The sequence below is a fragment of the Lampris incognitus genome, chromosome 2, assembly GCF_029633865.1.
Source record: "Lampris incognitus isolate fLamInc1 chromosome 2, fLamInc1.hap2, whole genome shotgun sequence".
Classification (NCBI taxonomy): Eukaryota; Metazoa; Chordata; class Actinopteri; order Lampriformes; family Lampridae; genus Lampris; species Lampris incognitus.
In genome coordinates this window covers 25,374,335-25,445,901 of record NC_079212.1, presented here as the reverse complement: position 1 = coordinate 25,445,901, position 71,567 = coordinate 25,374,335, and the positions used below count along the sequence as shown (strand labels likewise).

Genomic DNA, 71,567 nt, shown 5'->3' with positions numbered 1-71,567 from the left:
GCATTAAACATTTTTCCCCTTTTTTCACAGTCAACAAGAAGGATGATCAGTAAATGGATAGTAATAATAATAAGTCAATAAACAAAGTCACTTGATTCACTTGTTACTTTGTGTGAACTTATTTGTTCTATAAAGTCCCATCAGCTTCACATTGAGAAACATCAAATTCAATAAATGTCCATTGTTGTTGATGTCTTTTTCTTCTTAAACCTTTTCTTCTCAAACCATATGTTTATCAATGTTATCAGTGAAGATGAATTGTTCCTTATCAATCAATGAAATGTTCCATACCTTTAGAGTCTGACCGTCACACCAAACCTTCAAGCCAGCTGCCTGATGAGAGTAGAGTTCCTTTGTCTAGAATACCCGTAAAATGGCGCCGAGTTGCCCGATGAAGTGTCCGTTGTCAGCAACACCAGACGTAGTAGCAACTTGGCTCCGTGATTCGTCGTCGTAGACCTCTCGGTGCAGCGTGGCGGCAGGGTTGATGAAGGGGTTAGCTCTTACTGTAGCATTCCAGTCGGACTTTATTCAGACGATGCACTCCAATAACAACTGATGGGTCCATGGTGCGGTATCAGACCATTTATTTCAGCATTTACTAGTCACACCGTAGACACACCATAGAGCCACCCTAAGAGCTGAAAGCATATACATAAAACAATCATTAAATTATATGTGCGACCACGTTTCCCCCATAGCTAGCCACCAGTACGGGGTGCATAGCACCAGCCAGCATCAGCTTATCATTAGCGATCTCCAAATCACAAAGAACACATTGCAAACAAAAACATAATGAAACTCGAATTAAACAGTCAATCGGCACTCATACCAGTTCGCCTTCCAACTAGGTGCTAAATAAATGATGATGATCAATGAACTATAAGTTGTGAATTCGTTCTGTGCATAGCGAACATGACCATCGTCTTCAACTTTCAGTTTAGTTCTGCCGTTTTCTCGCAGCGGCGCACAGCATCATGGGAGACCAGAGTTTTTCAAATAAAGGTCACATAACAAAAGGAAGTGTAATTCGCTGTTAATATCAACCAGGACTGTACTTTAGGCACCAAATACAAATCAATAATGAGCACCATAAAAATCAATAATAATGAAAAATATTATGACAAAATTATATGGGTCATTTACAGTGCCTGCTGTATAGTCTTCTCTTATGGCTGCTGTTTTGACGTGGTAGAGAAGCTTGCGTGTCTCCATGACCCAGTGAGCTATACCGGTGGGAGCATTTGCACCCAGAAGGTCTAACAATACCGGGCAGGTCAAAGGGTAGAGGCCAGACAAAAAAGCAGCCTCTGGTCAATTGAAATTGCATGTACATTGGCTTTGTTTATTAGGTCCAGTTGCAGATGTTTGTGACCCAACGGGCATATGCTGATTTCATTACATGGACTCCTCAGGCTTGCCTGATATTCAGGGTCACAAGAGATGAGGAGTTCAACAGTAATGCAGTCAATGTAATGGAAAGGTTTTGGTCATTTCAAATTTTTCCAAAACTTCACGAGCTGAAACATGCGCAGGTGGGTGGTTTTATTTTGTATCAGATTGTAAAAATGGCAACAAATAAGTCATGACTGTAAGTTACATATTTATTTGTTTTAAATCGTGTTATAAAAAATGTCAATATTGAATTGTAATTTCTACATGAAACTCCTGTATTTATATTCAAAATTGTGTGTTTACAGCATGTTTAAAGTAACACATTGCTCCACATTGGTTATATGTAACACATACTTTAACACCTTGTTACTGTATTAACAACTATGTAAAATGTGTAACTTTATTTAAATTCATAACAATAGTATTAGGGATATAAAACATATGTGTGCTCAAAAAATTGTGCAACACAGACTATGTAAACATATGCACGTGTTGCTGCCAAGGGGGATGCAGAGGAGGTGGCACATCAGGCAGCAGAGGAGAAGGTACACCAGGCAGAAGAAGAGGAGGTGGCACATCATGCAGCAGAGGCAGGGTGATAGGGTGTGCACCAGCAGAGCAGCACTGAAGTAAATCAGTGACCAATGGACAGACAATCAACAGCTGGTACAGTCAGAATGCAAAAATGAGTTCTTGTGTAAAAACAAGTTGCATATTGAAAATAAGACAATATATTTTGCCCTGAGGATCAGCCAATTAAATTATGGCACATTTATTACTATTATTATTATTATTATTAAATTATGGCACATTTATTGCACCCTAACTTTAAGATTTAATCACTGTTGTACATAACGCTGCCAGACATGTTCATTAATGCCCCACAAACATGTACAATTCGGTCAGTTATGGACTCTTCTCTGTTCTCTCTCTCATCCTTCAGGCTCTTCACCAGGCGCAGAGGAAGTGGGCCATCCAGAATGTGGTACCGGTTCTTCAAGGCACCTATCACTCTCTCTGCAGGGAACATATCATATATCTGTTATTACACCTCTTTTGTTACTTTAGATACAATAAAACTATAAAAACTAACATAATATCTAATGTCTGATTCCTTAAGCATTCATGTAATGGAGAACTGACTACTGACTCAATAATACTTACCAATATGAATTCTGATGTTTGATGTGACACGAGAATTTGCCACATATTCTGCTGACAGCTGTTTTCGCCCCTGTGTGAAAGATGGAGTTATAAGTTGTGCACCCAGGCCAGCGAAGTCATCCTTCAAAGTGAAGCCTCTGTCAGCAAGAATCTGAAATTAAAAAAAACATAATGTAAGGATACTACACAGACATATTCTATCAAAACATATGGGAATAGAACCCAATACAACATGGGGACTACAAGACTTCAAATACTTTCAGTAGAAAAAGGCAGTTGAAGTTAATACATTTATAGCAATGATACAATGAAAAGATCTCAACAGTGTATAGTACATAACATATGAACAAAATTTCAAGTTAAATTCTGACCTGATGTCCAGCTTGGTGGTACCTCGGAGATAGGAAATCAGAATTCCTCAGAATGTGGACGTCCGAGGCTCCTGCCCCGCAACACAACCCACAACAAAACTAACCCAACATTCATGCCACTTCTGAAATAATATAACACTTGGATAAAGCAAAGTTACCTGTTATGACGTGCCAACTACACACATACACATGTCAAGATGTAGGATCCCATAAATGTCCTGACATACCCTGCCGCCTGATAGCCTGCAGCTACTTTGTTCTCCTTGCCGGTTCCGTAAATTTATTCGGCAGTATATACAATTTTAGTTCGGGATTTTTACATTTATTTGATGCGCAGAACGCTATGCAACAACTTTTCTGCATGGTAGCGAGCAAAGATCAATAGTAATAATAATGGTAATAGTAATAGTATTAGCAAAAATCAATCACCTCAGAAGGTCTACCCGCCTTAACTCAAATGATTTGCACCCCCCCCCCCACGGCATAAACGGATGTGACGTTTGTGGGCGTTCCCATAAATGCCGACAAGCAATCCAGAGCACCTGCACGATCCTTTGCAGCGCAGAACAACTTCCCTCCATTACAGGTAAGGAAGACTACGTGTTGAAATTGCGAATTCAAATAGCTAGTTTGCCATGAAACCAGTCGGTTTTGTCAACAACAGAAACAGTGTTTGACAAATTTGACTGATCAACGTTTTGCAGAGTAGTTTGTTACCAACTTCACTTATTAAGATTCTGTAAGATTTGATAATTTGTAGCATAGCTGTAAGATTTGATGATTCTGTAAGATCTGATTATTTGTAGCATAGCAGGAAGGGATAGGTTGGGGAAACCACATATTCTGTTTTAGAGTACTTGAATGTGTGTATGTGCATGTGTATGTAACGGGGGCAGTCCTATGCTGTTCTGTGCTGGTCAGCCTGCTGCATGCCCGTCACTCTCATCATTAGCTCTGCGTTGTGTTCTAGTTGGGTGGGGCCCCAGGTGTTGTGGGGGGCCCTCAGTCTCTCATCATCATCATCATCATCATGATCAAGGAAGGAGCGGGGACACACAGGACTCTATTTGGCCCACCTTGCGATTTATTTTGGTTTCAAACCCTTCGACAACCGTCCAGTCCTCCAGCGGGAGCGGTGTTTCTTACGGACGTGGGGGTCGAAGTTCAACCACTGCCCGGACTCCACTCGTGTGCGTTAGAAGTAGAAACCGTCCACGGGACTCCGATGTAAGAAAGGATAAACAAGTATTTTATCCCACAGCTTGCAGTATCTTCTTACAGGGATACTCAAGGTTACGTTCTCCTCAACCAGCAAAACTGTCCCACGGTAAGAAACACGTGTGGCTCGGCTCGATTGCTGCTTGAGACTCCTCCCACAAAACAAAAATGGCCTCTCCCGCGTTCCCTCTTCCGTGTACCCACAAGACCTCTCTCTTAAAGCGACAGTACACGTATATGACGGTCGTTGGAAAACATACATAAAAGTAAATAATGACATAAAATAAAATGTAGTAAACACAAATAACAGCACACAGACAGGATTTGGTGATATTTCATACTCAAACAAAATAAAATAAAAACAATTTTAACCTGGTTACATTCACCCCTCCTGAAATTCACCAACATCCTGACAGCAGGATAAAAAGAGAAAGAGGAAAGGAAAAGCCCATCACTGACTACTGGCACAAGTGAAAAGAAGGACCTAGTCCTCCAGTCAACTTAGGAGCTACCTCGGTTACGAGGTTCAGAAAATAATGAGGTTGATCAAGTCTCAGTATTCCCCTAGATCAATGTGACGCCTGATACGCCACACCATGCACTTGGCCCAAAACAACCCTGTCTGATAGACACCTAATAACTCACATTAAACTAGTTTGAATGACTCCAACCTCCATCAAAGTTCAAACCCTCACACTCCGTAGAAATGGCATCTGAGCCATAGATTCTATTAACCTGTTCACTGACCTCACCACCCTCCCTGTGCGTGTCCTAACCCGACCATCGCTCTCTACTTGTGTGCGTGAGACAGTGCGAGCTGCAACATCTGTATCGAGTGAGTGTGGTGCTTCTGTGTGCGAATCAGTGTGAGATATAACACCAACATCGAGTGAGTGTGATGCCTCTATGTGTGGTGCATGTGTGTTGTGTGGTGCGTGTGTGTTGGGTGGAGTCTGAGCAGTGGCCCCCACAGGGCTGACTACCAGACTAGACGGAATGAACTCTTCCGCTTCTGCCCACTCAGATCTAGGCGAGTCTCCAAGTGATGAGACTGCTAGCCCCACTGCATCCCCTGAGACCGTCAGGCCATCTGCACTGTCCTCCTCATCGGACTCTGCGCAGTCAAGCAACTGACTGGTTGTACTGGACTCCTCACCCTGATCTAACTCAGGAAGGGGCAAGAAGTTGACCTCCAACAAACGGTTCCTGTGCACCACTCTGGTGTGCCCCTCTGCATCCTGAATCTTGTAGACGTGGATATTGGGGTTGACACCGACAACCGTGTACACTCCGTTCTCCCATTTGTCAGCCAACTTTCTCTTCCCTCGCTCACTCTGGTTCGCAACCAAAACACGATCCCCGACAGACAGGACAGTGCCCTTGGCATGTCTGTTGTACTGTCGCGCCTGATGCTGCTGCTCAGCCATGGAGTGCTTCTGAGCGATCTCCATTGCACTCCTTAGACAGGAAAGCAGAGACTGAGCATAAGAGTCATAGTCAACAACGTGAGGATCATGCAAAACCTGCCTGAACATAACATCCACCGGCAGTCTTTGGACACGCCCATACATCAGGAAGAAAGGTGCATAACCCGTGGTCTCGTGAACAGTGGCATTGTACACGAGCGTGAGAGAATGGATCTGCTGAGGCCACTGTTGCTTCTGCTGAAGCGGAAGGGAACGGAGCATATTCCCCATCGTGCGATTAAAACGCTCTGTCCCGCCATTACCCATAAGATGGTAGGCCGTCGTGTGGGACTTCGCTACACCCGCCAACTTGAGAAGCTCTGCAATCAGGTTGCTCTCAAAGTTTGTGCCCTGGTCAGAATGTATTCTTTCCGGAAACCCGTAAACACAGAATACATGATCCCAGAGTTTCTTGGCGACCTGCTTCGCTGTCTGATTGGTGCAGGGGAACGCGTGAGCAAGCTTAGTGAAGTGGTCAGTAACCACTAAGACATCGACTGACCGCTGCTTACTGTCCTCAGCGGACCAGAAATCCATACACACAAGCTGCATCGGTGCGGAAGTTTTAATGCTCTCCAGGGGCGCGCAAGCAGCTGGCTCTGGGGTCTTCCCAAACACACATCTCCGACAGCATCTGACATATGCTCTGATATCCCTCTCCATGTCAGGCCAATAAAAACGCTGCCTTGCAAGAGAGAGAGTACGGTCCTGGCCCTGATGACCAGCGTGATCGTGGATGCCAGACAGTGCCTTGTCTTTCAGACTCAGAGGTAAAACATACTGAGACCTCCTCTGCTTGGACACCGGGTCCTTTGTCACCCTGTACAAGACACCATCATTGACTTCCAACTTCTCCCACTGTTTCAACAGCCTGAGGACCTTCTGGTCAGCACCATGCCTCTCACGCCTCGATGGCCGCTTCCGAACAGCGACAAAGGGCAACACCTTGGAGATGCAGGGGTCCTGCTCCTGACTCAACCTGAGCTCCTCGGTGGAAAACATTGGCAGTGTATCCTGACCACCCGACAGATGCTGAACGTGCTGGACCAAACTGAGTGCTGTGAATACTGATGCATCAGGCCAGTCACATTTGGCTTGACAAAAAGCCCTGACCTCAGCTGCATCACAAGCAAACCCAGATCGCTCACTACTCAGTGTTTGGGACTGGCAACTGAGTCTGAAAACATCCTGCACAGAGTCCCCCTCAACCCCGTCGGCTTCCTGAACAAGGGCCGGGTAGGGCTCCCTAAGTAGCCTCTGACTGACGGGCTTGGAAAAAGGGTCGCGACTCAATGCATCCGCCACCACGTTTTTCTTCCCTGGCAGGTGTTTGAGATCGAAGGTGTAAGACGCCAACTTAGACACCCAGCGGATCTCACACGCGTCAAGCTTCGGCTTCGTTAGGAGATAAGTCAGCGGATTATTATCTGTCCAAACGGTGAAGCTTTGACCCTTCAGCCAGTGGCTGAACTTTTCACAAACACTCCACTTCAGCGCCATGAACTCCAGTCTATGAGCTGGATACTTCCGCTGTGAGGCACTGAGGGACTTGCTTGCAAAACCAACAGGTCTGGCCTTGGACTCTCCTCGGGGCACTTGAGACAGCACCGCGCCGAGTCCGTCCAAAGACGCATCGACCGACAAAATGAAAGGCACCTCAAAGTCTGGATGGGCAAGCACCACACACTCCAGTAACATCGTCTTCAACAGATCAAATGCTTCCCCACATTCCACCGTCCAGTCTGCGGAGGTAAGCTTACGGAAGCTGCCATGGGGCTTCTTATCCTTAGCCGACCTCCCCCTCCTCTTTTGTCCAGCTGTAAGGGCGAACAGGGGCTTAGCCATGGAGGAGCAGTTCGGGAGGAAATGCTGGTAGTAAAATACCATACCAAGGAAAGATTTGATCCTACGAACAGAAGGCGTGCACCCATCACCTTCCATGAGATCCTGCACTGTCATGTTGGAGATGACCTCTACTTTGGAGGGATCGACAGACACACCTCCGTCATCAACCACGTGGCCCAAAAACCGCACCCGCTTCTGCAGCAGATGACACTTCTTCGGAGCCAGTTTCAAGTTGTTCTCCCTCAACCTCTGAAACACAGTGCGGAGCCTCGACAGAGCCTCAACCTCTGACGGCGCGAAGACAAGAAGATCATCAAGATAGCACAAAAGCTTCGTGAAGTTCAGATCCCCAAAGATCCCAATCATCATTCTCATGAAGGCTGCAGGGCTATTACAAAGGCCCTGTGGCATGCGATTGTATTCATGCAACCCAAGGGGAGTCGTGAAAGCAGTGTACTTCTTGTCATCTTCATGCATTGGGATGTTGAAGAAGCCAGAGGTGAGGTCCATCGTACTAAAGAGGCAGTTACCACCCAGCGCGGCAAGACAGTCCGACTGGTGTGGCAAGGGATGAGCGTCTTTCAAGGTCCGAGCATTCAGCCATCTGAAATCAGTGCAGATCCGAAGCCCGCCATCCTTCTTCCATACCATAACCAGCGGTGAAGCGTATGCGCTCGAGGACTTCCGGATAATCCCTTTCTCCTCCATATCAGTGAGAACCTGTCTCAACTTCTGATAGTGGGCTGGGGGAACCCTCCTGTAGGGCAAGCGAAAGGGGCGCTCATCCACCAGATGGATGCGATGTGTGTATCCTGTGACCTCGCCACAGTCCAGAGAGTCCCTGGAGAAGATGTCATGGTACTCGGTGAGCAGCTGAGTGAGCTGGGACTTGCATGCCTCACTAACCTGACAGGAGCTGAGGTCAATGTCACTGAGTCCGAGCTCTGACAAACTCCTAGCCGGCTGGACAGGGGGACAGGCACTATTTGTGGCGTTGGACTCATGCCTCCCTGCAACTGATTGCAGTCCCTGGAAAACATTAAAGTCCTCAATCGCCAAGCATGGAAACACATCAGCCAACTTGCAGTTCCTTTTCAGTGTGATGGCTTTGTCAGATGGATTGACAACAGTCATGGGTACCCACCTATCACCCCAGAGCGGTGTGACAAGTCGACCTACGAGGACACTGCGTGGCATGGCCTTGGAGTCTGTCGGCTCCACAACAACAGTGCTTCCAGCTGACATAGGCACCTTAGCAGGAAGTCTGCCCCAGACTAAGTGCTCGTGCCTCGGTAAGAGTGTCACGGCCTGGGTGAGCTTAACAGTACCTATCTTCTCAGGAACTGCACCACCCCTCCAGCGCTCTACATTCGTGAACATGGACAAGAACTGTTCAACGTCAGGACTAGACGGATGTTCCTGTCTGGACGCGATGTCCCAGTACTCAGTACCACTCTTGAGTACATGGGCCACATGTTTAATGACGTTTGTGCCGACTATCAGATCATCATGCTGACCGGGCACGACCAGAGTGGGTATGACTAAGGAAACACCATAAAGCTGCATGTTGAGGTCATAAAAACCATCAGGCCTAGTCTCCAGACCACCGCAGCCAATCAAGACAATGTTCTCTTCAGGCTGCTGCTTCTCAGGTAAAACACCCCCAGAGCGGAGCTTCTCTACTGCATTTTCACTGATACTGCATGACATAGAGCCAGTATCCAACATGCCATTAAGCTGCACACTCTGGTTGATAAGAACAGGAGCATAGAACAAGTCACTGAAAGCCTGAATCCTCTGTGTCGCCTGAATGACCATACGCGAACCCTGAGGTGCTTTGGCACACTTGTCTTCATACAAGTGAGCCAGGTCGGAGACATCAGTGAGGGATACATCTACATTACCCACACCATCCCTCTCTAGGTGTGGGTTTAGTAGTTTAACGGACGAGACTGACGACCAGCTCTTCCACCAGGCTGAGAACGGAGCTGGTTGGGCGGCTGAGGGTGAGGACAGTCCCTCTTCCAATGACCAGGAGACAAACAGTTTATACATCGGTTCTCCCGGCTGCAGTGGGAAAATGTGGAGTGATCCGGAGACTTACAAACCCTGCACAACCGCTGCGGTGCGTCTGGCACCCGCCCTGCGGCGCTAGCTGGCGGTTGAGTCCGTGTCGGTGTCTGGACCGCAGCGCTAACTGGAACCTGAGTCTGCATTGTGACCAAACGGTCTAGCAAGCTCACCAAACTCCTCATATAGTCATCACCGCCAAAGACAGGTGCGGGAGACGGTGTAGGACACCTTGCACAAAATGATGTAGATGACGCATGAGCCGGGACGGGAGATGGCACCACCGGCACGGTCGTGTTCAAGTCGGGAGCCACGTCGACTACAGGGACATGAACCTGTGAATGGAACCTACGCTCTACCGCGCCTGCTTCACGTTGTCCACCTGCAGCAACACGGGACTTCCTCTCCAGCATGTGCTCATCAAGCCTCTCTTGGATCTCGCTAGCAGACCATTTCCCTGCGGACTTGAACTTAAAAACATTGGCAAGAGACTGATCTGGACAGTGTTTGATAAACATCATGCTTACCTCATGGCTTGGCTCTTCAATACTACGGCCTTGCCGCTTCAAGCATTCGTCAGCCACCTCCACTGTCTTATTAAGCCTAATCCAATACTCCATAGCGTCCTCACCTGGCTTGGGCAGCGTACTGTAAAAGTCCGCCAGGGGCATGCTCGAGTATGTGAAGTCACTAAAGTGTTGCTTCAGTACATCAAAAATAATGTGGGGGTTCGCTATGTGGTCGACAGATGTGTTGCGCAGCTTTATCCTCACCACGTCCCTTGCTTTCCCCATAAGCTTAGCTAGAATCTCATGTGACTGCTCACTAACTGGAATGGCTCGCTTCCTCAAATACAAAGTCATAAGGCTCTCCCACTCATGAAGTGTAAACTTATCAGAGCTGTCGCCCCTGAAAATAGGAGGCTCCCTAGCGTCTGTCTGCATTACTACTCTAACACTAGGCACTGTCTCCGAACACTGTTCAGCAGACCTAGCACTGTCTGTGTGTGTGTTTCTAAGCATTTGTGTTTCCTGCAGCTTAGCAGTGATTGACTCTCCTATCTTCTCTGCTAACCGAGTAATGAGCATGGCTAACTCACCCACTGGCTGCTCGCTGTTACCCAGCACAGCCCCTTCGCTGATACCTGGCCTGGCCCGTTCTACGTAGCGTGTGGAGGTGAACTGAGGAGTGCCAAATGTGGTCGGGTCTCTAGGTCCTGGTGCTCTGGTGTCTGGTTCCCCGCCCTCTAAGAGCTGCCCGAAACTCCTACCTACACCTAGCCGTAAACCCCCACCCACATCTAACTGGTACCCCCTCTCCATAGCACACTGGCGATCCAAAAGATCCTGATCAGCAATGTTACCCCCACCTACGTACGAACCACCCTCTGCCATGTTCCTACCTCTAACACTCAGATAAAATAAAAAATAAAATAAAAAAGTGAAAAGCTCAATTCATTTAAATAATTGAATCTAGAAATCACTAAGAGATTGAAACAATCACACACAATCAACAAATTCACCAATCGATTAATCACATATGCACATATCCAGTAGTTTAGATCAATAGATTATTCACACGAGTCCTTCAATCACATCAACATTAACCTTTTTTTCCTTTTTTTTTCGTGTGTTTTTCTTCCTTCAGAATATACAAATGTCCTGTTCACAAGCCCAGTCCATGGTAACCACAGCTATGACTGTCCAGTGTCCACACAGCTCAACTCCAGTCCACTGTAACATGAGTGTACAGTCTGTAGAAATACCTGAGGACGTCTGGGGCTTGATGACGACAGCAGCCTCCCGCGGCGAGCAACTGATGTCACTCTCAGAATCCAGGAGGGTCACGGCACCAATGTAACGGGGGCAGTCCTATGCTGTTCTGTGCTGGTCAGCCTGCTGCATGCCCGTCACTCTCATCATTAGCTCTGCGTTGTGTTCTAGTTGGGTGGGGCCCCAGGTGTTGTGGGGGGCCCTCAGTCTCTCATCATCATCATCATCATCATGATCAAGGAAGGAGAGGGGACACACAGGACTCTATTTGGCCCACCTTGCGATTTATTTTGGTTTCAAACCCTTCGACAACCGTCCAGTCCTCCAGCGGGAGCGGTGTTTCTTACGGACGTGGGGGTCGAAGTTCAACCACTGCCCGGACTCCACTCGTGTGCGTTAGAAGTAGAAACCGTCCACGGGACTCCGATGTAAGAAAGGATAAACAAGTATTTTATCCCACAGCTTGCAGTATCTTCTTACAGGGATACTCAAGGTTACGTTCTCCTCAACCAGCAAAACTGTCCCACGGTAAGAAACACGTGTGGCTCGGCTCGATTGCTGCTTGAGACTCCTCCCACAAAACAAAAATGGCCTCTCCCGCGTTCCCTCTTCCGTGTACCCACAAGACCTCTCTCTTAAAGCGACAGTACACGTATATGACGGTCGTTGGAAAACATACATAAAAGTAAATAATGACATAAAATAAAATGTAGTAAACACAAATAACAGCACACAGACAGGATTTGGTGATATTTCATACTCAAACAAAATAAAATAAAAACATTAATTTTAACCTGGTTACATGTACATCGCTAACCGCTCGACTAAAGGGTCCGACCCGTTGGCTAAGGGCCAACGTATCTACTACTACTACGTTACAGTATTACACAACTTATCAGAACCAGTTAGTTTTAATTAAACTTGGCGTGTGCATATGGTACCGTGATTGTACCGTGGCATGAAACAACGAGTAGAGTTAGTTGGTTTCCAGCTTGGGCTCAAGGTTTGATATATTAGTCCATGGGCCAGACGATATTTCGGTACACTCAAGGTGGCAAAACTTACTTATAATTTTTGAAAGGATCCATGTCTGTAGATGATATTTTGGTATGATAACCATTCCTGAGTGGCAGCTGTATCACAGTTATCAGCTCATGAAGTTAACCACCCGCTAAACTAAATTGCATTTTAGACGCTGGTGCATATCCTGGTTTAGCCTCATGGTCAGGACATTTTTCAATGTTCTATAATATTGTCTTTGGTATCATTTTAAAGGGGACCTTCTTAGCTTTCATTCAAGCCCTGTTGTGGATATTTCTCACAAATATAGAGGTCACTTGAGCTCTTCAACCCGTCAATAACACACATCTTTCTCCAATTTTCGCCTAAACTATATACTTTCTTTTAGCCCTGTGGCATCTAGGAATATCAGGGACACAAAACACAAAAACTGGAATACTCACAGGACTGTAAAGATTCAGGAAATGTATAATATACCCATACTATTTCATTGTGTGAGGTGATTGTGAGCCTTAAATGAGAACTAGACCAAAGCCAGTTAGGTCACAAACTGGTCTCTATACATTTGTTTAAATACACAATCAAAATACATGATAAAAAGGAATACCATAGTGAGGTAATGAACTATTTTAATATTTTAAACAACATTGACATTTACATATACTTAGTCAATGATACATGTAATCCCATATCATTAGTGGGTATATGTAATGGTAATGGGTAGGGTAATGGGTATATGTGAATATGGTTACATTATTGTTATCAAGCTCTGGGTAATCAAGTCCAGAATCAACATCCTGTGCATCAATAGACTACTACCACAGTAATACCATCAGAATCATCACACTGTCATTCATCAAACTGCTCGTTTCTCTCATCATCTGACTCCCCAAGTTCAAAGTCCAGTTCTGGACCATCCTGCTGTTTTTGGTTACTGCAGGTCTGTAACCTGCACACGTCTGTGCATGGAAGTCCATTTGACAGGCACATGCAGCTTGGCATTTTGCATGAATGCACACACTTGCATGTTAGCATTTCCAAGACCACATCTGGTGCAGGTGGGGAGCGCATCCAGTAAATGGCCAGCTTGCCTTCATCGTCTGTCCATCCATACTCAGTAGGGCTTGGCACCACAGGGTTAGCCTGCAGACAGCACTTCCATATTGCTGCCTGATAGTTGGCTCGTTGAACATGCATAAAGAGACAGTCTGTAGAGACAGAGCTGGTAACGCAGTTTGTTCACCTCAGCAGTGCTGCTATTAGCAACATACATCCGACAGGTGAACTGCTCAATTTTCTGGAACAGCTCATCACTCACATTCCATGTCTGTCCCAGTTGACTAAAAGTCTCTTGGCAGGAAGTGTGCTTTCTCACTATCTTCAGGGCATTCAGCTTCCCTCGACCAGCGAATGCACTGACAGTGTCGCAGCCTGTGAAGGCATGTAAGCCAATTAGGCTGTCACAGATGCTGTCTCCAAGTGAACTTGCCAGTTTGGTGATGTCGACAAACCGTGTGCGGTTCTGAGTCCCACACTTCTGGTAGATGGGACAGGTGATGTCCTTCTGGAAGCCAAGGCAAAGCACCATGACATCAGTGTCCTCAGCTGTGATGATAACTGACTTTGAGCCCGCATTTGCTGCATGCAATGCATGCAGGAGCAGACGGGTGTCAGCTTCTTCATGTGTGGAGTGCAGTTCTGCTGCTTCCTCACACCCATCTTCTGTCAACTTGTAGCAGGTTTCCTCACAGGTCATGTACAACACCTTGCCATGCAGCATAGCTCTGTATCGTGGGAGTTTCCACTCTTCCACCAGAAACTTGATGAGACTGGTCTTGTTGGAGGAACTGCACAGAAATTTTCTCCACTGCTGGACGTGGTGTCCCCCTGCAAGATTCTTGTACTGGAGAGTGATGTCTCCACCCCGGTTCAGTCGTTCAGCATCTTTGATCGAAGTCTGGTGATAGACATCAAAAACAACATCAATCCTCCCACTCTGTGCTCCCTCATGGAGGACCTGGGTCAAGGCTGACTCTGCCACCTGTGCAAAGGTTTTGTTGTTGCCATTCATTTTTTGGACCAGGCTCATCCCATCAATGATGGAAGTAGATGGGATTGGGATGTCTTCTGCAGGAGATACATTCTTTTCAAGCTCTCTGGCAAGTGCAGCCTTGTTTGTTTTTCGTAAGGACCCATCAGCATTTGCCAGTGCCCATGGTAGTGGGCCCAATGGGTAGGCAAGGACATCCTTCAGATTCACCTTCCTGCTTTCAGCCACCAGGATCATGTGACTGAAAAGGTTTCTATCTGCCTTCAGAACCACATCCTGTGCTTTCTTTCCATGAGCTTGTTTTGTGCTGACATTGGAGAATGTTTTCAGACTTTGCTTGGTCATCTTGTCGTGGAATTTCACAGGTGGTGGGTCTGCATCTAACCTTGTTTGCTGGAATGCTTGGTAGGCCTCTTCTCCTTTCTCAAGAGCTCTCAAGAGATCTATGGTCACATGGAGCCATGTTACCAGTGGAGAGGCTAACCAAATCAGTCTCATCAGGGGACATAGGATTGAGCCAGTTATTCTCCATAAGGTCCATGAGAGACTGGACATCTGCTTCATCTCTCTTGATCCTTGGACTCTATAGATCTGGATGAGACCATTTGCACCTACCTTGACCTGTCAGGTCTCTCAGCTGTCTGAGGTACATGCTTCTATACTCAGCTGTGAGATAATATTTGGTCACAGCTCCTGGCTTCAAGCTGAATCCCTTTGTCCCTCCAGCTGTTTGGGTGTCTTTGTTCACCGTTTCTTCTATAGCTTGGTCAACAGGGATTCGGCCAAAGGGATTGGTGGAGCCCAGTTGGACTGAGATGCCTCCTTCCATGAATTCTGTGTACACATCTGGGTGTGTGATGGGCAGCTCAGACATCTGGGCGTAGTAGTAGGGGAGGTAGCGTGCATAATTCATCCTGTCATAAGCAAAGCACCATGGGATCATTGCTCGAATGCTAGCCAAGTGTAGTATCCAGTCTCCCTCTCTGGATGCTCGGATGAGCCCCAACAAGATTTCAACCATGTCCAAATAGGACATCCAGAAGTTCGAGAGGCTGCCGTTTCCACCTCTAAGGAACTCACGGTAGACTTCAAATAGATCCATGATGCGTGTACAAGAGCTGTTCTCGAGGACCTCCTTCAAAGCATGTTGTGAGACTTCTTTCCCAAGGCTGTCAATGGTCTTCAGTGTCTCATTCAGGTGAACCATGTCATTCCTGTGAGTTTCTTCCAACCAGGACAGGAAACCATTCAAGGTCAGTCGCATGAGAGCCTCATACAGGAGCTTGTGTAGTCGCACTGCCCTGTTGTACTTGCGGCCATCCATAACACCAGCAATTGAGCCTTCTGCAATCATGCCAGACTCAATGCAGAGGTCTTTGAGTCCAGCATCTTGGAAACGCTTTCCTATTATTGCCAGCAGTGTGCAGATGGTGTGGAATACCCCAAGCCTAACAATGATATCATGGAACTTGTCATGGTGTTTCCATGTGATCTCGACAGCCTTCGCATACAGGGCTTGGTCAAAGACACAGACAATCTTCCTCAGGCCTAAGCACTGCATGATGCTCAGTGACTGGTTAAGCACCTCGTTGACAGTAGACATTTGTGTCGCTGGAGCATTGATGGTAGGCAGATAGCCTATATTGTCGGGGATGACCGTCATCTCTCCTCGAGTCAGGATGTTGAAGCCTGTCCAGCTGCTGACTGACTGTTCTTCTTGTTGTGACATGCGTGCTAGGACCCAAAGAAGGTTTTTCTCTCTGGCAAGCTTAGTATTGGCTGCAGTATCGGCATCTGACTTTTTGCTTTGTGGTGGCCCTACCCGTTGTCCAGCATTGTAAGTTGGTAACATTGGTGGGGGTCCATCAATGCTTCTCTTCTTTGTTTTGGGAACAGTGGGCATGGGTTGGACAGGAAGTGGGTTGACTGGCTTTGCTTGCACAGCAATCCCATTGACTCTGTGAGATGTTCCCTCACCACTGACAGTTTCTTCAAGACGGTCGATATTGTCCCAGGCTAAAGTTGTGAATATGCCAGGATGGATGTTAGCTGGAAGGGCAATGCCACTCCCTGATGATGAGAGTTTCTGGAGACACAGGGCAGTGTTGATCTCTTCCATCTGTGAATAGGACACACTGTGACCAAGTCGGTTGAGGATGTTTATCAACTCTACATTTCCTGTCAACGATTTGACACTGAATGGCAGAACAATGTGCTTGGAAGGCTTGGTATTTCCACATGTCACTGCATATACTATGTCATGGCCAAATGACTGCAGAAGGCACTGCACTCTCTGGGATGCATGATCAGGATCATTTGAGCCTGTGTGTAGAGAGTACAGGAAGATAATGAGCGACTCTGGAATGGTAGGACATTCTGCTTCTGGTTTGACTTCAGGCGGCCAGGTTTGAGGAACATCTTGACTTTTAATGTCTGCTCTCAATTTGATGGCTGCTTTGGCTATAACATCTTGTGCACTGACACTTTTCAGGGTCTGCAGCTCCCTTTTGAGAGACTGATTTTATTTGGCAAGTTCCCTCATGGACAAGTTATCGGGATAGAGGAGGAATTTTCCTTTCTCATCAGGGAATATCTGCAAGGCTCCAGCAAACTCACTCTCCAGGTTTCGCCTTATGTGCTTCTTGGTTGATTCCTTGACTTGGGCAATGCCTTGGGAGTTCATTGAAGCTACCAGTCTAGAAGAGAGATCAGTCATTGTCATCACTTGAGGATTGCCAAAAAGCTCCATCCTGATGAAGAGGAACAGCTCATTGTATGCCTTATTCACAGCAGTTTCATACTGGGCTGCAGCATCATCATCTTCATTGCTGGCAACCTCTCCTTTGGAAACCTCTTCTTTGGTGTAAAGTCTATAGCATGACCTGTGGTAGTGCCCTACAGCTGCTACAAGGTCTCTACTCAAAATGGCAAGGATTCTGCGGTCCCTTTTCTTTGTGGCTGCACTCCTGATCTTTGCATCAGCTCGCAGTTCTCGACACTGCACCAGTACTTCTCTCGTATTCTGTCTCTTGGAATATTTGCTGTTTTTCTGACAAAATATGCACTCTGCATCATAAGTCCTAGATGTACTTGGAGCATGTCGAGCTACTCTCTTAGATTGTTTCTCTTCAGCAGAGACACAACTTTCCTTTTCTTTTGCAAGGAGGCCATCAAGAATTTGCTTCATAGTGAAGACACTGCGACACTTTCTGTGGTAGTAGATTGCTGGAATCTGTCCCTCAGGAATGTCTTTTGCCAGTTTCAAAACTGGTGCATGATTTCGTATCTGAGCTGCCCTGAGCAGAGTTCTCCATGAGTCGACACTTTGTAGTGAAACCAGCTTATCTGTATCATCAGAACAGTGGATAATGCACTCCACCCGTGGGCGCTTTGGTATTGGGTAAAAACTTGCTTGTTCACCAGTGGCCATATTCAGTCAGTTTTCACCTGCCACATACAAACAAATACATGTAACTTAGGTGTATGAACACTACTAAAACAAAGTTTACTTTGCTTCACCAGCGTCATATTACCATTATTTATCTTACATAGCCACAAATAGATACATTACCTGGTTGCTATGCAACAGCTGTATTTTGTCCACATGAGGCCGCTAAAATCAACACAAGATGAAAGTTCCTCGTAGCCACTTTAACTAATCATATTAACATATACATTAAAAGAACATGCTAACATTATGGGAAATTAGCTTACAATCTTCTCCAGAGTGAGATAAGAAGATAGATACCAGTTTCGTCTATATGTGTTTAGTAGAAAGCTACCTGGCTGCACGTTAGCCTAGCTTAGCACAATGAATGGAAGTACACAGTACTGGTTATCCTTGGTTGTTGGCCAACTAAGAACTGTCCCAGAGTTTAAGCTAGGCTAATCAGTACCAGGGGTGTTGAAATGCTATATTTGTAAAAATCTGGGCAAATACACAATCGTGAGAGGCACAGAAACAGGTTTCCTGAAAGAAAAATGAAATAGCTGCTCATTTGGAAAGGTTATCATGTATTATTTTACTTCTGTTAGTTTACCAAATAAAATGGCACCAGTGAAGTTGTGTCACCTTGGGTGATATCGATATCTGGTCTGACCCATGGACTAACTGGCTTTGGTCTAGTTAGTTTCTTAGTAATAATGCCCTTCTAATTTAAGGTTCACAATCACCTCACACAATGAAATAGTATGGGTATATTATACATTTCCTGAATCTTTACAGTCCTGTGAGTATTCCAGTTTTTGTGTTTTGTGTCCCTGATATTCCTAGATGCCACAGGGCTAAAAGAAAGTATATAGTTTAGGCGAACATTGCAGAAAGATGTGTGTTATTGACGGGTTGAAGAGCTCAAGTGACCTCTATATTTGTGAGAAATATCCACAACAGGGCTTGAATGAAAGCTAAGAAGGTCCCCTTTAAAATGATACCAAAGACGATATTATAGAACATTGAAAAATGTCCTGACCATGAGGCTAAACCAGGATATGCACCAGCGTCTAAAATGCAATTTACTTTAGGGGGTGGTTAACTTCATGAGCTGATAACTGTGATACAGCTGCCACTCAGGAATGGTTATCATACCAAAATATCATCTACAGACATGGATCCTTTCAAAAATTATAAGTAAGTTTTGCCACCTTGAGTGTACCGAAATAGGAAATTTTGGGCTCTGGCCCATGGACTATATAATTGGACACCTGCATCCAGACGTCTATCTCGCGTCGCGTCGCGTCGCGGTCTGGACTGTCCAGTTTATGGACTGTTCGGAAAGAGTCCGACATTAAACCCATACAAGTCCCCAACGGCAGAAAACAACGCGGACGCGGCGTTAACTGGTGTAAAACTAAACTTGAATTAACACATTTTTGCCAAAGAAAGGCGGGATCAGGCCTGTGTTTGACTCTGCCAACTCCGGGCCTTTCTTCTCCCGTGTTTTCCTGGAGCCCGCATCCGGTACGGGAGAGCCGGCAGAGAAAAGTTAACACGACACCCGCAGGGTTAAATAAATAAATAAAAAAGACTACGGAGCAGAATCGTGTAAATCTCTCGGAACCGTCTTGATTAGATCACTTAAATAATCTGCTGTGTTTGATACAGCCTAAGCCAGAGAGGAGGAAACTCTTGGACTTGAGTCTCCAAAGAAGATCTTGTATATCCGGAGAGTTTCCTGCCGATAGTAGCTGGTACACAGTAAAATCCTGAGTGTTAATTTAACTCAGAGTTAAACTAACACTCAGAAAGTTAAATTGACACTCAGGATTTTACTGTGTACATCCTGGTAAGACCTCAATTTTAAATATATCTGAAGGTAATCGCTGTTTTGGAGTAAAAATACTGTTAGATCTAAAGATGTCTCGCAGAAACACAAACAAGACTCAAGGTGAGGAGCCTGATTTTGTAACTGTGGATATACTCAAGGACATGTTGGAGTAACAGAAACACTTTTATGAAGAATTACTGAAAAGACTAGAAGCCTCTTTTAGTACTTTACTCAATTGATCCTTGAGTCAATAAATAAGAGAACTGATTCTCTGATGGCTGAGATTCAAGAGCTAAAGATTACTCTGAAATACTCTCAAAAAGACATTGAAGAAATAAAGGCTGACCAGACACAGCATTCAGCTGAGGCTAAGGATCTTGCAACGCAGGTCCTACAAAACAAATCAGAGCCATTGTATTCAAATGACAATTCTGAGAGAGTGGATTATCTGGAGAACCAAACCCGGAGGAACAATCTTGTCATTGAAGGCATCAAGACCGATAAAGCAGATGAGACTTCTGCTTTTCTATAGAGCCTAGTCAGGCATGCACGATGATAAACAGCATCAATAGCGACCATGTCACCACTCGCAAGTTGAGCCAATATATGCTTGTCGCCCACCACTTGAACACATTCTTTAACTTTTCTATCCAAGCCAAGGGTGGCAGCCTTCCTCAATAATTCCTTTTTGTTGCCTACTTCACCACAGAAGACACACGGTCTGTTGACTGGTTCACATGCTGTTGTCGACGGTGTGGGTAAAGCATGTGTGGTGGACTTGGCACCACTGTTCAGGTGTCAAGTTTTTACAGGGCTCATGGACTCGTCATGCTTTTTTCTTGCTCTGTCAACTTTTTGACTGTCGATGGCACTCCTGCAGCTTTTGTGCCACACTATTGTATTCGACATCATCAGCTGCACTACATCCTGAGCGCCACCACTATTTCCATCACCACTAATGTCATCCACTACCACAAAAGCAGGCAAATCACCTAATTCCTCCAGCTCCTGGATGTTATCTGTAACTTCTTTGTAGCATGAAGTAAGCTTTTCAGGATTGTTCTCAGCTTTATAGATAATGAGGGATTTAAAGCCGTTTCATTGCTTTTCGACTGACATATGAACCATAAACTCCAGTCATTGGTGTTCGTGTTTTTGGAGTTGCTCATGTTGAAAGGAACATCTGTAAGCCTATAAGTAGCCTAATAATCTGAAACAAGAAATAAAATTGCTTACACGTCATGAAATGGATAAAAAATAGATGATAGATAACAATCATATTAGCTGCTAGTCATTTAGCTAGCTGCTAGCTAGCTAGCTAGTTAGCTGCTAGCTAGTTGGTTAGTTATCTCCCAGCTGGCTAGTTAGTTAGCTAACATTACAAAGGTTTTGTATACAATGAGAAATTAATACATACCTCAAAGTGAACCTCAAAGTGTTACCATTGATCCCAAATTACTGTCATCTCAAAATTTTCTGTCATCTCAAAATTTTTACCTCAGACAGATTGGATGTGTTGTTGCAGCAACTGATTGACATAGACTACTCCCGATTTGCATAGGTTACTCCTGATTGGTCTAAATCTCATGTTTTGAGCAGACGCAACCACTAGGGGTGGGGGTGGGGGGGACACACACCCAGTTGTTCTTATTTTTCACACGATCAGTGTAACTTTCTGTGTTTTGGGGGCAGAAACATTTTTTGGGTACCACTTCCTATTACTGATCAGTAATAACAGGGTAATACCATAGTAATAGCGACTATTACTTGGAAACTAACCAGCAATTACCCTTAGTTACTGGTAATTACGAGTAGTAGTAGTAATGATGGTAATTGCTGAGTAAGTTCCTAGTAATGTCAGTATTACCATGGTATTACCCTGTTATTATCGATCTGTAATAGGAAACGGTACCGATTTGGTTTGGAGCAACCAAAATCCTCACGGACGGACACACATGTCATGTATAGAAGCGTTTACACCGCTTTAAAAACAAGTTAAGTTGTTATTTCATTGAGTGGACCTTTAAAATGCATTTTCAAAACAAAAAGTTATTAAAGGAACGATATAGAAAGTCACCCTGATTTCCCTTATTTTTTTTAACGAAATTCGCATATTCTACCCCAAATTTTCATGGTACGCTGAAAACTATTGTGTTTTTAGCTTTGAAACCTATTTTATTGGATTTCTTGACCACAAAAATTTATACTTTGACACAATTTTTTGTCATTATAGCTATAGTAGAAGCAAAGATGTGTGGTCTGGTGTATTTTCAGTGGCCATTTAAAAAAAAACACCTATATTTCACATACGAAATGAGATCTAACTTGTGTCTTTGGATAAAAAACTTTTCTATGACCCTAAGGTACTTCCATACCAAAGGGGACCTTTGCATCATGAGTTGAAGTCAACACCCTATTTTTTGCACTTAACCCGTCTACTATTGGGCTGAGACTGAGACCAAGGTCCAAGAGCTATTCACCTCAAAGCTCAAACTGGACCCGGACACTAAAGAGATACAGCGTGCACACAGGAGTGGAATGTTCAGGGGTGATCCTGAGAAGCCATGGCCAGTTGTAGTTAAGCTTTTACGCTTTAGAGACAAACAAGTCATCATGACAGGGGCAAGGGCTAACCTCAGGAACACTTCAGTGTATATAAATGGAGACTTTTCAGATCAACTGTGCAAGAAGCGTGCTGAGCTGCGGCCAGCGATGAAGGCGGCAAGAGCTATAGGGGATTATACAGTTATTAGTTATGATCGCCTTATTGTGAAACCAAGGAGGAAGGGAAGGAGGATTGAGACCCAATAAACTGTACAGGAGTTGAATGTTCTAATGTTTGTTTCTCAAATGGCAGATTAGATGAAGTATTCACTATGTCTTTTAAATTACCAAAGAAGGGTTTAAAAATATCACATCTTAATATATGCCGTCTTAAATATAAAGGTCATGAGGTGACTTCCTTAATTGAAAATGAGAATTTACACATACTTGCCATTTCAGAAACTCACTTAGATCCATCGGTAGATGTAAATGAAATTGCTGTGTCAGGATATAGTGTTTTTAGAAATGATAGAAACAGCTATGGTGGTGGTGTGGCAATATATATCCAGAACCATATACCTGTCAGGATAAGAGGGGATCTTTTGACTTCAGCTATTGAGGTCCTATGGATTCAAATACATTTACCTCACATTAAACCATTTCTCTTAGGGGGGTTATTATAGACCACCAAGTGCAAATGCTCAGTACTTAGAGGATATATGTTACATGTTGCAGAAAGCTACAGACTGTGACAGAGAGATGTATTTTCTAGGGGATTTGAATATAGACTCGCTCTCTGCGAAATGTTCATTGAAAAGGGAGCTGAGTGATATTGCAAAGGTGTGCAATTTATTTTAGGAGGTGAATGTACCTACTCGGTTGTATACAAACTGTGCAGGACAGAAATCAGCAACCTGTATTGACCACATTTTCACTAATGCCAAAGAAATGTGCTCAAAAGGCTATATCAGTTCCAATTGGCTTCAGTGATCACAATTTGGTGGCAATTGTTAGGAAAGCCAAAGTTCCAAAAGTTGGACCTAAAGTTGTTGTCCAAAGATCTTTTAAATCTTTTTATGAGAATGATTTCATTAAGGACATAAATAGGATGCAATGGGATAAGGTGCGTAAAATGCATGATGTGGATGCAGCACTTGGAATTTTTTACAAATATGTTTTTATAAGTGGCTGATAAACATGCTCCCATTAGGACATTCACAGTAAGGAAAAGAAAAGCAGCTTGGATTGATGAGGTACTGAAAGCCTTGATGGCTCAGAGAGATAAAATGAAAACTGAGTCAATTAAGTCTGGTAATGTAACTGATTGGAAATCATATTGTTCACTAAGAAACCAAGTGACAAAAATAAATAGAAAAAAGAAAAGGTGTTATCACAATAAGATAAATGAAATTAAACATGATGGAAAGAAACTGGAAAACTTTAAACGAGCTAATGGGTGGATCAGGGAAAATACACCCTCCTTCCTAGAGGCAGATGGTACCTTCCTTACTACATTACATTACATTACATTACAGTCATTTAGCCGACGCTTTTATCCAAAGCAACTTACAATAAGTGCATTTAACGTAGGAAATCAGGAGAACTACTAGTCATCAGAGGTAATAAGTGCATCTAAACAAGCATCTAAGAGCAAAACCAGTGCTAAAGTAAAAGTGCAAGAATATTGCTAACTATTTTAGTGAATATTTTGTTGGAAAGATTGAGAAACTAAAAAATGAAACAAAAACTTCAGATAACAAACTTACAAAACAATTGATTAATGACCATTTTATGAAAAATAGAGATTGTGAATTTGACTTTCAAGCTGTTCAAGTAGAAACATTTCTTAGTACTGTTAATAGTGAAAAACCCTCAGGATTAGATAACCTTTATGGGAAAGTCTTAGGAATGGTTTCTGGCCCTATTGCATTATCCATATGCCATATTTTGAACCTAAGTTTACAGAAGGGTGTATGTCTCTTGGCATGGAAAGCTGCAAAAGTTATTCCCTTACCCAAAAACAAGAAGGACATATTTACAGGTGCTAATAGCTGTCCTATCGGCGTTCTACCTGTGCTAAGCAAGCTTATGGAAAGAGTTGTGTTTGATCAGGTTTTATCTTATTTTTCTGTTAACAAACTTAACTCTGAATTTCAGCATGCCTACAAAAAAGATCACTCCACAAGTACTGCTTTGATGCAGATGACTGATCAGTGGCTGAGGGATATAGACAGGGAACGGATTGTGGGTGCTGTGCTACTGGATTTTAGTGCTGCATTTGATTTAATAGACCACGAGTGGCTTTTAATGAAACTTGCTGCTTATGGCTTTAATAATTTAACCCTTAATTGGATGAGGAGCTACTTATCAAACAGAACACAGACTGTTTACTTTAAGTTAGTTTTTCTTCTGTAAGGACAGCACAGTGTGGTGTTCCTCAGGGAAGTTGTTTGGGCCCATGGCTCTACTCTGTTTTTACCAATGATATGCCACTTGTTTTGAGTAATGCAAGCTTAGCTATGTTTGCCAATGATTCCACAATGTATATGTCATCAAACAGTGTGGATGAGTTAAATGTTCTCTTGGAAAATGATATGAAATTAATTTTGGACTGGGTAACCAAAAACAATCTTGTTTTGAATGTATCTAAGACGAAATGTATTGTATTTGGCTCAAACCATGCATTAAGATGTCAGAACCAATTAAGCATATCTATCAAGGGCAGCTGCATAGAACAAGTTACTGAGGCTAAACTTCTAGGAGTAATTCTTGATGAACAACAAAATAATTGGAAAAATGGGGAGAGGAATATCTATGATAAGAAGATACTCCTCTTTCCTTACAACAACTACCGTCTTACATGTTATACAAACCTTGGTTTTGTCACACCTTGACTACTGCCCAGCAATCTGGTCAAGGGCAGCCAAACAGGAGCTAAACAAGCTTCAGATAGTGCAGAATAGAGCAGCATGTCTTGTACTCAGGTGTTCAATGAGAAAAGGTATAGACCAAATGCATCGTGATCTTGCCTGGTTGAAAGTAGAAGACAAATTAACATGCAGTCTTCTAACGTTATTCAGGAACATAGTTGTGTCAAAACAACCTTACTGCCTGTATTCAAGAATAACCTTTTCCCAGGACAGACATGAACATGGAACAAGACAAGTTAGCAGGGGTCATGTTACAATTCCTCAACCCAGAACAAATGCAATGAAAAGAACTGCTATGTATAGGGCCAAATCACAGTAGAATAGATTGCCATACGTTATTACTCAAGCAACAAGTAAAGCAACTTTTAAAAATCAACTTAAGCGGTTATTTTTGGGTACAGGCATACACAATGTCTAATACATAACTTTTTATATTTTTATTCTGAAATATGTAGCTCAAAGCAGGTGGTAGGAGTAGTCTGTGATAGATGCTACTGTGTGTGTGTGTGTGGGGGGGTTATGTGTTTGGCTTCTTATCAATGCTGGTTTAATTGAGGTGGGTGGAATGGGGTGGGGGATGAATTGAATTTAGTGATGCAGTTGTGTTCATTTATGTAAGCATGCATGTCAAAGCATGTGTATACATGGATGTTGTTGTAGGATGTTTTTAATGTGGACCCCAGGAAGAGTAGCTGTTGCCTTGGGTAACAGCTAATGGGGATCTAAATAAACATAAAGATAGCTAGGCTAATGATAATGCTTTTCTGTTTTACAGATAACATTAACCAGGGTTAGGGTTAGGTCACGTCACGTGATCACGGGATGGCCCAAATCGTGGGTTACATGCGAATTTTAATGCATTACTTTTCGTACGTTTTACTACAACCAGGGAATGAGAACAGCCTGCGATGTGACACATTGTGTTTATACGCTACGTGTTATGTTCTTGTTTTAAATGCTGCCGCCGCGCAGCATGCAGTGGACAGGTGTGCCTGACAACATGAATGAATTGAAATAGCATGAGTAGTATTGTCTAAACTCAGTAGTAGTAGTGACCGTCCACGTCCGTTGCTCTCGATGTAATTTTGCGTGTGAAAAAAGGAGAGTGCAATCATTTAACCCATAGTCACCTAATGTGTGGTATTTCTAGCTGTTGGGAGGGGGTGCTGTTCTATTGTGTATGTATTCACATTGAAATTCTGACATTGATTTGAGCCCTGCCACTGTATGGATTAGCCCCACCGTAATTTAGCCAAAAAAAAACCTCTGCCACCGCCACTGGAAATAATGGAGTCAAAAATCAAAAAATGGAAAGTTGTGCGAGCTCCCACAGAAGCCGATGGATACTGCACAGATTGATGGAGATGCAATGTAAAAAAAACAGACAGCCTATAAGACCAAATGTATGCCTGTACCCCCCTCTTCCATGACTTATTAAAAGCTTGGTGATATATTCATCGGCGACTTGTAAAAATGGTGTTGTCTGGTTGTATGCAGATATGTGCCCATTCCCATGGCCTGTGCTTAAAATGAAAATGTGGTAAAGTGTTAAAGTTTGGAGACAGTGGCACTGATGAAAAGACAGGAGGCAGAGCTGGAGGTGACAGAGTTGAAGATGCTGAGATTGTCATTGGGAGTGAAGAAGAAGGACATAATTAGGAACGAGTATTTTAGAGGGACTGCTCAGGTTGGACGTTTGGAGACAAAGCAAGAGAGGCAAGATTGAGATGGTTTGGGCATGTGCGAAGGACAGATGTTGGGTATATTGGGTAAGGATGCTGAATATGAAGCTGCCAGGGAAGAAGAAAAGAGGAAGGCCAAAAGAGGAGGTTTATGGATGTGGTGAGGGAGGAAATGCAGGTGGCTGGTGTGACAGAGGAAGATGCAGAGGACAAGAAGAGATGGTCCGCTGTGGCAATGCCTAATGGGAGCAGCCAAAGGTAGTAGTAGTAGATTGTTTATAAGGATGGGGATACTTGCAGTCAGTTGAGACTGAGGGGTCACTTTTATGATGAAACATTTCTCTCTCAATAAAGGTTGTGTCCAGATAAACTGATTCAACTTTCTGTGTTTTTCTTCCCTAGATTATTAAGCTTGCATTAGGACACCTGCATCAGATAGTTTTTGATCAACCCCCCCCCCCCCACACACACACACACACACACTGACGGAGTGATATTGAATTGGTCAAAGGAATTAGATGTCATCGCCGTTGTAGATGGTAAATTTACTTTTGCCTTGGCTAACTTTCCAACAGCAGAGACGCACCTCTGTGCATTCCACAGAGAACAGGCCTGGCTGAGGTGGACTAAAGAAGGTGACTTCTGGCACCAAGTCCACACACACACACACACACACACACACACACACACACACACACACACACACACACACACACACACACACACACACACACACACACACACACACACACACACACACACACACACAGTGCCATGGACCTTTTCATTTTGTGTTAATTGTTGCTGTAAAGAATCTGTAGCTGTAAAGCGGTGTGGCCTAGCTGATAGTCATATTGCAAAGCCATTGTCAGGTGATATTGAACACCAGCCAAAGTCTTCACATCCCATCAAAAGGTCTAGAAAAGGGAATTTTTAAGTGGAAAATATGTAGGGATCCTGAGTTAAACATGTTTTTTATGTAGATGGGCCTGGACGAGGAGAGTTGTTTGGTAGCAATAGGGACATTAAGGGAAAGTGTACAAGACAATGAAAAACTGAGGACAAAAGTTGAACAAAGATGGATTGTCATTAAAGAGGTAACATTATCAAAGCGCTAGCGTTAACCAGCTATACACTGGACTCATTTGACCTACATCAAGTACCAAATGGTGGTAAAGTAAGTAAGTAAGTACCTACATTTCAGTATACCATGCAGCACTGCTCTCTTGTTATTAAGAGCAATTGCACCCATTTCTGTAATCAATGGTACCCGTATGGTAACTAAACATTAAGACGTTCTCTTAAAACTAGAAACTGTAGGGTAAGAGTTAAACGTATGCGATTAAAAAGTAAACTGAATGCTTACTACGGAGAATGAATTGGGGAACATGGTAAATGTGATTGTATGCACAGGGGAATGAGGGTGCTACAAGTCTACTACAACAAAACACACTACACTTGGGTGTAGAAACTCAATCAAAAAAAATCTGTCACCATCTGTGAGGCAGCCTTAAATTGCTGATTAAACTGTCTGACACCATGGGAATAATGCTCTTTATTCGAGGAGAAGTATCCCCCTTTAAGACCAAGGCCTATATTTGTACAGTAGGTATGTAAATGTCAATTTGTGTGGTTGGGGACACGATCGTTTCATTAGGTCCATCAGGTTTACAACTCTCAAATTACACCAGAAAGCACTACACCGTGTCACTCGCTTGTCTTTTAAATAAGTTGGGAGTAACCCTATTTGATCAATGCACTTCGATTAGAAGTTAGCTTTGTGAACTAAACCCTGGGTTCACGTGCCTTTATGGTTGAAACAAAGTCCAACAAATACAACACACGACAGGAGCAGAACTTCGGTTCTGTAAGTGAAAATCGAGTGCAGTGTGGTATCACTGCCACTAATATGGACGATATAATTTGTTGTGCTACGTAACTGGTGCGAGTAGTGCAGGAGTGAAGAGATACGTGCAGGGTAACGGTGCAGCGTAGACAGAATCTGAACAGTTTTAAGCGGGGCTAACGATATCGCCATTACTGCTGAGTGATGTGTGCACTTGACTATGCGGGGCAGCCCTCGTTCGGGCTTACAGCTGGGACATGGCGTGGTTGGGGGTTTGACTTCGCCGTGGAAAAGGGTGGGAACGCACGTCGCCCCTCCTGGTTTCCGGACGCCGGTTTTGCGGTCAGGGCGTGTGTGCTCCGGCTGGCTGCGGTCGGAGGAGGCGGAGGGATGGATGGACGATTAAAGCGCCGCCGTACGTGACGTCGTCACCTCACATTCACGCATCAACACGCTCCCATCAAAAAGTCCACTTTGCGGTTTTGTTGGGGGGGAGAAAAGAAAACAACTAAATCAGTAAAAGCTGGATAATGTCTTCAGATTCGTGGGCGCAGGCGGTCGATATACAAGAGGCAACGACGATACCCGCACAGGTAATAAGTTGTACAAATGTTAAGTATTTCCCCGCCCCCCCTCCAATACGCGTCAACTCGTCTGATGTTAGCTGACATTGCTTCGTTAGCTGAAACTGACACCATGTCATCCGACCTAGTTTGTCCGCCTCTAGTGCTCTTTCGCTAATGCACAGCAATTCCATTTCCAATCAACCTGTTTGTGTTATTATTTTTCTGAATCAGTTTAAAACAGAAAAAAGTTTTTGTTTCGCCAGTATTTGGGCTTACGGAGTAAAGTTCGAGAGGGTGGTCCGTCTGACAGCAGAGGAGAGATGAATGGTGATTATCCCCCCTCCCACACACACACACATACACACACACACACTGCATGTTGGGTCAACTGTCGATATCGTGGGTGTTTTGACGTTCATTTGTGGTTTCTCTGCAGGAAATATTGTACCACAGAAAACAGAAACTGGAAGCAGTAAAGAGGATGGGGACAAAGGTATGTGCGTTATCAATAGTTGTTTTTTTGCGTTTTTACATTGTTGATTATATTCTATTTCATTTTAACATAAAAAACAGATTGCTTTAATTTTAGTGTAAGAGTAGGCTTAATTGTCCAAAGAAACCATCCATGCCTAAGTCCCACTCATAAAGCCAGACAAACATGTGCAAATGCATGAAGTAATGCATCTACAATTTTAACTTACTTTGATGAGGCTTTTAATGAGTTGAATGCTCTTTGAGTCTTCCTGTACAGCTCATTTGCTGTGTTGTTTTTTTTTATTTTTTAAAGTGGATCCTGCTGAACAGTCTCTGCTGAACAAACTGATTCGCCGCAATCTGGTGAGGAACCGAAATCAAGTTGAGGTTCTCCAGCGGGATCCCACGTCTCCCCTTTTCTCCGTGAAGACGTTTGAAGAGCTGAGGCTGTAAGTTGAAAACATTCAATGGCTCTTACAATATTCCTGTTAGGAGTAGGCCACTATTTAATACCCACTACCCTTTGCATTGTGTGTCTTCAACTGTCTGGCCAGATAATTTGATTACAGTCTGCTGTAGTGATTCCAGCCCAACTAAGCCCGTTATTCCAGTTGTTTTTGCTCTTTTAAACGTCCAATCCATGTCAAATAAATCTTTCGTTCTCAATGATTTAATTACTTCCCTCAACCTTGACTTTTTATTTCTTACTGAGACCTGGCTTAAACCTGGGGAGTGCCCCCCTCTAGTGGAGCTCTGCCCACCCAGCTATAATTTTCTGAATGCACCCAGGTTAACAGGTCATGGTGGGGGTATAGTAGCTGCTTTTAAGAACCATTACACTTATATTCCTTTGACTTTTGGTTCTTTTAACAGTTTTGAAATCATAACTTTTAAAATTGTGTGTGATAACACAATTTGCGGTGTAATCAATTATCACCCCCCCAATTCATCTACAGGTTTTCACAATGAATTCTCTGAGGAATTATCCTCTCTTGTTCTGAAATTTGATAGGGCCATTATAGTTGCTGATTTTAACATTCATATTGATGATCCTTTTAACTAATTTGTTATAGAGTTGTTTAAACATTTCTAAAGCGCAATATAAATGTAATCCATAATGATTATTTATTATCTTTTAACCTTGTGCAGCATGTCACTGGCCCCACACATAACCATGGGCACACACTTGATTTAGTTTTCACCCTGAACATGTCTCTTAACTAAGACTGATTTTGTCTGCGTCCGAGTAGCATAGCGGTCTATTCCACTGCCTACCAACAATGGGGATCGCCGGGTCGAATCCCTGTGTTACCTCCGGATTGGTCGGGCATCCCTACAAACACAATTGGCCATGTCTGCGGGTGGGAAGCCGGATGTGGGTGTGTCCTGGTTGCTGCACTAGCACCTCCTCTGATCGGTCGGGGTCCTGTTCGGGGGGGAGGGGGAACTGGGGGGATTAGCGTGATCCTCCGATGCGCCACGTCCCCCTGGTGAAACTCCTCACTGTCAGGTGAAATAACAGCTGGCAATTGCACATGTATCGGAAGAGATGTGGTAGTCTGCAGCCCTCCCCAGATTTGAGAGCTGCTTACTTCTCTCACTTGGTTGATAGGAATAAACATAACTCTTAGTTTCTGTTTAGTACTATCAATCAGCTTGTGAATCCATGTCTTCCTACCATTTTTGCCTCTTCTGCTAATGACTGAAAATTTCTTGTCTTTCTTTGTTGACAAGATCGATGGTCTAAGGTCCAATTCCCCCCCCCCCCCCCGGCCCTTTCAGCTGTCTTATTTTAATGTAGGAATTTGCTCCCATTTCTCTGCAGTTCCTTGTAAATGCTGTAGCCTTTCTGCGTCCTTCCTCCAGTCCCTGTGATATAGTGCCGACAACTTTTTAAAAATCCATCCTCCCTGGCTTAGGTCCCAGCCTGCTCTCTATCATCAACTGCTCACTCACATCCAGGTCCATACCTGACTATTTTTAGATTTCCTGTGTTCAGCCTCTCCTCAAAAAAACAAAAAAAAACAAAAAACAAACCCTCTCTTGATCTGGCAAGGGTATGGAATTAAAGACCGATTTCCAAACTTTCTTTTTATCCAAAATCCTTTAAAACATTGTTGCAGGCCAAATCCTGCAGCTGACTGAGGGTCATAACATTTTTGATAAATTTCAATCCGGCTTTCATCACAAGTATAGTACTGAGACTGCATTACTAAGAGTGTCCAATGATGTTTTTTGATACCATCGATAATGCCATCTGACTTGATAGGTTGGAGAACTGGGTGGACATTTCTGGTACAGCGTTAAATTGGTTTTGCTCTTATCTGACTAATAGATATTTTAATGTTTGTGTTAACAATCATGTATCTCGTCAGCTCCCCTACTGTGTGCAGTCCCTCTGGTCTGTGCTTGGGCCAATCCTCTTCTATTTATACATGCTTCCTCTGGGTCATTTGTTTAGTCATTTTCAAGACATCTCATACCATGGTTATGCTGATGATACTCAGATCTATTTCTCTGCCAAACCCAGTAACCTGAATCAACTGTCCTCCCTCCATGATTGCTTAGCTGCCACCAAAGACTGGATGTCCCTTAATTTCCTCCATTTAAACCCTGAAAAAACTGAAGTTCCCTTAATTGATCATGAGAACTTTGCCACTGCAGTTGTTCAGTTTATTAGTCCACTTCATTCAGACATCAAACTTATCACTAAAAATCTTGGTATCATCTTTGACCAGAATGTCTTTTGATCACCAAGTTACTAAGCTTGTCCAATCCTGTTTTCTTCAGATAAGAAATATTGCAAAAATCAGAAATATTTTGTCTTTTAAGACTATCGAAATATTAATTCACACTTTCATTTTCGCCCATCTAGATTACTGTAACTCCCTCTACTCTTGCCTCAACCAAACTACTTTAAATTGTCTACAGTTGGGGGCATCTGGGGTAGTATGGTGGTCTATTCTGTTGCCTACCAACATGGAGATTGCCGGTTCGAATCCCCATGTTACCTCCGGTTTGGTCGGGCATCCCTACAGACACAATTGGCCATGTCTGCAGATGGGAAGCTGGATGTGGGTATGTGTCCTGGTCGCTGCACTAGTGCCTTCTCTGGTTGGTCAGGGCACCTGTTCAGGGGAGGGGGAATTGGGGAGAATAGCGTGAACCTCCCACGTGCTATGTCACCCTGGTGAAACTCCTCACTGTCAGGTGAAAAGAAGTGGCTGGCGACTCCACATGTATCAGAGGAGGCATGTGGTGGTCTGCAGCCCTCCCCATTTAAAAAAAAATGTCTACAGTTGATTCAGAATGTAACTTCTAGACTACTAACTAGAACTAGCCGTAGGTCCCATATTACCCCTATTCTTGCATCCCTTCATTAGCTTCCCATAAAATTCAGAATAATCTATAAGATCTTATTGATTACATTTAAAGCCCTGTGTGATCTTGACCCAGTTACTTTTCTGATCTTCTCATTCCTCATTCCACTTCCCGACCACTCCAATCCTCAAATCTCTGTCTTTTATCCATAACCCACTCCAACTGCAAAACAAAAGGTCACCGTGCCTTTGCAGTTTTAGCCCCAAGCCTCTGGAATAATCTTTCCCAATCCATTAGATTTGCTGAATCTTTGGACTGTTTTAAGCGGCTTCCAAAAACCCATCTTTTTAGGCAAGCCTTTTTATAGATCCCCATCCCTGCTTTCTGTTTTGGTTCATTTTTAGCTTGGTCTGTTACCCCCTGTGCTATGTTTTATAGTCATTAATTTATTTCATGTATTTACCCGTATTTTTGTGGATTGAGTGTAAAGCAATTTGTAACTGTGTTTTTAAAAGTGCTATATAAATAAAACTTTACTTACTTATGCTTAATTGTGCACATGCGGCAGTTGTCTAGATACACATTGACTAGAGGTACAATCAATGCAAAAAGGTGTTTGTTTGATTGTCTCATGGTCTGCTTTGCATAGCAGGCTACATAGCATGTATGCTCCTGCTAATTTTTGCTTACGGTTTTTACACCAATGCTCTTTTGACTTGGTTTAACAGAAAACCTCAACTGCTTAAGGGTGTGTACACCATGGGCTTCAACAGACCCTCTAGAATCCAAGAGAGTGCTTTGCCTATGATGCTGGCAGAACCGTAAGTGCCCAACTTTTACTTCTGAATTACTTGGAATTTGGGTTTTTTATGGTTTTGTATTGTTTTTAGCCCAAACCTTGAAAAACCTGAATGAAGGAAAGCTCATCTCTAATAATCTTTCCAGTGAAAATGCAGTTGATCCCCGATCAGAACTCTATTCAGTGTTAGGATCTTGTGTTCATGAGTATCCATGAAACTCATGAAAGGCAATTTCTGAATTTCCTCTGTTGTATAATTACTTACCTTTCTCATCTTGAATAGACCAATAGCGCTGTTAGTAACAGGTAAAGGTAGGGCTGGGCAATATAGTTCTGCAGGTGGTTCTGCAGAGGTGACCACAGATGACATGAGGAAGACCCTCTCCAGAGTCAACCCACACAAAGCTGCAGGTCCAAACAGAATCCCAGGCCGAGCCATCAGAGACTGTGCTGAGCAGCTGGCAGATGTCCTTGCTGACATCTTCAACATCTCGCTGTCCCAGGCAGTCATACCCACGTGTTTCAGGTCTACCACCATCATACCAGTGCCAAAGGAGTCCCCTGTGTCCTGCCACAATGACTATCGCCCCATTGCACTGACTCCCATCAACATAAAGTGCTTTGAGAGGCTGGTCATGAAGCACATCAGATCCAGCCTCCCCTCCACTCTGGACCCTCTCCTGATTGCATGCCATGGTAACCACTCAACAGAAGATGCTAGTGTTATCACGATACCAAAATTATGACTTCGATACGATACCTGCCATAAATACCTCGATACTCGATACTGAACCGATACCACGGTAAAATTCTAAAATATCTGGAAAAGAGTGTTCATCTCTACCCAGGAGACTCAAGAAGCCTAGCCTCCAAGAACAACAGCCAGTCACTAACGGCTCCAACGACTCTCATGACCACTGAACAGTGAAGTCGAAAGTAACACCCCCAACGACCGTCGCTGCTAAACAAATGCAAATCAATAGCTCCAATGGCGACGGGCGCGGCTGGACATCGGAGCACAGGAGAGCCACGCATATCAATAGCTCCGATAACGACGGGCGCGGCCAAACATCGGTACACAAAAGAGCCACACATATCTATGGCTCTGTTAGCGATGGGCGTTTGTAAACATCTGATCACAAAGAGCCACGCATATCAATAGCTCTGACAACGACTCCTAGAGGATAAATACTGAGTCTCATCACCAGCCAGTCAGACTAGCTTGGTCTAGTCAGAAAGGCACGAACTGAGGAAGCCTCTTGGATGAGAGGCGAAACGTCTTCACGGATATATACCAAGTCCAGCTGCACTTGATTCAACTCCTTTGGATAACCATGACCTGGATGAATGATAAGATTCACAGACATCTGGAAAAGAGATGAATAATGGTCCAGCTCGGTCTCACTATGGTTTAACTGTCACCAGCTTGTTCCTGTCCTACTTTTTGAGCAAATTACATTAATAAATTAATTCTCCAGAGCATGTATGAGCATAATCTCTTCTGTTTGTTAACATATTTGCTTTTGCTTAACAAGCCACTTTTCTGTAAAATTTAAACTTTTGAACAGTGAACACATTAATGACTGACTGACACATACAATTAAAAGACTATTTTCTCCTCTTTATTTAAAAAAAACCAAAAAATGCCACTACATGGTACATGCCATTACACTATGGTGGACAAACGTCAGTCAGACTATTAGTCATTTGCAGTACCATTCTCAGTCCGTTTTTGCTGATTGTCAATAAATAAATTACCTTTAAATAGCCAAATTAGGCTAGATCAAGGTCAGTGTTAAAATTACAAGCAAATTACTATGCTTTTCAGTGGGCCATCTGATGGAGCCTACCCTAGGTCAAGCCTGCTGAGTTAATGGAATGTCGTTCATGGCTAACAAACTAATTTGGACTCAATACATTCTGGTTGTAGGCTATGGGTTCTACTGAGTGCATTTCAGGTAGCCTATTGTAGCATTCCCAGCCGAACTTTATTCACACGATGCACTCAATGATGATAACTGATGGGCTATGGTGCGGTATTTCTACCATTTATTTACACGAACCACCACAGACACCGTAAGAGCTGAAAGCAAAATAAAACATACAATCATACACTCATACATGCGACCACGTTTCCACCATCGCTAGCTACCATAACAACGTGCATAGCACTGCTAGCATTAGCTCATTTAGCTAACTTCTAAATCCGGTTACACAGTACATAAAAATAACACCTCATAACGAACTCAAATTACACAGTCACTCTACACACATACCTGTTCGCCTTCCAGCTAGATGCTAAATAAAAAATGATAAACAATATTCTTCACGAACAGTCCTTGGCTTTCTCGTGGCATGCGAACATCCGCCATTTCAACTTTCCTTCTCGTTTCTGCCATCAACTTGCGCACGCACAGTAACATACAGAGGAGACCATATCAATGTTGTTCACAATAAAAGGTACACTACCGTTCAAAAGTTTGGGATCACCCAAACAATTTTGTGTTTTCCGTCACCGGTGTGTACTACTCCCTTCAGAGGACAGCACAAACAGGCTCTAACAGGTACTATTTAATGAAGATGCCAGTTGGGGACCTGTGAGGCGTCTGTTTCTCAAACTAGAGACTCTAATGTACTTATCTTCTTGCTCAGTTGTGCAACGCGGCCTCCCACTTCTTTTTCTACTCTGGTTAGAGCCTGTTTGTGCTGTCCTCTGAAGGGAGTAGTACACACCGGTGTAGGAAATCTTCAATTTCTTAGCAATTTCTCACATGGAATAGCCTTCATTTCTAAGAACAAGAATAGACTGTCGAGTTTCAGATGAAAGTTCTCTTTTTCTGGCCATTTTGAGCGTTTAATTGACCCCACAAATGTGATGCTCCAGAAACTCAATCTGCTCAAAGAAGTGCCCATCCAACCAATCCAACTTGTGGGAGCTGCTTCTGGAAGCGTGGGGTGCAATTTCTCCAGATTACCTCAACAAATTAACAGCTAGAATGCCAAAGGTCTGCAATGCTGTAATTGCTGCAAATGGAGGATTCTTTGACGAAAGCAAAGTTTGATGTAAAAAAAATCTTATTTCAAATACAAATCATTATTTCTAACCTTGTCAATGTCTTGACTCTATTTTCTATTCATTTCACAACATATGGTGGTGAATAAGTGTGACTTTTCATGGAAAACACAAAATTGTTTGGGTGATCCCAAACTTTTGAACGGTAGTGTATGTAAAAAATAAAAGTGCAATTCACTATAAAATCAAATCTGGTACATGGCACTCTATAACAAATTCAATAGCATATAAGTCTAATAAACAAAGCACCATATAATAATCTCAATCACTTGTCTTAATAATATCAAATATAATATAAAGTAATATGGGTCATTTACACCTATCTTATATCTAAGAAATAATTATTGACAAAAAGACAGGCTACATGCCATGATAAATATTACCAGAACTGATTGAATATTAAATAGATCGTTTGCAAGTTATGCTAAAGTCAACATTACTAGCGTGAACATTGCCCTTCCATAAGCTAACTACAGTATGATCACTGTCGCTATGCCTTGTCAAAATTCAGTGTTAAAAAAAAGGTTGCCTGTCATAGAACACACCACACTCGTTTCACTTATATAGCCTATAGTTAGTGGATAAGATTGGGGCTGATCATGTAATGGTGTTTCCAATCACATTCACTAACCTGTCAGTCTTTGAATTCTTTGTAAAGGCCGGGATGTCTGTCAGCGAGGTGCTTTGCCATGTTGGACGTGTTGCCTCCCTTTGTCTGAACGCCTTTGTAACATGTCTTACAGACGGGTCTCAGTGTGTCTGTGGGCTTGCCCTCACTATCTGCGAAGTATCCGAAATAACTCCAGACTTCACTTCGCCCGTCTTTTTTGTCCACAAGCTGAGGACTGTCGGCAGGCGCTTCCGAACCTGTCGCCATCTCTCGTTCCCTCTCTCACTCAAAGTGACCTCAGCCCGCCTGCTGCTGCTTCGCTGCGTGTGAGTGAAACAGTTAGGCACACCCACTAGCCTCTGGCGCAAGGAGCATGACTGAGAGTTGGAGCAGCTCGCTGCACAGACACACAATGTTATTTTAATAAAAGTATTGATACTAAAAACCAAGCGTATCGCATCTTTTTTTGCGTGAGGGTATCGTGATACTTTTCTAGTACCAGTACACCGTGCAACACTAGAAGATGCCATATCTTCTGCTCTTCATCCAGTCCTGTCCCACCTGGAGAGAAAGAACGGCTATGTGAGGATGTTGTTCATTGACTTCAGCTCAGCTTTTAACACAATCATACCACAACACCTGATTGAAAAGCTGAGCCAGCTGGGCCCTTGTTCACTCTGCTGACTCACGACTGCACAGCATCATCCACCTCCAACCTCATTATAAAGTTTGCTGATGATACCACAGTGGTAGGTCTCATCAGCAACAATGATGAATCATCATACAGAGCGGAGATGGATCAACTAGCGGTGAGGTGCAAAAACAACAACCTCTCCCTAAATATAGGAAAAACTAAGGAGGTCATTATTGACTTTAAAAAGACCAGCGCCCACCATACCCCTCTGACCATCAATGGAATGGACGTGGAGAGAGTCAGCGGTGTTAAGTTCCTGGGAGTTCACATCAGAGGACCTCTCTTGGTCTTCACATGTCACTGTGCTCTCCAAGAAGGCCCAGCAGCGTCTTCACTTCCTGCAGCATTTGAAGAAAGCGAGTTTCCCCCAACCCATCCTCATCACATTCTACAGAGGCACCATAGAGAGCATTCTGACAAGCTGTATCACTGTCTGGCATGGGAACTGCAAGGCCTTCGACCACAAATCCCTACAGCGGATAGTGAAGACAGCTGGAGAGATCATAGGAACTGCTCTCCCATCCATCCAGGCAATCTATGACGCATGGTGCACCCGGAAGGCTCTTAGCATCGTGAAGGACCCCACCCACCCTTCTCACATTCCACTTCACCCTCCTACCCTCTGGCAGTAGGTACTGGAGCATCTGTGTTGCCTCCACCAGACTATGCAACAGTTTCATTCCTCAAGCTGTGAGGTTTCTCAACAGCCTGAACAGTTAGACCTCCCATAAAATGACTTTTTGATCTTCTTACTCACTGTCTGTGTCAGGTGTGCTTGTAATGTAATTCTTGTTTTTAATGCAGTTTTTGTTTTTAATATTTATTGTTTGTTATTTGTTTTCATGTGACACTGAGGTCCTTGTGAAACATAATTTAGTTCCCTTGTATGTATGAGACATGCATATAAGGCAATGACAAATAAAAGCAGTCTAAGCAGTCTATATCAATATTGATATTGTGATATAAGACTAGATATCGTCCAGGATTTTGGATATTGTAATATGGTACAAGTGTTGTCTTTTCTTGGTTTAAAAGACTGCATTACAGTAAAGGGGTGAAATTTTCTGAACTTGTTAGACTGTCGTAGCTGTTCTATTTGCTTCTACCTGCTTGGTCATCATATCCACATTAGTAAATGAAATTATGAAAGCACCAGTAGTAATCCCTACAATATCACCATAATATTGATATCAAGGTATGGATCAAAGATATTGTGATATTTGATTTTGTTCATATCACCCAGCCCTAGGTAAAGGTGAAGGTTGGCTTATAATGGCATTAACCTTGTTACTGAGGAGCTACATTGACATTACATCAGGCGGCTTGGTGTAAACAGCCATTTACTGGATGTTACAAATTCACAGTTGTGTGTTGCTTTGTGTCAGATTGATCTGTGATGAATGGTTGAAACTTTTTTGAAAAATGATTTGTTTTGAGGTTGAGAATGGAAATCTCCCAGGTGATCGAACTGTGGTATAATTATTGGGTATGCAAATAAGAGTCATATTCATTCTTCCAATTCAGCCATACACTGCCGCATAGTGGTTTGAAAGTAGTTTGAGCTTGTTTTGAAATAAAAAGTGAGCCATCAAAATTCATTAAAATAGTGCTTTTAAAAACATTGTTTAATAAACATATTACATTTGCATATTTTAATTCACCTGCAATGTGTGCATCTCCCAATTCCAGACCTCAGAATCTGATTGCCCAATCCCAGTCTGGCACAGGTAAAACTGCTGCCTTTGCACTGGCCATGCTCAGTCATGTAAACCCATCTGACAGATGGACTCAGGTAATTAAGTGCAGAATCAATCAGTGTTAACTTTTTTCAACAAGTAAACCCTAAAACCCTGATCACATATGTTAATCTTTGTTTGCTGTTTTCTCTCTTTCAGTGCCTTTGCATTTCACCCACATATGAGCTTGCTCTGCAGATTGGCCAAGTCATTAAGCAGATGGGAAAATTTTACTCAGAAGTAAAAGTGGCATATGCCATTCGGGGTAATAAAGGTAAGAGCATTGTGACCATGTGCTGATCACTATCGATAAACCATCAATATAATTGATTACACTTGATCACAATTTACTTTTCAATATTTGAGGTAGGTGGATTCATCATTTGTCAGTACTTTGTACTACATTGTTGACTTTCTGTCTTTTTTGGTTAGTGGAACGGGGAACAAAGATACAGGAGCATATTGTCATTGGAACACCAGGCACAGCCCTGGACTGGTGCTCCAAGTTCAAGTTCATTGACCCCAAAAAGATCAAAGTCTTTGTGCTGGACGAGGCTGATGTCATGATAGCGACGCAGGGTCATCAGGATCAGAGCATTCGTATCCAGAGGCAAGCTCCCTGCAAGGAAACTTAAAGAATACTTGTTCACACAGTAATGTGGAAGTTTTAACAGACCTGCACTTATTTCTCATTAAGAGCAACAATGTCTGATCTGCCAATAGCTAAGTTACTTCTCTTCTCCGTTTTTATTCTTTGCTTCACTTTTCTTACATCCGTGCAGATTGCTGCCAAAGGACTGTCAGATGCTTCTATTGTCTGCCACCTTTGAGGACTCTGTATGGAGATTTGCAGAGAAAATTATTCCTGACCCAAATATCATCAAGCTGAAGCGTGAAGAGGAAACTCTTGACACCATCAAGCAATTCTATGTGGTTTGCAAGGAGAAGGAGGACAAGTTCACAGCACTTTGTAACATATATGGTAGTCTTACCATTGCACAGGCGATGATCTTCTGCCATGTAAGTCAGCTGTCTTGACACATCCCAAGTACATGGCTTCAGAATTCTGTTTTCCATATTTATACACATCTTGCTTTTGAGTTATGGCACAATGAAAGAAAACAATTTTGTTTTTGCTGTTACGTTTTTGGTTGATTTTTGTATTATTTTTTTTTGGTCGTTTTTTCTCTCAGACTCGTAAGATGGCTGCCTGGCTAACTGGACAGCTGTCAAAAGAGGGCCACCAGGTGGCGTTGCTGAGTGGAGAAATGACTGTGGAACAGAGAGCAGATGTTATTGAACGCTTCAGAAATGGCAAGGAAAAAGTGCTTGTGACCACAAATGTGTGCTCCAGAGGTAAATCATTTAAGGATTATTTAAATAAAACTTATTTTCCCCACCATTTTTGGTGGTTATGTGATTATTTTTTAAATGTGAGTCTTAAGCATCATTCTTGATTTGTTGATTACACAGGTATTGATGTGGAGCAAGTATCCATTGTGGTCAACTTTGACCTACCTGTAGACAGAGAGGGCAAAGCTGACAATGAGACATACCTTCATCGAATTGGCCGCACAGGGCGTTTTGGCAGAAAAGGATTTGCTTTCAATATGGTTGACAGCCCAAAAAGCATGGATATCATCAACCAAGTTGAGGAACATTTCAGTATGTATTTTGATTAAGATTCATTACATTAATATTTATACTGTAGGACTAATATTTGGATCTCAACTAACCCTCTTTCTCTCACAGACAGAAAAATCTTAAAACTTGACACGGAGGATCTTGATGAGCTCGAGAGAATGATCAACTGAACATACTGCCGTAGCTTCATGTACCATCTTAACACTTGGACAACCAGGCATTTTTGACTTGAATGATTTCAGTGGTTAATTTCATTGATCACATAGGGTTTTCTGGTAATTATGACTACACAAACCTTTTATTGTGTATGTGCCAAAAATTCAAACTTTACTTAGATTTAATTTAGTGTGCTGTTTTCATTTGATTGATTTCACCAATGTCACCTAAGATCTAAATCTCCCGGAGACTTAAAATTCCTTATTATGGGGCACTAAATGTTAGTAGCAACATGTAGTGTTTTGATGCATGCTCGATAATTCAAGTAATAAAATCAAAGAAGGTTGAATCAGTTCATCTGGATACAACGTTTATTGACAATAAATGTATCCAGATGAATTGATTCAACCTTGTTTGATGTAGCAGCACATAGTTGAGGGCTGCTGTTACAAATAAAAGTTTGCTGTGTTGACCTGCCATACTAACAGTGGAAGTGAAGTATACAATAGTTCTAAAACCTAGAGGAATTGTACGATATGAGAATGTGTCTTAAGGATTTGAGTTTCCTAAAGCAACTTGAAGCATTTGAAAGTTTAAAATGCCTTTTTTTTTTAGCCTGTTGATTTGTTTGTTAACTAAAAATTAGGTTTGCAGCGCTGTTGTCATTTTTCTTAAGTGGGGAAAAAAGCAATGTGATGCTGATTCTTGGAAACAAGTTGTGTTTAGACATGTACTTATGAAACTAAAACTTGAAATTTACTTACAATTGAAATGGTTCTTTTCCATGCCACTTTTGCCTTGTCAATTCATAGGAGTTTTGCACTTTATCAAGTATTAATACCATTGCATTTGGGTGTGTTTAAAATAGTTATGAGATGCTTTAAGAAAAAACATTGCACTGAGAAGAGTTTAGTGCCTTAGTGAACTCCAAATATATTTGATTTCAAATATATGCAAAGGCTAGATAATGTAAGCTGCCTTAAGCCTTACTTTTTGTGCACTTTTCACTGTTTTTTTGTGGTGCTAAATAAAATGACCAAAATAAATCCTACTTGTTTGGTTTTGTTTGTGTCAAAAAAGCAGTTTTAGGAGATGTCAAAAAAGTATTGCTACTATTGTTGAATAGTATGCCATTGAGAACAGAGCTTCTATCCACTCTGAAATTATCTCCAGAAATTTCAGTATGTTCTTTCAAATAAAGGTGAAGTAGTTTGAAGAAAAGTGTTTATTTAAAATCCTTCCTATGTGTCACCTGCTCAGAGCATGAGATTATTTTTCATGAATCCTTCACTGAACTGCATGTCAGTTTATCACTTGGTCATGCACTTTGCACTACAACATTGCAGAAATCAAATTACTGTCATTAGCCTATAATTGCCGTCCGAGAATACATTAATATAATTTTTGACAATGAATTGTGGGCAGCACAGTGGTTAGCGTGGTCGCCTCATAGCAAGAAGGTCCTGGGTTTGAGCCCCGGGGTAGTCCAACCTTGGTGGGTCATCCTGTGTGTGGAGTTTGAATGTTCTCCCCGTGTCTGCCTGGGTTTCCTCCGGGGGCTTCAGTTTCCTCCCACAGTCCAAAGACATGTAAGTCGGGTGAATTGGCCATACTTAATTTCCCCTACCTATGAATGTGTATATATGTGTGTGCGTGTGTTTGTGGGCCCTGTGATGGCCTGGCAGCCTGTCCAGGGTGTCTCCCTGCCTGCCGCCCCAATGACTGCTGGAATAGGCTCCAGCATCCACGCGACCCTGACAGCAAGATAAGCGGTTAAGATAATGGATGGATGGATGGACAATGAATTGTAAAAAAAAAAAAAAAACATTTTTAAAAGATTGGACATGTTTGAGAACTATACCACTCAACATATAAGCAACAATTGAACAAACAATTGGTCAAATACAAGTTTGTCATGTTTCAATTCAGCAATACATTAAGCTTTGTCGCTCTGCATTCTGTATATCTAAATATATAATATTAATGCAAAGATTGATATGTAGCAGTCCATTTCCATGACGCAATGCACTATCAACTTTACACCCTATTAAAACATTCTATTTGGCATATGAAGGCATCCACCAACATTGGGAAGGTGTGTAAAAGTGCAGCAAATCAAATGCAGAAAAGAAGGATCTGACTTTAAGCCTGCTGATATAATTCCCTTTAAATATGCTTCCATACTGATTGCCAAAACCACAGCTAACCTGAATTTCCTCCCCAGACCTCAAAATTCTCATTCCATCACTTTTTAAATCAAAGGTATCTGCACCTTGAGAATATTTCAAGATTACATGAGGTTATTTGCTCGTGAGGCAAATGTTGCTAAGATAAGGCAACAAAAATACAATGTTGACCATATTAATATGTTTGTGTGTGGCAAACAGAGGAACTTTGTGTATCTGAATAAACTTTGTGTAACTGCCTGTGATATTGCATGCACTGCTAAAACAAAATATTCTCAGAATGTCCTTCAAACACATTTTCACATGTATTAACTGTGCCTTCAATAGGAGGAGAAAAAGGTTCTGTAGAATATCAATGAATCTGATGACTATATAATAATATCTCAGGAATCAGGAACAATTTATTATTTATTTATTAATCTGCATTTTTCCATATAAAAACTAAACCTTGGTCAGTTGTGACTCCTGTTCATGCATCTCCCGAGCTGTCCTCTTCAGAGATGCACACCACCGATCTATCCAAGATCCTGCACTGGGCCAAAGTTGAGTTCAAGTCTGTGAAGGTTCTGCGTGGGACATCCATGGTTTCAATAAAAGGGCTTTCATACTTTGTTTCATTTCTGGCCTCTGCACTGGCTATCACTGTGAGCAGAGTATCTGTATAAGCAAACTGTTCCTGAAACCTCCTGCCACAGGGTGCTCGGACAGCTAGGAGGATACTGCCTGTGGCACTGGGTAAGGAGTTGTCCTTTTCGGTCTCTACGGTCATCATGGGGCCTGGAGGCTTGGAGGTCACTGCGCTGTGCACATTGATGCTGTTGCTAATCTCAGGGTTGCTACAGGGCACTGCTGTGGAGAGATATGGCTCTCCATGTCTCTGCTGTTGATGAAGGATAATGCCATCAGATGGATTGTTAGATGTCATTCTTTCTATGCCACCCACAAGGCTCGTCCCTGAATCCCTTTTCATAATGGATGGAAGGACCTTATACTTGTTCAGAGAAAGCTTTGGGACAGTGGTGGCAGATTGCAGCATGTGTGTAACTTCATCCTGACTGGGCTGGTCGTTCTGGTTGATGATGGGTTGGGACCAGGAGCGGAGGTATCCCTCTGACCTGTTATATGCCGCAGGAGACTTTGGAGTGAGAGAAATATCCTGGTTGCCTGCTGTTTCATCTCTCTGTGGAGCTTGATAGACAGCAGGTCTGCTTCGCCCTTTAGAGGATTTTGGCCTTGTTAAATGCATCGATCTCCAACTGGAGCGTTTGTGGTACCTTGAGTTCAGCTGCTTACATGGGTTCGATGGTTTGTGGACAGAGACAAAAAAGAAAAAAAGACAACATCAGATATGCATCTCCTATTCTCCCCTCTGAGGAATCTATTCAACTCAATTCTGTTCTGTTCTTGTGCTAAAATAACTCACTGACGCAAGGTCATAATAGGCAGTAGATAGCGCACCACACCGTGCTCTCTACTACGTCGATCTACGTTTGACAACCCACTTGAAAGATCATAATTGCAAACACAGATACCATTTGCACACAGCGAAAGCTGAGTTCCAAAATAAAATAACATCTAGAGGTTAAGCGAGTACCTTTTTATATTATTACTTGAGAGCGTCTCTTTATCCAGTTTTTTTAAGCTTGAGCATGAAGTGTTTCTCCCCGGCGTCACTGAAGTTACCTACGCAGTCTGGTTGCCCTGACGACCATTCGTTCCCAGCGTGAAGGGAACCCCCTGGTGACGGGTCTAGGTACATGCAGCAGGCTGGCCTCAAAGCAGTGAGCTGTGGAGCTTCAAATTCTACTTCGAAGCATATTCATCAAATTCACCGTAAAATGCGTTGCCGTCGCCTCTCCTCTCCTCTCCGCGACATGCCAATAATAATACTGTGGCGAGCCGGCGTGGAAGAATAAGTCGAGAGGCAGAGGTCTCTTTTCAATGGCAGCTCCCGTGCCCCATACACCGCACGACCCCGGGGGTGCTCTTATACGTATACACCCGCCAGAATAGACCTGAACGGACCACAACGTAAAGACCCCCCCCCCCCATGTTCCAACTGGCGAGATCAATCTGGTCACGGTCCCAAGGTCAGTCAGTCAGTAACAGTCCTCTACCCAGTCCGAGTCAAACCCCCAAATAAACAAAACAATAACCAAAACATGAACACAACATTTAAACACACGCGTCCTTGCGTTCCCACAGCGCCTCCCCCGGCCGCTACAATACTACAAGCCGTTCATCCCAGTCGGGGTCCCGGGGATGCTGGAGTCTATCCCAGCAGGCGGGGAGACACCCTGGACAGGACCCCAGTCTATCACAGGGCCGACACATTCACACCTAGGGACAATTTCAATACTACAATGTATTATACAAAAACAATGTATTGTGAAAATTACATGAGGATGGAATTAAATGGGGGAGGGGGAAAAACGTTGTCATTAAAGTGCTGTCATTATAAAACGTCAATTGCGGGGCTGTTGTCATAACAGAATTAAAGTGTCAATATACAATAACGTTATATTTGCAATAGCGATTAGATTTATATTGAAGTATTCTAGTTTTCTAGTTATACTGGGTATAAATCAAAGTGTGTGCATGATGGGGGTGTACAGTTGTTCCATGGGGAAAGGGTAATTAAATGTTGTGTATCTGTAACAGAGGTAAGAATTACATGTTATAGACTTGTTGAAGTTCGGCTTACATAGTTACATATGCATCCAGTGCAGTGTGTATGTGTGCGTGGGGGGGGGTTTGCGGGTGATGTGTGCTCAGTTGCCAGGGATTGGATGTCTCAAGTGTGTTGGTCATGAGTTCAGCAATCTTATGGCCTAGAGGTGGAAGCTGTTTCTTTACCTGTTGGTACAGGATCGGATGTAGCGGCACCGTTTATCAAACAGTAGCAGAGTGCAGAGTGTAAGACTGGTGGGAGGGATGTTTGAGGGTGCTTTGGGCCTTTAGACATCTTCTGATGTAGATGGCCTTTACAGTGATCTATTCATTTCCTACGATGAGCAAACCACCCACTGTACAGCTTTGAGGTCTTGGGCAGTGCAGCGACCGAACCTGGCAGTGATGAAGCCGGTCAGGACATACTCGAGAGCTTAGTTGTATTCATTTACACAGTTGTAGATGCACGGCTTGAGTTGGATACTGTAGACTACAGCAGCCCAATTTGAAGCAAAACTTCATTTTGGAAAACCTGAAAATTAATTCAGCGTCAAGAGTTCACAACTAGTCATCAAGTCAAGATAGTTTTATTGGGGTACATGGTACACGTTTTCAAAGTGGTATCTTATCATTCATATTCACAATTTTATCTTTATACAAACTGACACATATATAGCTAGTTTTAATGATGATGAGCTTTTCAAGATTTGAGCATTATCTCACCTGCCCTACCGTTCACAAATAATTCCATGCAGAATATATCCAATGTAGATTTAGATGTAACATTTAGATGCACAAATATACAAAATTACTTTGGGTTAAAAGCTGAATCTGAGAAGACTTGAAGAGATGGATTGTTACAAATAATGTCTTTATTACATTACCATTTCCATTATATTAAAATGAACAACTTAGTAGGTAGATTCATGTTACATTGAATCAATAACATTCATTGGTCCCATCATCCCACGTCTGACTTAATTTAATGGCTGAGTGACTTCAAACATTGTTAAAAGTGCTGAAGACCCTACTATTAAAAGAAAACATGAGAGGAGCAGCTAGCTTGACAGCCTGAGAGTAGGGGCATGTTGGAGACACTGTTCAATTAACATACAACATATTGTGTTTATAAGACAGATAAAAAAATCATTATTTTTTTAGACCCTCCTTAGAGTAAACTGAACCACTTAGCAGCAGCAAATGTTAGTGCCTCTTCTTGCTCACTATGGTAACTCCAGTATATTATGCTGTGCATAAAGTTCCTCTGTAATCCGGTACACCTCAGAGATAAGAGGCAGGGCATCCCCAAGCATGGCTACGACCTGCTCTGGGGTGCCCACATTCATTACTTCAAAGAATGTAGTACGTCCAGGGAGGACACAGAATGCCATGCCTGTAGCTTTACGGATGACCCAGGGATGGTGCTGGGCCAGGGACTCGTTGTAGGCCTCTGAGCACATAACGGAGGTCTTACTGTCTTCAGTGCTAGTGCGGAGGCGCTCCAGGAACAGTTCAAGCCATCGCAATGCACGGTGGAGCCTCAGCAGAGTACGACACCCTGATTCTGGGTGGCTTCCCTTCTTGGTTAAGTCCACAAGTTCATTCTCCAGCTCATATTTTACCATAGACTGGACAGTGACATAATGAGACCCATTCTCATCATTGAGGTAGTTGACCAAGATCTGTATTTTGTTGACAGCATCCTTGGAGATGAAGCTGAAGACACTCCCCAAGCTGTTCAAAAACCTGTTATGGGAATACATGGAAAAGGAATTTAGAAATACTGATGGTGGCCTGAACTAGTAATGCTGGGTTATGTCTGATTCACCAGATCATAAAGATTGTAAACAGCAACAGACTCTGACCTCTCAGTACCAATTAACCCAGTACGGAGTAGATTCCAACTCAACTGACATAGGATTTGACAAGTGTCCATAAGACTGAGTGAGCAAGTATTTTGACCAAAATCTCCTACCTGACAAGACCACGCCATCCAGCAACATAGTGTTCAATTGAGACTTCTTTCTTTTCCGTCAGACATGACTTAAAAGTGTCAAGGACTTCTCGTAGACAAAATTTCCGGTCTTCCAATGCCACGGAATCGGCCATGGTAATAACAATCTGTACGGAAGTACTGTGGATACTGTAAAAACGGTTGATACTGTAAAAATGACAGCGAACGCGAAATGAAGAGGTGAATCGATAGAACGACTCACAGACAATACAAGGTTGGTATGGTTATGTGCATTGCTATGCAGTGCGACTCAAATGAAAGACAAATATTACGAGGAACAAATTTTCAAAATGAAAGAAAGGCCAAGCATTTCTCTTCGTTTCTTCCTGTGACCGGTCGTCCCTAGCTCTGATCCGTCAGCTCTGCGCAAACTCTCGTTGAAGTCACGCTTGCTGTGAAGCAGCCAATCGGAAGAGAGAAGAGCACGAAGCCGGAAGTAGCCGCATGCATACGAGTTGAGAGATAAACATTTTGTTATTGTTGTATTTTAACAAACAAAGGCTAAACGTCGGATCCAGTTAGACCGCCAAGAGACGTAGCTGGCATTCAACATCAGACTAGCTTCGATAAATAGAGGACATTCTCGATATGCCAGAAATAAAAGTAACTCCACTGGGTAAGTACTGATGCTAGCTAGCAAGCAATTGTGATTACTATCCAGCTAGTAATCTAAACTAGATAGTAATCTCAATTGTGAGGGTAACTTGAGCTAATATTCACCCTGTTCTTAGTGTCAGTGTCTGGCTTTCTTTGAGCTGCAATATTTTTTTTCCCTCATTTTGATACAGAAGCCGAGAACATTTTGGAAGTAATGCTGCATGTGTATTCACTCTTGTTCTCTGTCTAAGGTGCTGGACAAGATGTTGGTCGCAGCTGTATCCTTGTTTCCATTGGAGGCAAGAACATTATGCTTGATTGTGGAATGCACATGGGATTTAATGATGATGTAAGTAAAGCGTTGTACTAGATTAGATACCATGGTGAGCCTTGTTCTCTGCTGCAGGATGCACGTGTTCTTCCTTATTGCTATATCTGTACAGTTTAGCTATGACTGTGGTTGATTTATATGGTGCGTAGTTCATAGTTGAGGAATTATTTTGCAATATAATCCATATTGATAGTAAATCTATATTATCGTTCCAGAGACGTTTCCCAGACTTTTCTTATATAACCCAAAATGGTCGTCTGACAGAGTTCTTGGACTGTGTTATTATCAGGTTTGTGGAATGGTTTGTTTTAATGTGCCATTTCTATTAAAATAATATCTATAAATATGGCATGGCCTTGTTCTAGACAATTAACTATGCACTTGTTTACTTGTATATATTTACATTTGTGTATGTCTGTGCTGCCATCTTCCTTTTATAGCCATTTCCATTTAGACCACTGTGGGGCTCTGCCCTACATGAGTGAGATGGTGGGCTATGATGGGCCCATCTATATGACCCACCCCACCAAGGCCATCTGCCCAATTTTGCTTGAAGACTTCCGGAAGATCACTGTCGACAAAAAGGGAGAGACGAACTTCTTCACTTCACAAATGATCAAAGATTGTATGAAGAAAGTGATACCGTTGAACCTTCACCAAACAGTCCAGGTGCTGGGATTCTGTCTCTTTGATGTGTGCCCAGATCAGATATGCATCCACCGATAATTACCGCACCAGTTGCTCTCTTTTCATGGCACAGATAGTTGTTTGTATTCTGCTAATTGCAGGTGGATGATGAGCTGGAGATCAAGGCTTACTATGCAGGCCATGTGCTGGGAGCTGCTATGGTGCATATTAAAGTGGGATCTCAGTCTGTCGTTTACACTGTGAGTAAAAGAAAAAAAAATTCTGGATACACAAACAAGAAGCATGAAGGATAATCTCATTTTCTCTTGTATTCTTGATAATACATTTTAAAATCACCATAAGAATCCATTGTAGGAATGACAGAAATGTTGATACCAAAATTAAGCAAACAAATATGAAATTTTGAAGCCATAATATCAACTTTTGAAACCTTAACCTCATATTTCAAGTGTTATAGAGTTTTGTGTGTTCTTGATGTAAAAGAACATTGATCAAATTTTAAAACGGCCTGCCATACAAGTGTGAACTGATTAAAAAAAAATAGTGAGTATTATTACCATTGCCTTGAAATAATGTTAAATCTCATCCATTGTTAGGGGGATTACAACATGACACCAGACAGACATTTAGGGTAAGTAGTAATTATTTAGTGAAGCACCGATTAAGTCCATACCTCCTTACAGTCTCTCAAGCTTTCTTCTGCGTGTGTATGTTATATTTCTGTAGGGCTGCATGGATTGACAAGTGCCGTCCAGACATCCTTATCTCAGAGTCCACATATGCCACAACCATCCGTGACTCAAAGAGATGCAGGGAGAGGGACTTCCTAAAGAAAGTGCATGAAACCATAGAGAGAGGTGGAAAGGTAAGAATTACAAATTCAGAAGATCAAAGAAAAAGGGGTGGAGGCTTCTTTTTTTTATTGAAAAGTTTGGAAAGAGATGAGAATTTTGGGGATGGCTAAGAGTGGGAACTTGAGTTTTCATTATTTCAGTAAGGTTGATAGTCTCCTTTTCTTTGTTCTGATTAATCCTCCTTTTCTAGGCACTCATTCCAGTTTTTGCCTTAGGAAGAGCACAGGAACTCTGTATCCTATTGGAAACATTTTGGTAAGGTTGGTCTTTAATTTTCAAGGAAAATCTACTCTGAAAAAGAAGTGACATACAGCATGTTATTTCTATAATCTTAAATATCCAGTCTAAATTTATGAAGATAAAGTCTCTCCCCAAACTAGGAAATAGGGAGCAGTCTTGTTGATGTCATCAAGAGACAAATCTTTAAGCTCTGATACGGATTTTGTAAAGATAAGCATTAAGTCAGCAATATGAGATATGTTGTTTGTGTACCAATGAAATCCAGTTTATTTGGTGGAGAAACTTCAAAATTAGGATTCTGTGACTGTATAGTGTCGGCCTACAGATGTCGATGAGTAAAATCTGTTTGTTTTTATAGCTATGAATTGAACAGCCTCATACATTCAAAACAAGACATTTTATTTTTGGGTGACTCTTTGAGTAACATGCTCTGTTATACTGTATGGTGTAATGTCTTGATTCAGTTTTTAAATAGCTTTTGGAAATGGGCCTTGTATCTCTAATTAGATTTGATAGGAGGTTTATGGCATAGATACCAAAATTATCTCTCCTAATTCCATAGGGAGAGAATGAACCTGAAGGCCCCCATCTACTTCTCTACTGGTCTGACAGAGAAAGCCAATCACTACTACAAGCTATTCATAACATGGACAAACCAAAAGATTCGTAAAACGTTTGTGCAGAGAAATATGTTTGAATTCAAGCATATCAAGGCCTTCGATCGCTCATATGCAGATAATCCTGGACCAATGGTAAGTAGTTTTTATTAAGATTCTACAAATCTGAAAACTTGTAATCTAAAGATTGCTAACTTTTTAGATAACAGTGAACTGATACGTATGCACTTCTAGGTTGTGTTTGCTACGCCAGGTATGCTGCATGCTGGTCAATCTTTACAAATATTCAAGAAGTGGGCAGGCAACGAGAAGAATATGGTGAGTCCTTAAGAACAGGATGACGTTTCCCAAAAAATTTTTTCTTAGGGTAGGCAGAACTTGAGGTCTAAATTGATCTTCCTTTGCTAGGTAATCATGCCTGGGTATTGTGTGCAAGGGACAATTGGGCACAAAATCCTGAATGGGCAGAGGAAACTGGAGATGGAGGGACGAGCAACGGTAAGCCAAAATAAAAATAAAAAAACCCTACTGATTTGCCATGCAGCACATTTTTTTCTTTTCATATAACTCAGCAGGTGACTTGGCATACCATATACATTCACTATCATAGATTCTGACACATCACCTTTGACATGTGATCTTGTCTCTCATATTATGTGTCACTGTATAGACTCCAATAACATAGAGACCTTAACTTAAAGGCAGAAAAGAACAATGGTTCATATGAAATCAGGCAAAACAGTTGATTTTTACTTTTTATTTTCTTCGAGCCAGCTGGATGTGAAGCTACAGGTGGAGTACATGTCCTTCAGTGCCCATGCAGATGCTAAGGGAATCATGCAGCTCATTCGCATGGCAGAACCTCGTAACATGCTTCTGGTACATGGAGAGGCTGCAAAGATGGAATTCCTTAAGGGCAAAATTGAACAGGAGTTCAGTAAGTGCAACAATAGCCTTTTTTACTTTTTTCTTACCGTTTGCTGATTCAGACAGAACTCCAAAACTCATTCATGTACCACACACCTATTGTTTTTTGTTATGTAGAAAGTGGTTAGATTCTTGATGAGAATGCTCACAGAATCTGCATTTCTCTTATTGTTTCTTTCTTTGTGAATGCCAGGCATAAACTGCTACATGCCAGCCAATGGAGAGACAGCAACTATAACCACTAACCCCAGCGTGCCAGTGGATATCTCACTAAACTTGCTGAAGAGAGAAATGGCTCTTGGAGGTACGCTGTGTTGTCAGATAAGCAAACCCAGAAGTTTGTCTCCTTACATAAAGACCTACATTTAATCAAAATAATGCAGCACTGGCAGTAGGTCCTTCTTCAGTGACAGAAAATGTGTAATTGTGTGAGTCATTTAGTTTTGATTGATTCCAGTCTAGAACAATAGTAATGACGTTGACTCAGATGTTTCAGAATCACTGCATGAAACCTCAATCTTTAAGATCTCAGTGGAAAATACTGCTTCTGACTCTCTTTCTGAAACCATTAAGCAACTATTCGTTAACAGTAAATTGGGATTGCATCTGGCTACCAAGAAGTTGGTTATAATTATATAGCACAAATGATTGGACCTCATGCAAGAACATTCACTTAAATGTTTCATATATTTCTTTTTTTTTTCTTGCAATTAAGTGTGTAAGACAAATCAGATTTGGGAGTGACAAAATGTTCTTAATCCGCCAAAATTGTTCTCACACGTGTCTTAAATATTATATTACTGGCTTTTAAATTGAATGTGCATGCCAGAAAACCCCCAGCATAGTTAACACCTTCAAAAGACTGTTTGTACAGCTGATTTGGAGTGTCACATGCAGAAGAAAATATTTAGAGTAAGCTCATCTGCTGATCATGTGCCACTTTTACCTTTTTTTAATTTCAAAATATATCCTTGATTATCTCGATATAATGATGTAGTATTTCTATAAAGGCCCATTATCAAAAGCATTTCAGCCTTTCATAATGTCTTTTATTTGTTCTGCAGCATTTAAATGAGTTTCTGTGCATGGACTTAACCCTTGCTGAGATGTGGTTGTACAGTTGTACTGTGCGTATTCATGTGGGTCTGCAATTGGTGTATGCCACAAGATCTCCTAAAGAGTCCTTATTTTTTCTTTAAGAACAGATCTGTGCATATGAATGGTGCTTGCACGAGGCCCATTAGTTTTACAGTATTTGCATAAGCCAGTTGTTAAAGTTGTCGTCTGGCTCATTGTATGATTTCCTATCCTGTTAACTCTTGTGTGATCTTGATATTGCACCGCATATGCACAAAAAAGGTTGTATTTTGTCTTGAGTTCAAACATGAGCACACACATTCTCTCTCTCTCTCTATGTGTGGGTGCATGCATGTGTGTCTGACACATTTGTGCAATGGATTATATGAGAAATTCATCTTAGTTTCATTTCGCTTTTTGTTCGACTCATTTGAATAAATGCCATAGTCTTTTATTTATATACACTACCGTTCAAAAGTTTGGGATCACCCAAACAATTTTGTGTTTTCCATGAAAAGTCACACTTATTCACCACCATATGTTGTGAAATGAATAGAAAATAGAGTCAAGACATTGACAAGGTTAGAAATAATGATTTGTATTTGAAATAAGATTTTTTTTACATCAAACTTTGCTTTCGTCAAAGAATCCTCCATTTGCAGCAATTACAGCATTGCAGACCTTTGGCATTCTAGCTGTTAATTTGTTGAGGTAATCTGGAGAAATTGCACCCCACGCTTCCAGAAGCAGCTCCCACAAGTTGGATTGGTTGGATGGGCACTTCTTTGAGCAGATTGAGTTTCTGGAGCATCACATTTGTGGGGTCAATTAAACGCTCAAAATGGCCAGAAAAAGAGAACTTTCATCTGAAACTCGACAGTCTATTCTTGTTCTTAGAAATGAAGGCTATTCCATGCGAGAAATTGCTAAGAAATTGAAGATTTCCTACACCGGTGTGTACTACTCCCTTCAGAGGACAGCACAAACAGGCTCTAACCAGAGTAGAAAAAGAAGTGGGAGGCCGCGTTGCACAACTGAGCAAGAAGATAAGTACATTAGAGTCTCTAGTTTGAGAAACAGACGCCTCACAGGTCCCCAACTGGCATCTTCATTAAATAGTACCTGTTAGAGCCTGTTTGTGCTGTCCTCTGAAGGGAGTAGTACACACCGGTGTAGGAAATCTTCAATTTCTTAGCAATTTCTCGCATGGAATAGCCTTCATTTCTAAGAACAAGAATAGACTGTCGAGTTTCAGATGAAAGTTCTCTTTTTCTGGCCATTTTGAGCGTTTAATTGACCTCACAAATGTGATGCTCCAGAAACTCAATCTGCTCAAAGAAGTGCCCATCCAACCAATCCAACTTGTGGGAGCTGCTTCTGGAAGCGTGGGGTGCAATTTCTCCAGATTACCTCAACAAATTAACAGCTAGAATGCCAAAGGTCTGCAATGCTGTAATTGCTGCAAATGGAGGATTCTTTGACGAAAGCAAAGTTTGATGTAAAAAAAATCTTATTTCAAATACAAATCATTATTTCTAACCTTGTCAATGTCTTGACTCTATTTTCTATTCATTTCACAACATATGGTGGTGAATAAGTGTGACTTTTCATGGAAAACACGAAATTGTTTGGGTGATCCCAAACTTTTGAACGGTAGTGTATATATATATATATATATATATATTTTTTTTTTTTTTTTTGGACACCCGATGATTGCTTATGGCATGAAACAGGCTTGTACTGTCTCATAAAGAATGCACTTGACTCACTGGATTATTTTGCTCCTTATTTGTTGAGCACTTTCCCTACCATTGAGTGTTTCTTTAAACAAAGTTATCTATCTATCTATCTATCTATCTATCTATCTATCTATCTATCTATCTATCTATCTATCTATCTATCTATCTATCTATCTATCTATCTATCTATCTATCTATCTATCTATCTATCTATCTATTGTGTGTGTGTATTGTGTGAGAGTTAAAGAAAATGAGAGGAACTAAAATACTGGTACTCTTATTTGATTATTTGATGCCTTGGTGTGGGTGTATATTTGTACACCGATTAGCCAAAACATTAAAACCACTGACAGGTAAGTGGATAACATTGATTATCTCGTTACAGTGGCAGCTGTCAAGGGGCGGGATATATTAGGCAGCAAGTGAACTGTCAGTTCTTGAAGTTGATGTGTTGGAAGCAGGAAAAATTGACAACCGTAAGGATCTGAGCGACTTTGACAAGGGCCAAATTGTGATGGATAGATGACTGGGTCAGAGCATCTCCAAAATGGCATGTCTTGTGAGGTGTTCCCGGTATATAGTGGTCAGCACCTACCAAAAGTGGTCCAAGGAAGGACAACCGGTAAACCGACAACAGGGTCATGGGCACCCAAGGCTCAGTGATTTGTGTGGGGAACGAAGGCTAGCCCGTCTGGTCTGATCCCACGGAAGAGCTACTGTAGCTCAAATTGCTGAAAAAGGTTAATGCTGGCTATAATAGACAGGTGTCTGAACACAGTCCATCACAGCTTGCTGCGTATGGTGCTGTGTAGCCGCAGATGGGTCAGATTGCCCATGATGGCCCCTGATGGCAGGGGCCTCTTTTTCTTTGCTTTTGCATATTTTTGTATGTGAGAGAGAAACCAAGTGGAGGAGATACCAAGATAAAAGATACCAAGAAAAAAATGGCATCAGGTTCTTCACTGTGATTTATACTTAATTCAGTTAGTATGTAATTGATTTCACAACTGTGGGGTCAAATAAAGACCTGCAAGACAATCTTATGGATCTGCAGTAGTACGGTGATAGTTTTTGATTAGATTGGATAGTCCTTTTTGTCCCTGAGGGGCAATTTGGTTTGCTAACAGTGGTCAACACAACCAGTACACATCATAAAATGATTAAATAAAAGACATAAATACATATAACATACAGTAGATGTCATCATAATAAAGTTGTAGTGAACTAGTATAAAAACACTAAAGAATCCATCAGTCCTTGTTAGTGTGCGTGCAATAGCAACTAGGCCTAAAGCTTGTTTAAAAACCCAACAGCCAAGGGAACAAATGATCTCATATCTGTTTGATTTGGCCCTCCTATGTAAAGTGAACCTTCTCCCTGATGGCAGGAGTCAAAACTCTGCATGTAGAAGGTGTTGAGGGTTCGCCAGAATGGCCTTTTCCCTCTGAGTGGCGCCAACTTGATAAACATGGCCAAGATCACTCAAGTTGGTGCCAGTGGTCTTTTGGCAAAGTTAACAATCTTTCCCAGCCTATTTTTGCTAATCGGTGTAGTGTATTGCTTTTATGAAAAATATAAAATCGAGTAATGTTTCTTTTTTTTTTCGAATGGCAGAGTAATTCTTGGAAGTCATTGAATTTCATGTTGAAAAATGAATCGAATTTAGGGGTTTTTAACTGCTGTTAAACTCAGAATGTGTATTTTTTTTGTCTCGAATACAACACAAATGTTAAGCACTGTCCTTCCTGAAGACACCCGTCCCTTCAACAAATAAAAGCAGGGTGGCATGAAGTTTGATAGATGGATATCATGCCAGGGGATGCACCTGCTGCAGATAGTGTCCAGCAACCAAAATCTCTCCCTTAAGTTGGTGTTGACCTGCCCCTTTATTTTCTTCTTCTTTTTTTTCTCTCTATTTCAAAGGATCCCTGCCTGATCCTAAGAAACCTCGCACCATGCATGGAACCCTGATCATGAAAGAAAATGTATGTTTGTCAGTAACATATTTTCTTAAATGTGCACAGAACACTTTTTTTAATGACAGCTTTTCATCCATTTTTTTCCATTTTCTGTTAATTAATTACAGTTACTGTAGAAGTCTGTAACGTTGAGTAATACAGTTTCAGATGATTGACTGATTCCAATCCTCCCCTGAATACAGAGTCTGAGGTTGGTGTCTCCAGAGCAGGCCCTGAAAGAGCTGGGCCTCAACGAACACCAGTTGCGTTTCACCTGCCGTGTGCAACTTCAAGATCCCCACAGTGATCCTGACACACTCCACCGAATCTACACACACTTGAAGAGGTGAGAGGATCGCAGCAGCGTTAGGATGACAAGGCGTGGGTTGTTTTGCTTCCTTCCAACATAACTACACGATTTCACAGTTAACACAGCGCCAACTCTGGTGTCCGAGTAGTGTAGTGGTCTATTCCATTGCCTACCAACACGGGGATCGCTGGTTCGAATCCCCGTGTCTGCGGGTGGGAAGCCGGATGTGGGTATGTGTCCTGGTCGCTGCACTAGCGCCTCATCTGGTCAATCGGGATGCCTGTTCAGGGGGGAGGGGGAACTGGGGGGTATAGCGTGATCCTCCCATGCGTTACATCCCCCTGGTGAAACGCCTCACTCTCAGGTGAAAAGAAACAGCTGGCAACTCCACATGTATCAGAGGAGGCATGTGGTATTCTGTAGCCCTCTCCAGATTGGCAGAGGGGGTGGCGCGGCGACTGGGATGGCTCGGAAGAGTGGGGTAATTGGCCAGATACGATTGGGGAGAAAAAGGGGGAAATCCAAAAAAACAAAAACACAGCACCAACTCCATACACCACACTTGATATTTCTCCAGTGACCTACATTCTAAGCTTGGATAAATCACATCCGCTCACACTTGCTCCTCTGCTTGCTACCAATAGTGTGGTGTCTCCACCCCCCCCCCAAAAAAAAGCTTCTGTGTATTTGTTCCTGTATTTTAAAAATTTCTTTTCTTTTAGCTTGTCTGTTTGTATTGCAGTGTGTTAAAAGGTTACACTATCCAGCACCTTCCCGATGGCACGGTCATGGTCGAGTCGATAGTCATCAAAGTTTCCTCTTCAGCTGAAGACACCAATGCCAAGGTTCTTCTTCTGTCTTGGAGTTATCAGGTAAAACAATTTATATCACAGTCTTAAGTTTATTTTACCACGTGGTCTTAAAGGCAGACTCTGGTATTTTAAACCTGGGCCCTATTTTTCCGTCATTTGGATTCTAAATTGCTAACAGGGATAAAAAATGTTTGAAATTGGTGCAGTATTGCACGAGAACGCTTCAGCCAGCAGCTGCAAAACGGGCTGCAATGTAATCTGCGGGGGCAACTGCACCCATCAAAGTACATCCGCTGAAAGTGGTTGTTTTTAACACTAACAGGCTCAGATTGTTATCATGAGTGTTTGACTACTTTATGGAAAGGATCCTGACAGAAATAAACCTTTTTATTTACGTTTCACTTCTTCTGGTGTCTGTTCTAACATCCCTTTTACAATTATTACTGCAGCTATTTGCACGCGGTGGTGTGGTTTTGGATGTTTACAAAAGAAGTCACACCGAAAGGCATCCGGGTGGCGTGGCAGTCCATTCCGTTGCCTACCAACATGGGGATTGCCGGTTCAAATCCCCATGTTACCTCCAGCTTGGTTGGGCTTGTCTGCGGCTGGGAAGCTGGATGTGGGTATGTGTTCTTGTCACTGCACTAGTGTCTCCTCTGGTCGGTCGGGGCGCCTGTTCAGGGGGGAGGTGGAACTGGGGGGACTGACGTGATCTTCCCACAAGCTACGTCCCCCTGGCGAAACTCCTCACTATCAGGTGAAAAGAAGCGGCTGGCGACTCCACATGAATCGGAGGAGACATGTGGTAGTCTGCAGCCCTCCCCGGATCGGCGGAGGAGGTGGAGCAGTGACCGGGGCGGCTCAGAAGAGTGGGGTAATTGGCCAGGTACAATTGGGGAGAAAAACGGGGGGAAAAAAAAGTCATGCCCAGTCTTATCACAGATGACCATTCATTTGAGGTCGCATAGCCGGAGCCATAGAGGAACTGCTAGCGATCATTTATTTACAAAGTCATGGTTGACTATGTGGCACAGTGGTTAGCGCAGTCTCCTCACAAGAAGGTTCTGGATTTGAGCCCCAGGGTAGTCCAAACTTGGGGGTCGTCCTCTATGTGGAGTTTGCATGTTCTCCCCATGTCTGCATGGGTTTCCTGAGGGTGCTCCGGTTTCCTCCCACAGTCCAAAGACATGTAGGTCATGTGAATCGGCCATACTAAATTGCCCCTAGGTATGACTGTGTGTGTGTATGTCGGCCCTATGTGATGGCCTGGCGGCCTATTCAGGGTGGGTCCCCACCTGCCACCCGATGACTGCTGGGATGGGCTCCAGCACCCCTGCAACCCTGAGAGCAGGATAAGTGGTTCGGATAATGGATGGAATGGATAGATGGTTCAGTATTTAGCTGATTTCAACAACGTGGGCACTTATGTATGTGACAAGTTGAAAAAAAAGTTGAATGTAGAGGGAGGGAAATGTTTGTTCTGTTGACTTTCCACTGTGCGTGGAAGGGAAAGTTCCATCGCCTTGTAGTCTAACCTGTAGACACTGAGCTGTATGAGTCACACATCCGTATCACGTGTGGTGCCCATCACACTGCGGTCTGTGATCCACTGTTAAGACATTTTGATGTAGGTGTTATTGAACATAATAAAAAAAAGCTAACCTTTTCTTAAATATATTTCTGCTAGATGATCACATCACAACCCATTTCTTACGCTGCTGATTATCAGCTACGTATGTACCAGAGGAGTATAAGTGCTTATTTCAAAACTCATTGTTCAGTTTAATTTCAGATTCTAGAATCAGATGTTGATCAGAGGTTGATTTTTCTTTTCTTTTTTTTTAATCTGTGTGCTGAATTGTAACGCTGATGTGGAATTTAGGTGGGTAATATCTGTTCACCAACCAATTTTTTTACTATAGCTGATCACATTTAACATTTAACACTAAAAACTGTATTTTTAGCTCTTGTTTTTTTTTCCTTTTAGGATGAAGACCTAGGAAGCTTTCTTTCCACTTTGCTGAAAAAAGGACTTCCACCTGGATTGTGCTGAAGTATTACAGTATTACCCAACTCTAAGCTATGTATAAAGTTAGAGGGAAAAAAAACCCCACACACAATGTCCTTTGTGTCATCTGTGATTTATGAGGGTGAACAACTGTAGAATTCAAAGAAATAAGACTTTCTGCTCCATTACAGTGTAATGGCGACACTGATTCAAGTAATGCACTTATATTCTTTGAGCTTTGCCATGAATACAGTCCAAAGTCAGGGTTCAATTAATTTTCAGTGGGGTTACTAAGCAACATCTTGGTCCATTTGTTTCTTGCTTTTGGAGACAGATTCATACACAGGAAACCACACTGAACTTCTCAAGAGCATAGGAAAATAATTTTTTTTTTAGGACAGATCACTTTTCACAAGTGTCTTGTATAGATCCTATTTTAATAAACTTTTTATAAAAAAAATAAGTCCATCTGAAGTCCATAAGATCAGTTTTACTGCTATGCCGCTGTATTATGTATAGTTCTTCTATACTACAACTGAAATTTATTCCATCCTAAGTGGGTGAGGCAGAATATAAAAGTTGAGCAAATACTGGGCTAAAGATGTGCACCACCTTACCCTCCATAGCTACCCCACTGATTCACCTAGCTTACTGCAATGGTATATACCTCCCTGCTCCTCCTAACTCTGTACCAGAGCCAGTTGAACCTAAAAGATTTCCATTTGAAGTGACTCGTAGTGACGCAGTAAAGCATGGGGTCCAGGCACGTGTTGAGGATGATGAGGGCCATGGTCACCCGCCTGGCATCGTAGATGGCATTGGCCCTGGTGCAGTCCTGGATGACCCCCAGTCGTCGAAGCAGGTGCAGGAAGTGAACCACGTGGTATGGCAGGAAGCAGAGTACAGTGATGGCCATTATGGTGTAGATGACTCTCACAGCTCTGGAGGCCGTTTTCGTTCCTATTGCAGAGATGCGCCTCAGAGCTAGTGGGTAGCACACCAGGATGATCACAGAGGGCAGCAGACAGCCAAACACCAGGCCCAGCAGACTGTATGGTGCAAGACGTCTGTCCCACTCGTCCTGGGCCATGTTTTCAAAGCAGCTACGGCGAAGGGACCCATTGACCGGTTTGGTTTCTAATGGTCCCATGAGGATAAAGGCCAACACAGAAACTCCAGTGACTCCCCAGAGTGCAGCACTCACTGCAACAGAACAGCAGGAGTTGCGATGTCTCACATAGGTGTGCGGGTGTACAGTGGCTATATAGCGGTCCACACAGATACAGGTCATAAAGCAGATGCTCATGTAAATATTGGCGTAAAACAGTACCCCTGTGACGCGACAAGCTATGTCTCCAAACACCCAGTTGTTTTTATTAATGTGGTAGTGGATGCGAAAGGGTAAGGTGCAGAGTATCACTGTGTCTGCCAGAGCTAGATTTATGATGAACACACTGAAGGAGGAGACGCGAGAAGTGATCTTGGAGATAAAGAAATACAAGGCAGCCAGGTTACCCGGTAGTCCCAGAATCAAAGCAATGCTGTAGACCGCTGGGAAGAGCTGATACTGGTACTTGGCTTCTGGAGCACTGCAATTGGGCTTGAGTATGTCCATCATTTCAGATTGGTGCAGATGGTCCAGGGGTGTTTACTAGTGAGTGGGAAAAGGTGTAGGTGCAACTAGGCCTGTAGTAGCTCAGGCTGGGGCAGGTAGCAAAAAGCTAGAAAAAAACAAAACAAAACATACACAAGTCCATACATAAACATACATAAAAAACCACACATACAACATTTTTTGGCAGTTATTTACAACCAGTCCCAGCATAATACATTCGACTTAAGTGTATGAATAGAAAAGCATACAATCTCATGTCTCTTCATTGTCCCAAAGCTGAAAACAAATTTAATGTGATGCACAGTAATGTAAAAAGCCGTTTTGAAATGGAATTCTTCACCATTACCAATCACTCAAAAACATGGCAAGGTAAACTTAAAAAAAAAACGAACCCAAAACTGATTGCCCATAATGTTGTTACATAGCACCTCTCCTCTGCTTCAGTATCTTGTTGGTATGTTTTCGGGTGGTATAAATACTTGTTTTTTTTGTTGTTGTTTTTTTTAGAAGTATATTGCTTTTGTGTTGTTCTGTACTATGTTTTGTATTTTACGTTTAGCGACAACCCCAGGAAAAATGGTTGCTGAGTTTGCAACAGCAAATAAGGATCCCTAATAAAAAACTGGAATATTTTTCTTCCTTATAGTTGCAAGACTGAAACGTTTCTTTTTGCTCTATAAGCTTTCGTGTGATTTTCAAGTTGCAAAGTCAAAGTGAAATGTTGAATGATTGTTTTTTTTTTTTTTCAATTTTGAAAGACAACACACAGAAGTAAAGGCAGAAAATATGTGGAGAGCATAGAAAAAGTACTTTGCTTACCTTGGTGCTGCAGAAGCTTCTTTGAATGCCAGAGGATCAGAAAATAATCGCGAAATAATTTTCCCTACGCATGTGATGTGCCTATTTACTTTTATGGTATTGTGTGCTTTGTTCAGCGTGCTTTATGGTATTTGTTACTGTGGGCGGATGATATTTAAAGAACAGGAAACTGGGGCGGAAGTTGGGATTACTGTCACCTATTGTAACTGTTTAGACACCTACCACGCAATATGGTATGAGCTATGAGCAGCAACTCCGGTTTGATGCTACCCCTTTGCTAGATCATATCATATTTACTTATAATGTAATGTACAGAAGTCAAAACTTGAACCTGTTAAAATCTGAACCATTTGTTGGAAGAAAAAAAAAAGGTTTACTCATTTGTTGGGAGAAAAAAAAACATCAATTTTGGCAGCTTGGCTCAGATTGTTAACAAAAAGGGAAGACAATTCATCAAGGGAAAATATTGTTTTTGATTTACTGTAACAGTGAGTGCCAAAACGTTGTTTATTGGGTGTGTAATAACTGTAATGCAAGGCAAGTGTGTGGATGACTGAAAGCATGGTGTGGCAGTCCTTAACACCTCATGTGGTTTTCAACTCATGCAAGTTGTGAAATGCAGGGTGAAAGAAGAAAGCCACTATCATTGTATTCTTACAATGAATTTGTTCTCTGCATATAATCCATCCTATTGTGTAGGAGCAGTGGGCAGCTGCAGCACCCGGGGACCAACTCAAGTTCTTTCCATTGCCTTGGTCCGGGGCACAGACAGGAGTATTAACCCTAACATGCATGTCTTTTTAATGGTGGGAGGAAACCCACGCAGACACGGGGAGAACATGCAAACTTCACACAGAAAGGACCTGAGACGGCTTTGGGTTTGAACCCAGGACCTTCTTTCTGTGAGGCAACAGTGCTAACATCTGGGCCACAGTGCTCCCAGTTAATTTGCTTAAATCCAGTTTACCCACCATTTTTATATGCAGACTCCAGCCAAGAGTATGTTTGATTTGGACATTAGTGGGGACATAAAAGCAGTCCGCAGGGGGTTCCCTGGAAACCGAGGCTTTATGCATTTATGATAGATTTCTGAACACAATTTCATATTCAGATATCTTATAATCATGTTGTTACAAGCCTAGGCCTCACCTCTTATGACCCTGGCTCCTCCTGCCTGAACTACTACCTGGCAGGATTGCTTCTGGCACCTGATAAAATACACATTGATGCATGTCAATATGAACAGTGAGGAAAAGCATTTATAGCTTAGTTGAGTATTATTACCATTACTGTTGACTCTACACATTAGCAATCGAAAACATATTTTCTTTAAACGATTTACACTTTGACTTGTAAAGTAGCTACTAATGTCCACCTTTTTTTCTTTTTTTTTTGCTGCCATCCTGACTGAGCATATCACCAAATTCATCTAACTGACACACACACACACACACTATAACGTTAATGCAGTCTCTAAGAATAAAGCACAAAGTGAAAGTCTGATATCAAAATACCTCTAGCTAACCAGGCATAATGGATGCTGAATCTGTGACAACTCCCTGTTTAGATGCCCATGGCAGCCTGCTAAATGAACTTACTACGTTGGTGCTCGAGCCTTTGTGAACGGCAAAGAAATAAACGTCCCGAAAGACTGAGCCGAAGGCTGTGAACACCGTTATTTGGTCTGTCTGGTAGGGGAGAATATTGTTTTCTTGTTAAGGGACTGTTTTCTTCGTCAAATATTACGGAGCTAGTCAATTGTTATATGTATAGGCCTATATGATATATTTTTTACTACACGTTCCAAATATGGCCTCAGACCTCAAAATCTGAGGCCATGGTTCTCTACCGGAAAATGGTGGATTGCTCCCTCTGGGTTGGGGATGAGTTGCTGCCCCAAGTAAAGGAGTTCAAGTATCTCGGGGTCTTGTTCATGAGTGAGGGTAGGATGGAGCGGGAGATTGACAGACAGATTGGTGCAGCATCAGCAGTAATGCAAACATTGTACTGGACGTTTGTGGCGAAGAAGGAGCTGAGCCGGAAGGCAAAGCTCTCAATTTACCAGTCAATCTTCATTCCAACCCTCACCTATGGTCGTGAGCTTTGGTTAGTGACCGAAAGGGTGAGATCACCGATACAAGCAGCTGAAATGAGTTTCCTCCGTAGGGTGTCTGGGTTCAGCCTTAGAGATAGGGTGAGGAGCTCGGACATCCGGAGGAGCTTGGAGTAGAGCCGCTGCTCCTTCGCATCGAAAGGAGCCAGTTGAGATGGTTCGGGCATCTGATTAGGATGCCTCCTGGGCGCCTTCCTTTGGAGGTTTACTGGGCACAGCCAACTGGGAGGAGACCCCGGGGTAGACCCAGAACTTGCTGGAGGGACTACATGTCCAGTCTGGCCTGGGAACGCCTTGGGATCCCCAAGGAGGAGCTGGAGGGCGTTACTGGGGAGAGGGACATCTGGAGTGCCCTACTTAGCTTCCTGCCACCGCGACCCGACCCCGGAAAAGTGGCTGAAGATGAGATGAGATGACAGACGTTCCAAATAATTTGCATATCTGACGATTTCTTTTCCTTCATTTAGTATTGCAAACTTGGTGCATAGCTTGGGGAAAATGGAGTACACACACACACACACACACACACACACATTTACCTGAAGTTAATTCATTCTATCTAAACACTTTGTCATTATCTTTAGGTTCACTTAATGTCAGGGGGCTAAAAAACATTACTAAGCGTAAAGCATTATTTTTTATTTTCTAAACTGTTAAATACAGACTTTTTTATTTTATTTCAAGAATCCCATTCTACTCTTAATGATAGCAGTTTGTGGAAATCTCAACGGGGAGATGATGTATGGTTTTCACATGGTACTCAACACTCAGCTGGTACACTTACTCTGAAGAACAGATTTGAAGGTGACATCCTTTTAACCAAATGTGACCCAGGGGGGCATTTTACTTTCATGATTATTTCTTGTTCCAGTATGATGTTTTTCATTATTAACATTTACAGTTACAACACAGAAACTGAAAACTCCCAACTGCTATCTTCTTTGGAGACTAATATTAATCAAGGGCTAACTAAGTTTCTAAATGCAGTTATATTTGGAGGTGATTTCAATATGGATGTAGATGGCCAAATTGATAGATGGCCACCACAAATTCTTTCCTCAAAAAATGACCTACAGCTACTCATGCAAAGCTATAATTTGATTGATTTGGAGAGATAAATTTCCTAATGATAAACTTTATACCTGGAGAAATAATGATGGTTCTAAACAGTCTCGTATTGATTTTTGGCTAGTGTCTGATAATATAAATATAAATGATATTTTTGTAGATATTCTTCCCACTCCTTATACAGAGCATAATGCTATTTACATCACAATTAAGTTGTCTGGTGAAAATAATAAATCTTTCAATAGGAAAACTTATCGGATTTTGAACAACTCCTTGCTTAGAATAGCCATTGTAAAGCACAAAATTACAAAATGAATTCATTACTTCTTTAACAAAGCTAAAAATGAAAACTGTTATGGAAAACATTGGGAATTATTTAAATATGAGTCTGCAAGTTTTTTGAGAAACTACAGCTCTAATTTGTCTAAACTTAAAAAGGCAGAAGAACATGCAGTTATCAATGATATGATACTTTCAAAAAAGAATCCAGCTAACTACACAATAGAACACAGAGTAACTATAGCAAATCTACAAAGTAAGCTAGATGAAATTTACAAAACTAGGGCCTTTGTGAGATTGAGACTGAAATGGCTTGAGGAGGGTGAAAGCAATTCCCCTTTCTTCAAATTAGAAAAAACGTCATGCTAAGTTAAATACTATTCGGTAACTAAAAACACGATATTATAATGACTGATTCAAAAACTATTTCTAACCACTGTCGTCCTTACTATAGTAAACCCTGTACATGCAATTATTCTGCACAAATCACAGAGCAATTTTTAAGTCCAATTAACACCAAACGCATATCTCCTGCAGGTAACTTTTTCCATAAATCACTTGAAAAACAATAAGTCCCCAGGGACAGATGGTCTAACTGTTAGGGTTTGTGGAAGACCCCAAGCGCACGACACCAGACAGAGATGGGGTTAGCCGAAAACTGGCGTACTTTATTCCTTACGCGTACAAATAGTCAAACATCGGAAGGCAATGAGCGACAAGGAAAAAACGGAAAGTCCAAGGGGGAAAAAAACTCGCGGGTAATCCAAACGGGAACACGGCAGGATACTTCCACGGGGAAACATTGCAAGGGGAAAACACGAACCAAGGGCTGGGATGAGTTCGTAGAGAAAAGGACCGTGAGAGGAGAATAGCCGCTCCTGCGGGTGCGGGGAGATTACAACACGAACTGACAACGGGCACGTGGGAGGCCGCCAAACGTAAGCCCAGCCCTGATGACTAAGCCCGGCCCTGACGAGCCGATTGGCTGCCGGCGCGGGGTGGGCGGGCCACGGCGCGGGGTGAGCGAGCCATAACAGTACCCCCCCTCCACGGGAGCCACCAGGCGACTTGCCCGGCTTGTCGGGATGGGAATGATGGAACTCAGTGAGCAGCCCAGAGTCCAGGATGAGCTGGCGGGAGACCCAGCTACGTTCCTCCGGACCGTAGCCCTCCCAGTCCACCAAATACTGGAACCCCCGTCCTCAGCGCTGGACTTCCAGCAGCCGGCGGACCTTCCACTGGGGGTGCCCATCCACGATCTCAGGGGGAGGCGGGGCCGGAGGCATCAGAGGACTGTGGGAGACAGGCTTAACCCGAGACACATGAAACACGGGATGGGTCTTCAAGGAAGCCGGAAGCTCAAGACTCACCGCCGCGGGGCTGAGAACCTTCCTGATCTCAAAGGGCCCGACAAACCGGGGGTTCAGCTTCTTCGCGGTGGACTGAAGCGGGAGATCCTTCGAGGACAGCCACACCCTTTGGCCTGGTTGGTACGTAGGTGCTCAAAGTCGCCATCAAACGGTCGTGGGCTGGAGAGGCAGGGCTCCCGGGGAACTGGGTTGAGCCCCACAGGGTTAACCGGGGCAGCGGGCCCAGGGGGCGGATTACCCACGACTCCAGGGGCAGGCTGGCCCGGCGGCTGGATAGTGAGAGCCGCCGTGATGGTTTGCAACTGCCGCAGGATCTCTGCTTGTTGGCTCGCCAACGCCGCCTGCTGGCTCGTTAGGTTACCCACACAGGCCTGGAGGTGCGGGACCCGAGTCTGAAGATCTCTCACCGCGGCGGAGGCCGCCTCTAGCTGCTGGGTGTGGGAGTTAGTCAGTTGGATCTGTTCGACGAGAGCCGCTCGAAGCGGGCTGGCCGGTACGCTCTCTGTGTCGGCTGGGGTCGTCATGGTCAGTTCGTACTGTTCGGGTTTGTGGAAGACCCCAAGCGCACGACACCAGACAGAGATGGGGTTAGCCGAAAACTGGCGTACTTAATTCCTTACGCGTACAAATAGTCAAACATAGGAAGGCAATGAGCGACAAGGAAAAAACGGAAAGTCCAAGGGGGAAAAACTCGCGGGTAATCCAAACGGGAACACGGCAGGATACTTCCACGGGGAAACTTTGCAAGGGAAAAACATGAACCAAGGGCTGGGATGAGTTCGTAGAGAAAAGGACCGTGGGAGGAGAGTAGCCGCTAGTGCGGGGAGGTTACAACACGAACTGACAACGGGCACGTGGGAGGCCACCAAACGTAAGCCCAGCCCTGATGACTAAGCCCGGCCCTGACGAGCCGATTGGCTGCCGGCGCGGGGTGGGCGGGCCACGGCGCGGGGTGAGCGAGCCATAACACTAACTGGCGACTTCTATAAACAGTTCGCCAATGAAACTGCCCCATTTTTACTAAAACTCTTCACAGAAAGTATTAATCAAGACACTCTCCCTCCCAGTCTGAGTGAAGGCATACTTACCCTAATACCTAAACCCAAAAAGGATCTACTCCTCATTGAAAATTGGCACCCAATATGCCTCCTTAACAAGGATTATAAGGTCTTTGCCTATGTATTTGCCAAGATAATTAAATGTGTATTGGACTCTGTAATCGGAGACACAATCCGGATTCATGCAAAACAGACATGTCTCAAACAATATACTGTAGTGGTTATGGGGCTACATAATTCCCCTTATTGAGCTAGTAGGAACGTTAGTTTACAGCTGCTGTTTCCTCGGTTCGGGTTTACAGTGACACACTTCCGCTGCGCGGGTGTTTTGTTGTTGTAATGGCGGAAGGAATAAATGGTGCACGTTGTGTAGCCGAAAGAGAAAGTTGTCACGACTCCTGCTTGAGCTCCACTACAATACGATTAATCTCAGATGTCCTGGATTACTTGCATTTAATATATGATAACAGCTTTATCCTTTTTCTAGACTTTTATAAAGCTTCCAACTCCATAAATCATAATTTTATCTTCGGCTGCCTTGAGAAATTTTGTTTTGGCACTTTCTTTTGTTGTGCAATCAAAACTTTATGTCGTAACTCTAATTGTTCTATTAAACTCAGAAATGGTACTTCTCCAAGATTTGACCTCAAGAGAGGTCTTAAACAAGGTTGTCCAATCTCGCCTTATCTGTTCCTTTTAGCTACTCAAATCCATTTGAAAGAATTATGCCGAAATAGTATAGAGAAAGCCAGAAAGAGTTGCATTGTGTCTTTGTAGATTTAGAGAAAGCATATGACATGGTGCCGAGAGAGGAGGTGTGGTATTGTATGAGGAAGTCAGCAGTTGCAGAGAAGTATGTAGAAATATGAGTGGTTCAGGATATGTATGAGGGAAGTGTGACAATGGTGAGGTGCGGTTGGAATGACAGATGGGTTCAAGGTGGAGGTGGGATTACATCAAGGATCAGCTCTGATCCCTTTCTTGTTTGCAATGGTGTTGGACAGGTTGACGGACAAGATCAGGCAGGAGTCTCCATGGACAATGATGTTCGCGGATGACATTGTGATCTGTAGCGAGAGTAGTGTGCAGGTTGAGGAGAGCCTGGAGAGGTGTAGGTATGCACTGGAGAGAAGAGGAATGAAAGTCAGTCGGAGCAAGACGGAATACCTATGCATGAATGAGAGGGAGGACAGTGGAATGGTCAGGATGCAAGGAGTGGAGGTGACAAAGGCATCTGGATTTAAATACTTGGGGTCAACTGTCCAAAGTAACGGGGAGTGCAGTAGAGAGGTGAAGAAGAGAGTGCAGGCAGGGTGGAGTGGGTGGAGAAGAGAGTCAGGAGTGATTTGCGACAGAAGGGTACCAGCAAGAGTTAAAGGGAAGGTTTACAAGATGGTTGTGAGACCAGCTATGTTATATGGTTTGGAGACAGTGGCACCGACGAAAAGACAGGAGGCGGGGCTGGAGGTGGCAGAGTTGCTGAGATTTTCACTGGGAGTAACGAAGGACAGGATTAGGAACGTTTATATTAGAGGGACTGCTCAGGTTGGATGGCTTGGAGACAAAGCAAGAGAAGCAAGATTGAGATGGCTTGGACATGCGTGGAGGAGAGATGCTGAGTATATTGGGAGAAGGATGCTGAATATGGAGCTGCCAGGAAAGAGGAAAAGAGGAAGGCCAAAGAGGAGCTTTATGGATGTGGTGAGGGAAGACATGCAGGTGGCTGGTGTGACAGAGGAAGACACAAAAGACAGGAAGAAATGGAAACGGATGATCTGCTGTGGCGACCCCTAACAGGAGCAGCCGAAAGTAGTTGTAGTAGTAGCTACTCAAATCCTTGCTGATCACATCACTATGAATAATTTAAAAGGAATCTGTGCTGCAGGAAGAGAGATTGTAATTAGCCAGCTAGCAGATGACACTACTATTTTTTTGAAAGACAGCAGTCAAATATCTTATGCCCTTCACCTAATTCAATCCTTCTCCAAAGCTTCAGGACTTTACCTTAATATAAATAAATGTGAACTCCTACCTGTCAAAGATTGTTCAGTCGTATGTAACTGCGACATTCCAGTCAAAAACGGTGTGGCATATTTAGGCATAATTATTGCAAAAGATTAAATAGCAAGATGTCCACTGAACTTCGACTCCCTAAATGACAAAACTAAAAAACGTCTCAATCAGTGGCTCCAAAGGGACCTGAGCTTGAAGGGTAGAGTTTTGCTATCAAAGGCAGAAGGAATGTCTTGACTAACATACACCGCCCTATCTTTGTCTTTAGACAGTCGGACACTCAAATCCATTGACCAATTGTTATTTAACTTTGTTTGGAGGAATCGAACACACTACCCAAGGAAATCAGTAGTGATGAATTCTTATGAAAAGGGAGGCTTAAATTTCTTAGATTTTACCACCCTAATTCACACATTCAAAATAAATTGGTTCAAGTCCTATTTAAAGAATCCTACCTCTATTTGGAATATCTTTCCACATTATATATTTTCAGAATGGGCGGCATGGTGACACAGTGGTTAGCGTGGTTGCCTC

The 71,567-nt window shown here is 42.8% G+C and overlaps 5 protein-coding genes and 1 long non-coding RNA gene across 6 annotated transcripts; 2 read left to right on the top strand and 4 right to left on the bottom strand.

Moving 5' to 3' along the window:
- Positions 1-29,496: 29,496 nt before the first annotated feature.
- On the top strand, positions 29,497-41,724 carry ddx19a (DEAD-box helicase 19a). Its single transcript, XM_056273545.1, has 10 exons — positions 29,497-29,530; positions 29,640-29,696; positions 29,991-30,126; positions 39,864-39,966; positions 40,070-40,184; positions 40,343-40,520; positions 40,693-40,930; positions 41,104-41,266; positions 41,384-41,575; positions 41,663-41,724. The coding sequence occupies exons 1-10, from the start codon at positions 29,524-29,526 to the stop codon at positions 41,722-41,724; spliced, it is 1,251 nt and encodes a 416-aa protein (XP_056129520.1). The 5' UTR covers positions 29,497-29,523.
- Positions 41,725-44,365: 2,641 nt separating this feature from the next.
- On the bottom strand, positions 44,366-45,142 carry ubxn10 (UBX domain protein 10). The gene has a single exon (XM_056299008.1). The coding sequence runs from the start codon at positions 45,140-45,142 to the stop codon at positions 44,366-44,368; it is 777 nt and encodes a 258-aa protein (XP_056154983.1).
- A 2,001-nt stretch (positions 45,143-47,143) lies between these two features.
- On the bottom strand, positions 47,144-48,909 carry cptp (ceramide-1-phosphate transfer protein). The gene is made up of 2 exons (XM_056275044.1): positions 48,542-48,909; positions 47,144-48,312 (listed from the first exon to the last, which is right to left on the bottom strand). The coding sequence occupies exons 1-2, from the start codon at positions 48,673-48,675 to the stop codon at positions 47,790-47,792; spliced, it is 657 nt and encodes a 218-aa protein (XP_056131019.1). The 5' UTR covers positions 48,676-48,909; the 3' UTR covers positions 47,144-47,789.
- A 114-nt stretch (positions 48,910-49,023) lies between these two features.
- ints11 (integrator complex subunit 11) lies at positions 49,024-60,806 on the top strand. Its single transcript, XM_056273837.1, has 17 exons — positions 49,024-49,196; positions 49,429-49,526; positions 49,724-49,797; positions 49,949-50,177; positions 50,297-50,395; positions 50,753-50,787; positions 50,883-51,021; positions 51,201-51,265; positions 51,813-52,002; positions 52,102-52,185; positions 52,276-52,365; positions 52,642-52,804; positions 52,988-53,098; positions 57,534-57,595; positions 57,772-57,914; positions 58,621-58,750; positions 60,678-60,806. Exons 1-17 carry the CDS (start codon positions 49,169-49,171, stop codon positions 60,741-60,743), a joined length of 1,806 nt encoding a protein of 601 aa, XP_056129812.1. The 5' UTR covers positions 49,024-49,168; the 3' UTR covers positions 60,744-60,806.
- LOC130107308 (uncharacterized) lies at positions 50,267-52,693 on the bottom strand. The gene is made up of 3 exons (XR_008809807.1): positions 52,621-52,693; positions 50,830-50,982; positions 50,267-50,393 (listed from the first exon to the last, which is right to left on the bottom strand). It is a non-coding gene; the product is annotated as an uncharacterized LOC130107308 (long non-coding RNA).
- A 528-nt stretch (positions 60,807-61,334) lies between the features above and the next one.
- Positions 61,335-63,242, bottom strand: LOC130107307 (lysophosphatidic acid receptor 6). The gene is made up of 2 exons (XM_056273838.1): positions 63,133-63,242; positions 61,335-62,419 (listed from the first exon to the last, which is right to left on the bottom strand). The coding sequence occupies exon 2, from the start codon at positions 62,314-62,316 to the stop codon at positions 61,342-61,344; it is 975 nt and encodes a 324-aa protein (XP_056129813.1). The 5' UTR covers positions 62,317-62,419; positions 63,133-63,242; the 3' UTR covers positions 61,335-61,341.
- Between the last annotated feature and the right edge of the window lie 8,325 nt (positions 63,243-71,567).

Bases quoted from the DNA above. Each gene is read 5' to 3' on its own strand.
- cptp (XM_056275044.1), bottom strand. From the start codon at position 48,675: ATGGCCGATTCCGTGGCATTGGAAGACCGGAAATTTTGTCTACGAGAA. The intron at 48,313-48,541 runs GTAGGAGATTTT...TTCCCATAACAG, and splicing joins GGATGGCGTGGTCTTGTCAG to GTTTTTGAACAGCTTGGGGA.
- ubxn10 (XM_056299008.1), bottom strand. From the start codon at position 45,142: ATGCATTTAACAAGGCCAAAATCCTCTAAAGGGCGAAGCAGACCTGCT.
- LOC130107307 (XM_056273838.1), bottom strand. From the start codon at position 62,316: ATGATGGACATACTCAAGCCCAATTGCAGTGCTCCAGAAGCCAAGTAC.
- ddx19a (XM_056273545.1), top strand. The intron at 40,185-40,342 runs GTAAGAGCATTG...TTTTTTGGTTAG, and splicing joins TGCCATTCGGGGTAATAAAG to TGGAACGGGGAACAAAGATA. The intron at 41,576-41,662 runs GTATGTATTTTG...TTTCTCTCACAG, and splicing joins CCAAGTTGAGGAACATTTCA to ACAGAAAAATCTTAAAACTT.
- ints11 (XM_056273837.1), top strand. From the start codon at position 49,169: ATGCCAGAAATAAAAGTAACTCCACTGG. The intron at 49,798-49,948 runs GTTTGTGGAATG...TTCCTTTTATAG, and splicing joins TTGGACTGTGTTATTATCAG to CCATTTCCATTTAGACCACT. The intron at 51,266-51,812 runs GTAAGGTTGGTC...CTAATTCCATAG, and splicing joins ATCCTATTGGAAACATTTTG to GGAGAGAATGAACCTGAAGG.